Genomic DNA, 72089 nt, shown 5'->3' with positions numbered 1-72089 from the left:
GTGACATCATGTGTGCACAGAATAATTCCTTCAAAAAGCCATCTCTAAAACCTGCAGACAAACGATCACAAACTCCATGTTGTCAACACTGTCTGCATCAGAAATTGGAAAAGGAAATGTGGTTGTGTCCGATTGTGAAATACACTTAACATGTCAATGAGGTAGAGGGTGATAACCTTTTGTTGGCAGTTTAAATTCCTTTGTGTGCTTGGAATAAAAGATGTGTGCACATGAACACCTGAGAGGGAACTTTGAGCTGGAGAGGAAGGAATCTGACAGGAGAGGAGAGTGGAGCACAGGAGCAAGGGAAGGAAGAGGGGCACCATGGGGAGATGATAGGCAGTTGAGAAGAGGTGGGGAATAGAAGAAGGGGAGAAGGGAAGGGACAATTTTTTTACCAGAAGGAGAAATCAATATTCATGCCTTCAAATTGGAGCTACCTAGCTGGAATATAAGGTAAATTGCACTGAACCTTTTTTTTAATCAGCTGGAAGTAGCACACATTTTCTCCTATTACAACTCCACAGAATAAGATAACCATAATGGTTATCCTTTTCATATACGGATCACCATAACATTATCAATTTGAGCCAAGACACATTAAGCATTGTTAAACTGAGTAGCTACATTCATCATCAGCGTGGTTCTGCGAGTGATGGGGGAAAATCTATTTAAATAGCAAGCTCAGATGAATAGAAATTGCTTTTGACTTCTCAAGCATTATTATTCTCACTGTAGTGAATGTGGGTGCAATCTTTTATTTCACCCTGTGATTTTACTTTGGAGGATTCCATCTCCTAATCACTTGCCAGTGCAAACATACTGCTTGGCAGATGATACAAGTTCATGTCACTCTTTGTACAAGAAATTATTCAAGATTAACGGTTCATTAAGTCATTAGCAAGGAAGCATCACCCATGGAAGAGAAAGTAAACTATTTGTCAGATTAAAACAAAATTCAAAATTAGTTGAACAGGATTTAAAGAGATATGATATTACTATAGATATTAACGTGAAGCGATTACCATTAAAAGAGAATGATACTGAGAAGGCTCCTATTTATCTAGAGTACAATTGAAACAAAACATAGCTATTCTTAAGTGATGTGATTCATAGAACTTCACTCAAGTCACCTCTTGGGACAAGTTAAAATGATTCTAAATCACGAACAGCCGTAGTAGCTACCTAATCTACAGCCAAAGCTCAGAAAGGTGATCTACATTGCCCCATCAGGTAATTTATATTAACTGATTTTATTAACATATTAACTGATATTGACCAAGTTAGCACCAAACACAGCAACATTTGCTATCCAATTTCAAAAGTTATTTTCCACCTAAACATGTTAACATTACTTTCCAGGTTGTTTTATTTTAATTAGGGATACAGCAGAGTAACAGGCCCTTCTAACCAGCCCACACCAGTTAATTACTCCCATGTGACTAATTCATCTACTAGTCCGTGCATCTCATTAGAGAACATACCTTACAGACAGCGGCGGAAATTGAGCCCGAGTCGCTGGCTCTGCAATGGCTTTACGCTAACCATCACGCTCCTGTGCTGCCCCAGTTTACTGTATGCAACTGTTTTACTGTTAGGCAAGTGAAATGTACTTCATCAGCTCATCACGTTATGAGTCAACCTCAGGATTAAGTGAGCCTCTCTCTCTCTCTGTTTGTGGATTCGACTCTGTAGTTCACATTTCTGATGTCTGCCTGGTTTCTAGTCACTCCTTTCTTTCGTTGTTGTTTAGGAGCGATTTTGATCAGGGTGGACTGGCACTGCGGCAGGCAGATAGCAAGCAACGCAACACTGGATTGAACTGAACTGAGCTGAACCAAATATGCCAGGACTTTCTGATTTGGTGCTTTTGTATTCTGTTTCTCGCTCGCTTTTTTTTGTGTGCGTTGGGGGTTAGAGGTTTCTCTTTGAAGTTCCATGGGTTTCTTGGTTTCGTAGCCATCTGTGGGAAGACAAATCTCAGGGGTGTATACCGCATACATACTTTGATAATAAATGTATTTTAAATCTTTATTCCAAAATACAAGAGTCTCTAGCCTCTCAATGCAAATTGCAACAGACATTCATATTTGCATGTTGGCACTGTCAGTAAGCTGGGATAGTTAGTTCACTGTCAGTTGCACCTGATCTAAGTGTCCAGTGGCAGCTGTGCTCTTCTAGGGCAAGTTGTGCTTGGTTGTAATGGTTCTTCATATCCTAAATGTTATTGATGTTATAACACACTTGATAAAGGTGGTTTTGTAAACTAGGAACTGGCAGAGCAGTGCAGAGACAGGGGTGAAGGGGTGAGCCTTTAGAGGTGGGGTGTATAGGTTCTGCACTCTCCAGAACCTACTCTCTCCTTGGCATAACAGGGGCTGAAAAGAGGGGAGGCATCGGGACCATCATGGAGACTGCAGAGCGAGCTATGGATTAAGAGGTGTGACCTGGTGGACCACTGCCGTTGGGACACAAGCTGAGGCCTGAACAGCCCTGGCTGGGTTGCCTGTGTGAGGCTGTCTGATGTTGAACAACCTGAAACACCCAATAACCCCAGGTTACATCACTGATGATGTGTTCCAGCTCATCCTAGGATGTATCTCAACGTCATACCCTAAACGTTCTTAGTGTTTTATAAAGCATTTGATAAAGTTGATTTTGTTAACGTGGTGCATATACATCAATCAATATCTATTATTCTATTGAGGTGATACAGTTGCTGTGTTGGAAATGGAAAAAGCTATTAACTGTAGTCATAAGGAAGATGATTAGCTGCAAAATTCTTCCTGTCTGATCTATTCAGGTTTGTGCAAGCCGCCTGTAGGTTGCTTAACAGCCATGCCTTGATTGGGTAATGTATTTATATAAATAGTGTATTTAGTGCAATTAATATAGATTAATTCGGCTAATCAGAATGACAACCATGGTTTACATTAGATAGGAATGACATTGTCAAAACAATCAGTAGAATTAGTATGACTACTGCTGGTAGATAATACGGATGTCTGTTTGAACAGCAAATGTCAAGTACTGTGATTGGGTGAATTATACCGTGATTTGGCTAAGACGACATTGTCATTACAAAATGGTTTGCAAAGTTCTTACTTAATTTAAAACAATTATTAAATTCACCATGCAATGTATTACTTTATAATTTGTATAAAATGTCCATTTTTCTTCCTTTCACCTCTTCTGTCATGAAGTTCTTGACTCATTCCAAGGTACCGATGGCTTCAGCCTTCTTGTCCATCATCACTAACTTCCACCATTATGTCGGGAGGTGAATTTTTAAATCTCCACCTGGTCTAAATGGGAAAGTCACAGATCTCTTACTTCCCATACTTACTCCAAGTGTGGAAATCTGGAGTGAGGTCCTTACGTAGGTGACTTTAATATCTAGCTTCTAAAAGGAGTTGAGATTCAACAGAATCCTCAAAGTCAAAATTCAAAGTGAATTTATTATCAAATTATTTACATGTTCCCATATACTATCTTGAGCTTCATTTTCTTGCAGGTATTTAGAGAAAAATAAAGAAATAATTGGAATTTACGAAAAACTCTACATTAACAAACACTGAGAAACAATCAATGTGCAAAAGAAGACAAACCGTGCAAATGAAAATTAAATAACACTGAGAACGTGAGTTGCAGAGACCTTAAAAGTGAGTCTGTGAGTTGTGGAATCAATTCAGAATTGCGGTGAGCGGTTATAAACTTTGGTCGCAGGGTAATAAATATTCCTGGTCCTGATAGGAGTCTTATAATCAGGCTGGGTTAATCATGAGGTGCATAGTCTATTTGCATTGGGCAACATGAATCCTTTCAGAAAATGAGCTGAGAAATGTTCATTTCCTTTCAGCTTGATCCCAGGCCAACAGCTTTCTTGTTCAAAAAGGGCTATTTACCTGCTGCTGATGAGTCCAAGGTTCACACTGCCAGTTGCCTCTTTCTCCCCTTAAGTTCTAAGTTTTGCAGGGGTTGTTTCCCATTTGAGCATAACTGGGTACCTGCGTGATTGAATGTAGTCAAGGATTGACCCTCGACCCTTCATCCCTATGTAAAGTCTCGGCCCGAAACATGGACTGCTTGTTTCCCTTTGTAGGTGCTGTCTAACCTGCTGACTTCCTCCAGCATCTTGAATGTGCTGCTCAAGGTTTCCAGCATTTGCAGAATCTCTTGTGTCCCCAAACCTTGGAAATGGTCTAGGGATCAAGGCAGCGGGTACTCTCACCCTTCTGTATTAGAATCAGCACTCTTGAGTGTTGGTGGGCTACTTGACAACAGGAGTCACTGCAGCTCAGCCTAGCCCTATCCATACACATTAGTTTTCTAGCAGAAATTTTTACCTAAAGGCCAAGTGACTGAACAGTGACTCTTCTCTGATACAGAAAAAAAGGAAAACAAAATATCACAACAACATAATTCGTTAAAACTACGAGTGGCTAGCTTTGGTAAAAGTTTCTCAATGTAGACAAACTGAGTAAGTGGGCAAATATATGGGAGATACAATATTACATTTTAACAAACAAATTGTTAAACATTAGTTATATTTGTCATATGTGCATCAGAACATCAAAAAAAAGTGGAGTATGTTGTTTGCATCAACGGGCAACACAGTCCAGGGATGTACTGGGGGCAGCTGGCAAGTGTCACCATGCTTCTCAGAGGTTCAAAGTTTCAAAAGTTTATTTATTGTCAAAGTGTACAACTCTGAAATTCTTCAATTCTCCTGCTAGTCATGAAACAGAGAAATAAAAGAAAAGCAGCAGGATCACCGATCCCCAAATCCCACCTCCTCTCAAATAAAAAGAACAATAACGGAGCAGGCACATCGACCCCCAAACCTCTCCTCCCACACAAAACCAAGCAAAACAGATCAGGCACATTGAACCCAAATCCCCCTCCCCACACAAAAAACAAACAAAAACAGATCAGGCACATCAACCCCAAATCCCCCTCACCACACAAAAAAAGCAAACAAAATGGATTGGGCACATCAAAACTCCCATCCATGCAATTCCCTCTTCCTGCACAAGAAAACAAACAAAACAGATCAGGCACATCAACCCCCAAATCCCTCCTCCCACACACATAAAACAAACTAAAACAGAACAGGCACATTGACCCCCAAATCCCTGTTCTTGCACACAAAAAAAGCAAACAAAATGGATTGGGCACATCAAAACTCCCATCCATGCAATTCCCTCTTCCTGCACAAGAAAACAAACAAAACAGATCAGGCACATCAACCCCCAAATCCCTCCTCCCACACACATAAAACAAACTAAAACAGAACAGGCACATTGACCCCCAAATCCCTGCTCTTGCACACAAAAAAAGCAAACAAAATGGATTGGGCACATCAAAACCCCCCATCCACGCAATTCCCTCTTCCCACACAAGAAAACAAACAAAATGGAACAGGTACATCGACCCCCAAATCCCCCTCTCCAAAAAAACCAAGAAGATCGGGTGAAATAAACACAGAATATAAAAATTATAAAACTGAAAAATAGAGTCTATAGTCCAAAGTCCACATTCAAAACACAGAAAATCCTGGTTAACTCTATACTAGGCACAACAACAGGCTCTCCTCTCTCTTCAGAGCAACTGATCAAAAGGCAGGCAGCCAGTGCACTTGCTTTAATGCTTCAGTCTCCCTCATCAGTTTAATTGGCGAACAAGGGGAACTTTAATCAGCAAAATGGAGCCAAGTATCAGCTTGGGCCCCCTCCCACAGCTTGCCGGCTACGAGGCTCACTCACGCTGGCTCTTTCTCCTAGAATCCTCTTGGAGACTGCAGAGCACTGGAACACCCAAATGATCTCCAAACAATCTCCAAACAGCAAGACGGACACCCCAGCAGTTCCAGAATCACATTCAAGATGAGAAACAAATATAAAAGACATAAAATAAGTGAAAAAGATGGTTTCATGATCTATCTGGAAGATGTCGACCATCTTGACCAGAAATCAACATAGCATGGCCACAACTTACTAACCCTGACCCATATGTCTGGTATGTGAGGGGACACTGGAGAAATGCATAATAACAGGGAGAACATACAAACTCCTCAGAGACAATGGTGGGATTTGAACCCCAATCTTTAAATTGCTGGTGCTGTAAAGTATTATGTTAACTGCTACATTACCATACTGGCAGGGAGAACAGAATTGAAAATTATTATTTAAATAATAATAGATGAAGAAACAATGACATACTGAAAGGAATCTTGATTTACCACAGAACTATAAGCTTATCTGTCTACATTATATCAAACCCTAGTAAAATCACAACTGGAGTATTGTATGCATCCTTACCATAAAAAGCATTCACCAAATTGATTCCAGGGATGGTAGAGGAGAGTTTGGTCAATTAGCCTAGAACACACTAGAATTTGGCAAATTATCAGATTCAGATTAACCAGTTCACTATCCTGACATCAGGGTTAGGACTCTCAAATATCCCTCATGATCAACTCCTCTTGGTGCACTAATGTCCCAATTCTGCTCACCAGACATGGAGTATTTTGCAATGAAATGTTGCCCAATTTACCTGCCGTGGGAGATTTCAGCGATCATTTTGATAGCAGTGTAGATTCCACCTCAGGCCAACGTCAAAGAGGTGATCTGAGTGCTGTGATCAGCAGGCATGAAACAGCACACCTTCCCCATTATTATGGGGGATTTTAACCAGGCCAGCTTGAAAATGTCACTAAATAATTATCATTAATAGATCACTTGTAATACCAGAGGAAGTAACACACTGGGCCACAGTTACACCACCGTCAAGAATGCTATTCCATGCCCACATTTCAGAAAGTCAGATCACCTGTCTGTACATCTTCTTCCTGACTATAGGCAGAGACTGAAGACTGCAGCACCCGCAGTGAGGACCAAGAAGGTATGGGCAAGGGAAGCACAGGAGCGCTAACAGGACTGCTTTGAATCAGTGGACTGGACTGTATTTAGGAAATTCATCTTTGAATCTGGATGAATATGCCACATTTGTTATCGATTTCACTTGCTGTACCAAACCAAAAGACTTGAATGAACCAAGAGGTTCATTGTCTGCTGAGGGCTAGATCTGTGGCTTTTAAATCTGGTGACCCAAGTTAGTACAAGAAAACCAAGTATGGCTTGTGGGGGGCTACTTCAAGAGCAAAGAAACAGTTCTGAGCAAGGTTACAGGCGAGGTCAGATGCACATCAACTTTGTCAGAGTTTGCAGGACATTGCTTCCTTCAAAGCAAAACCCAACATCATGAATGGCAGAGATGCTTCACTACCAGATGAGCTCAATGCCTTTTATGCCTGCTTTGGAGAACATAGCTACAGCTGTGAAGATCCCTGCTGCACCTGGTGACCTTGTGATCTCTGTCTCGGAGGCCTTTCAGGAGGGTGAACCCTTGCAAGGCAGTAGGCCCTGATGGAGTACCTGGTAAAGCTCTGTAAACTTATGACCAGTGTAGTTAAAGATATTTTCAACTTCTCACTGCTACGGTCAAAAGGGCAACAATTATACCAGTACCCAAGAAGAGTCGTGTGAGCTGCCTTAATGACTATTGTCCAGTAACACGCACATCTAGGGTGATGATGAAATGCTTTGAGAGGTTGGTCATGGCTAGAATGAAGCCCTGCCTTAGCAAGGACCTGGACCAATTGTAATTTCCCCATCACTACAATAGGTCTATGGCAGATGCAATCCTAGTGGCTCTTCACACGGCCTTAGATCACCTGGACAATACAAACACCTATGTTCTTTGACTATAGCTCAGCATTTAACACCATTATTCCTGCAATCCTGATTGAAAAGCTACAGTGGGAGACCTCGTACCTACCTCTGCAATTGGATCTTGACTTCCTAACTGGAAGACCACCATCTGTGCAGATTGGTAATAACATCTTCTCCCTGATGACAATCAACACTGGCGCACTTCAGGGATTTATGCTTAGCCCACTGTTCTACTCTCTGTGTACCCATAACTGTGTGACTAGGCATAGCTTAAATACCATCTAAAAATTTGCTGATGATAAATTCACTGTTGGCAGAATCTCAGATGGAAATGAGAGAGTGTACAGGCGCGAGATATCAGCTAGTTGAGTGGTGTCACAGTAACAACCTTGCACTCAACATCAGTAAGACCAAAGAGCTGATTGTGGACTTCAGAAAAGATAAGATGAGGGACCATGAACCAATCCTCATAGAGGAATCAGAAGTGGAGAGAGTGAGCAATTTCAAGTTTCTGGGTGTCAAGATCTCTGAGGATGTAACCTGGTCCCAACATATCAATGCAGCTATAAAGAAGGCAACACAGCAGCTACACTTCATTAGGAGTTTGAAGAGATTTGGTTCGTCAACTAAAATACACAAACGCTTCTACAGATGTACCATGGAGAACATTCTGACAGGCTGCATCACTGTCTGGTCTGAGAGGGCTATTGCACAGGATTGTAAAAAGCGACAGAAAGTTATAAAATTAGTCAGCTCCATCAAGGGTACTAGCCTAAGTAGTATCCAAGACATTTTCAAGGAGTGATGCCTCAGAAAGGCGGTGTCTATTAGTAAGGACCCGATCACCCAGGATGTATCCTCTTCTCATTGTTACCATTGGCAAGGAGGTACAGAAGCCTGAAGGCACACACTCAGCGATTCAGGAACAGCTTCTTCCCCTCTGCCATCTGATTCCTAAATGGACATTGAAACCACAAACACAACCTCACATTTTAAATTTCTGTTTTTTTCACGACTTATTTTAATTGAACTATTTAATATACATATATATACTTACTGTAATTCAGCTTTGTTTCTATATTTATCATATATAGCACTGTACTGCTACTGCTAAATTAATAATTTCATGACATACGCCTTTGATATTAAACCTGATTCGGTCTCTAGATATGCAGTAATACATTTAACACAGAGATGAGGCAGCATCCATGGAAAAGAGTAAACAGTCAATGTTTTGGGCCAAGACCTTTATTCAGGACTCTTGTTTAGGTGGTGTTTCCATCGTGCATTCGTGGAATTCTGTGAAATTCACTAGCATGAAAGACTGCAGGGGCCAAAACACCAAATATCATCAGGAAAGAGATAAATTTCTGGACAGAAAAGGCATGGAAGAACATTGAATCCTGAAGAAGGGTCTTAGCCCAAAACGTCAACTGTTTATTCTTTTCCATGGGTGATGCCTGACCTGCTTGCCTTCTGGTTTCTTCCAGCATTTTGTGTATGTTGCTTTGGATTTCCAGTGTGTGCAGACTTTCTCGTGTCTGTGGGAAGAAGTTTCTTGGCGTAAAGAATGGCAAATTTGTGGAATTCACTAGTATGGAAGATGGCGGAGGCCAAGTCACCAAATATCATTAGGAAAGGGATAGACTTCTTGGCAGACAAGGCAAAAAGGTACATTGTCTGAGAATAGGATTATAGTATTGAGGTAAAGGGTGAGCAATGGCCCATCTTAAGTGACAGGCCAAATGACGTATTCTTGTTCCTATTTTTCTACGCTCTGTGACCATAAGACATCGGAGCAGAATTTAGGCCATCTAGCCCTTCAAGTTTGCTCTGCCATTCAATCATGGCTGATCCTTTTTATTCCCCTCCTCAACCCCTGTTCCCGGCCATCTCCCTGTAACCTTTGATACCATGTCCAATCAAGAAACTATCAATCTCTGCCTTAAATACACCCGGCCTGGCCTCCACAGCTGCGTGTGGCAACAAATTCCACAAATTCACCACCCTTTGGCTAATGAAATTTCTCTACATCTCTGTTTTGAGAGGGTGTCCTTCTATCCTGAGGCTGTGCCCTCTTGTCCTAGACTCTCCCACCATGGGAAACATCCTTTCCACATCTACTCTGTCTAGACCTTTCAACGTTCAATGAGATCCCACCCCCTCCCCCCATCCTTCTGAATTCCAGCAAGTACAGAACCAGAGCTATCAAACGTTCCTCAGTTGATAAACCTTTCATTCCTGGAATCATCCTTGTGAACCTCCTCTGGACCCTCTCCAAAGTCAGCTCATCTCTTCTAAGATGAGGGGTCCAAAACTGTTCGCAATACTCAAGGTGAGGTCTCACCAGTGCCTCGGGATCATGTCCTTACTCTTGTATTCCAGACCTCTTGAAATAAATGCTAGCATGACATTTGCCTTCCTCACCACCAACTGTACATGAAAGTTAACCCTAAGGTTGTTCTGCACAAGGACTCCCAAGATCCTTTGCATCTCAGATTTTTGGATTTTCTTCCCATTTAGAAAATAGTCTGCACATTTATTTCTTCTACCAAAGTGCATGACCATGCATTTTCCAACATTGTATTTAATTTGCCACTTTCTTGCCCATTCTCCTGATCTGTCGAAGTCCTTCTGCATGCAGACTACCTATTTCATCAACACTGCCTGCCCCTCCACTAATCTTTGTATCATCTGAAAATGTGGCAACAAAGCCAGCTATTCCATCATCTAAATCATTTATACACAGCATAAAAATAAGTGTTCCCAACACCAACCCATGTGGAACATCACTAGTCACTGGCAGCCAACCAGAAAAGGATCCTTTTATTCCCACTTGCTGCCTCCCACCAATCAGCTCTAACCATGTTAGTGGCTTTCCTGTACTACCATGGGCTCTTAGTACCAGCCTCATGTGTGGCAGCTTGTCAAAGGCCTTCTGAAAGTCCAAATATACAACATCCACTGCATCCCCTTTTTCCATCCTAACTGTAATCTTCTCAAAGAATTCCAACAGGTTCGTCAGGCAGGATTTTCCCTGAAGGAAACCACACTGACTTTGTATTATCTTGTTTTGTGTCACCAAGTACTCCATCACCTCATCCTTAACAATTGACTCCCACATCTTCCTAACCACTGAGGTCAGGCTAACTGGTCTATAATTTCCTTTCTGCTGCCTTCCTCCTTTGCTACTTTGCATCTCTACTTTCTGCGAAGGCTGAGAAAAGTCCATCTTCCACCCCCCATCCTCACCACATTCTACAGAGAGCATTGAGAGCATCCTGAGCAGCTGCAAGACTGCCTGGTTCGGGAATTTCACCGTCTCGGTTTGCAAGATCCTGCAGCGGATAATGAGATCAGCAGAGAAGATCATCGGGGCCTTTCTTCCCTCTATTAGACATTTACACCACACGCTTCACCCCCAAAGCTAACAGTAATGTGAAGGACCCCACGCACTCCTCACACAAACTCTTCTCCATCCTGCTGTCTGGCAAAAGGTACCAAAGCATTCAGGCTCTCACGACCAGACTGTGCAAGTTTCTTCCCCCAAGCCATCAGACTCCTCAATACCCAGAGTCTAGACTGACATCTACATCATTTATTATTACGGTAAATTCCGGACTATAAGCCGCTACTTTTTTCCCACGCTTTGAACACTGCGGCCTATACTACGGTGCGGCTAATGCATGTTTTTTTTTTCATGCCGCCAAAAACATTTTGCCTCGTAACAGTAGACCAATAAAATTGATGAGTAGTTCACAGAGGTCCAATGAAATTGTACGATAAATCAAGCGCACTTTCACAATTAAATTATTGTAAATCAGTCATTTGTACTCACCCTCATCAACATGGAAAACACTCGAAGAAAAGCATATGATGCAGCTTTTAAGTTAAAGGCGATCAATCTGGCGGTTGAAGAAGGAAATCGAGCTGCTGCACATAATCTTGGCATAAATGAATCGACGGTGAGACGGTGGAGACGCCAGCGTGAAGAACTGAGTCAATGCAAAAAGACGACAAAAGCTTTCAGAGGTAATCATTGCAGATGGCCCGAACTTGAAAACTTTCTTGAAGACTGGGTTAACACACAGAGAGCAGGCGGCCGCGGTGTTTCCACCGTGCAGATCAGACTGAAGGCTAAAGCAATCGCCACCAAAATGAAAATCGAAGATTTTAGAGGTGGGCCATCGTGGTGTTTTACCCTGTCCATCAGGGTACACACAACTCTGTGTCAGCAGCTCCCACCCGACCACGAGGAAAAGCTTGCTAACTTCCGCACATTCACTCAAACAAAGATAGCGGAGAATTCCATCGGGCCAGATGATATCATAAATATGGATGAAGTACCTTTGACGTTTGACCTGCCTCTCACTCGGACTGTTAATAAAAAAGGTGACTCGTCCATCACACTGAAAACAAGTGGCCATGAGAGAACGCATTTTACTTGTGATCTGAGCTGCACAGCATCCGGACTAAAGCTTCCACCGATGGTGATTTTTAAGCCGCTGACAATGAAAGTTCAGTGAATGCTGCCATCAAGAGTACAAACTCAATTCCAGCTGTGATTCCTGGGGGCACCACGAAGTATTTGCAGCCACTGGACAGCAGCGTGAACCGGGCATTTAAAGTGGCGCTGCGCGTTGAGTGGGAGGCTTGGATGACGAGCGGCGATAAATCCTTTACCAAAACAGGACGCATGCGAAGAGCATCTTTAACTCAAGTCTGCCAGTGGATCCTAAATGCGTGGAGCCGTGTCACAACATCCACCATCACCAGCGTGTTTCGAAAGGCTGGACTGCTGCGTGATGAAGAGGACCGCGTGCGCTCAAGTGAGAGCGACAACGAAGAGACTGAAGTGAGTGACGAGATCCTGAGGTTATTCAATTCGGACACTGAAGAAGAGGACTTTGATGGTTTTAGTGTGCAGGAGGAAGATGAAGAAGGCGATCAATAATTTTTCCTGGTAGGCTGCAGTATATATATTTTTTTTACCAGTCGTTAGGAGATATTGGAATGTTGTTCGTGCACTGTTCAGTAAAATAGTATACGCAACGTAATTTGTGTGTTACCGATACGTATGTATATTTAAAAGTAGCTGTGTTACAGGCACTGTTCGAAAAAAAGCATTTGCAATATATATTTGTTTATGTTACCATACGGATTTAATTAAAAGTTAAAAAATCCTCACGTGTAATATCTTTCTGTGTAAATATCTCATATTACAAAGTGGGACACCTGCGGCTTAAAATCCGGTGCGGCCTGTACAAGTACAAAATTGATTTTCTTTCTAAAATTAGAGCGTGCGGCTTTTAATCAGGTGCGCTCTGTAGTCCGGAATCTACGGTATATTGTAATTTGTCCTCTACAGTGCCTATTGTTTTGTTTATTAATTATTGTACTGCCCTGCACTGTTTTGTGCACTTTATGTAGTCCTGTGCAGGTCCATAGTCTAGTGCAGTTTTGATGTTGTTTTATGTAGTCTAGTGTAGTCTTGTGCTGTCTCACATAGTCTAGTGTAGTTTTGTGTCGTTTCATGTAGCACCAGGGTCCTGGAGGAATGTTGTTTCGTTTTTACTATGTACTGTACCAGCAGTTTATGGTTGAAATGACAATAAACTTGACTTGACTTAAAGAGTGAGGTGATATTTACAATTTTTCAGTCCTCTGGGATTATGCCAGAGTCCAATGAGTTTTGAAAGATCATTCTAATGTCAGCACAATCTCTAACGCTACTGCTTTCAGAACCTTAGGATGTAGTTCCTCTGGTCCGGGTGACTTATGTACCTTTAGGTCTTTTAGCTTTTTGAGCATCTTCTCCCTTGTAATAGAAACTGCACCCACTTCTCTTCCCTCACACACTACAACATCAGGCATGCTGCTAGTGTCTTTCACAGTGATGCAAAATACTCATTTAGTTCATTTGCCATCTCCTTGTCCACCATTATTATTTCTCCTGCCTCATTTTCTAGCGGTCCTATATCCACTTTCATTTCCCTTTTATTTTTAGCATACTTGAAAAACTTTTACCATCCACTTGGATATTATTTGCTAGCTTGCTTTCATATTTCATCATCATGACAACTAAGCAACATGTTTACACTCACAACTTTTCACAAAGTAGTCTTAGATATTTATGGAAACAATAAGTGAAACAATCTCCTTCAAAAAGATGTGCAAGTTAACCAGATTAGGCCTAATTAGGAAACAAGTGTGTCACTGACGTTGCATTGTAAGTTCAGACGGTACCTCAGAACTGCTGCAAAATAATAGGAATAAAGTAAGCTAACATATCAGATGAATTGTAAGGTTATTATAAACAAAATAATAAATAGACAATAGAAGCACCTGCTGAACATGAAGAACATTGATGACTGATGGTGTTTTATTGTGACCCTGACCAAATGGGTTACTTGTGAAGCCAGAGTACTTGTAATATGGTTTTGGAAGCATTTACAATGACTTTGCCCAAATCCTCGTGTAACTACTTGACCTATGATTGGATACTTTTGATGTGTTGGCAGAGAACGTATTTTTATCAAAGAAGAAAATGTGGAGAATTATGTCAGCAGCCACATTAGATTACAATCACAAGCAAGAGAAATTCTGCAGATGCTGGACGTCCGAGTAACACAGACAAAGTGCTGGAGAAGCTCAGCAGGCCAGGTGGCATCTGTGGAAAAAAGTACAGTTGACGTTTTGGGCCGAAACCCTTCGGCAGGACTGGAGGAAAGCTGAGGAGTAGATTTAAAAGGTGGGGGGAGGGGGGAGAAACACCAGATGATCAATGAAACCTGGAGGGAGAGGGCAGGGGTCGCTCCCTATACAACTCCTCTGTCCATTCGTCCCTCCCTACTGACCTCCCTCCTGGCACTTTTCCTTGCAAGCAGGACAAGAGCTACACTTGCCCCTAGACCTCTTCCTTCACTGCCATTCAGGGTCCTAAACAGTCCTTCCAGATGAGGCAACACTTCACCTGTGAGTCTGTTGGGGTCATTTACTGTCTCTGGTGTTCCTGGTGCGGCCTCCTGTACATCGGTGAGACCCGGCATAGATTGGGAGACCGCTTTGCCGAGCAACTGGTCCGCCGGAAGAAGCGGGATCTCCCAGTGGCCACCCATTTTAATTCCACTTCCCATTCCCATTCCAATATGTCCATCGATAGCCTCCTCTACTGTTGTGATGAGGCCACACTTAGGTAGGAGGAGCAACACCTTATATTCTGTTTCCAACCTGATGACATGAACATCGATTTGTCACACTTCTGGTAATGTCCCCACCCACCTCCCCCTCCACCATTTCCCATCCTCTCTTCCCTCCCTCACCTTATCTCCTTGCCCACCTATCACCTCCCTCTAGTGTTCCTCTTCCATTTTGCTTTCTTCCATGGCTTTCTGTCTCTTTCAGCAATCAACTTCCCAACTCTTTACTTCATCCCCTCCCCTCCAGGTTTCACCAATCGCCGAATGTTTCTCCCTCCCTCCCCTCTCCCCACCTTTCAAAGCTACTCCTCGGCTTTTTTTCTCCAGTCCTGCCGAAGGGTTTCGTCCCGAAACGTTGACTGTACCTTTTCCCATTGGTGCTGCCTGGCCTGCTGAGTTCCTCCAGCATTTTGGGTGTGTTGTTTAGATTACTGTCATTTTTTTTTCTCCTTTAGCTTGGTGTTTCACTCAGCAAAAAGCAATCACTGTTGCCTTGAGAAAGTGCCACTTTCCGCCCACGCACAACAACCTCTCACTCAACATCAGCAAAAATCAAAGAGCCGATTTTTGACTAGAAGAGGATGAAACCAGGGGTCCATGAGCCAGCCCTCATTAGTGGATTGGAAGTGGAGAGCACCAGTAACTTTAAATTCCTTTGTGGCATCATTTCAGAAGATCTTTCTGGGGCCTGTACTTAAGTGCCATTACAAAGTAGGCATGGCACTGCCTCTACTTCCTTAAAGGTTTGTGCAGTTTTAGCTGGTCATCTAAAACTTTGACAAACTGCACAGTGGAGAGAATCCCGACTGGATGCATCACAGCCTGGAATGGAAACACCAAAGCCTACAAAAAGCGGCGGATATAGCCCAGTTCGTCAGAGTCCTCCCCACTGTTGAGCACATCTACAAGGAATGCTGCCACAAGAACCCACAAAATCCTGACCCTGCTCTCTTCTCACTGCTGCCATTGCAAGTAAGATACAGGAAGGAGCATTAGGTCCCACACCAACAGGTTCAGGAACTTATCTCCATTTAAGTATCAGATTATGGACCAGCAGCAGAAGATCATACCAGCATCTACTCCCGCGCCTAATAAAGTGAGCAAAGAGAGTACGTTCATGGTCTTCACCCAGGTTCAATGTGTTGGGCATTCAGAGATGCTGTTCTGCAATCGCTGTTGTAACACAAGGTTATTTCAGTTACTGCTGCCTTCTTGGCACCTTGAACCAGTCTGGACATTCTCCTCTGACCTCTCTCATTAGCAAATCATTTTTGCTAACAGAACTACAGGACTGGATGTCCTTTTTTTTTGTTTTATACACTATTCTCTGTAAATTCTAGAGACTTATGTGTGAAAACCTCATGCGATCAGCAGTTTCTGCGGTTTTTGAACCACCACGTCAGGCACCAACAATCACTCTATGAGCAAAGTCATTTAGATGTGTCAAGATGAGGACACTCTCAGGGTGGAGGAACAATACCTTATAACAATACCATCTGGGTACCCTCCAACCTGATGGTATGAATATAGATTTCTCTTTCCAGTAAACAAACTCCCAACACCCTCCCCTCCTCTATTTCCACTCTAACCTTTTATTTCTTCTCACCTGCCTGTTACTTCCCCCCAGCCCCCTCCTCCTTCCTGTTCTGCTATGGTCGGCTCTTCTTTCTTATCAGGTACTTTCTCCTCCTACACTTGAACTTTCCAGCACCTGCCTTCACCTATTACCTTCCAGCTAACCTCCTTCCCCTCCCCTCCCCACGTTCTTATTCTGGCACCTTCTTCCTTCCTTCTCAATCCTGAAGAAGGGTCTTGGCCCAAAACATCGACTGTTAATTCCTTTCCATAAATGCTGCATGACCTGCTGAGTTCCTCCAGCATTTTGTTTGTATGTGTTGCTTTTGATTTCCAGCATCTGTGGGCTTTCTCAAGTTTGTAACTGAACTTCTTGACCATGTCTGGATGCCTTTATACATGGGTTGGTGCTGCATGATCGGATGATTAGATACTTGCATTAGTGAGCAGGTGTCAAGGTGTACCTAATAAAGTTGCCACAAATATACCCCACATTTTGACTGTGCAAATATACTTTTACGATGAATATCTTCCCAAACAGTTCTGATAAAATATACACCTTTTATGCCAAAGAAACTGAAGGTTTATCCTGATTAACTTGATCTAACTGGTGGCAACCATAAACCTGGCCTTTGATGCTTAAGCAATGGAGAATAATGTTTCCACTGTACTCTGCTCACACCTCATTAATTATTTGATGTCACCCATTGCACCTATTATGTCTGAAGTGAGAGTCAATTTAATTGCCACTTCAAACAGTGTGTAGTGTCCGAGTGAGTATTTAATCATTCAAACTGAAGTCAATTTCCTGGAATAGTAACGCCATTAGTCAGAAACAAATAAGTTGTATATTTCCATTTGCCTCTTAATTATTCCATTCTTACTTTAACGATTGCTTATGCCATTCTTTAACGACTATTGTCCTGTTCCTATATAAATGCCGGGAAGGAATGATAGAGCACAGAACATGCAAAGGCAGTTAGACATGCAAAGGAGTTGCTATTTACATTTATGTTCTTTTAATTGTAAAAGTTATATTGGAGTAGACAGTGAATTCTAATTTGTACCGTAGAAGTTTTAAGTTTAACAAAGGTCTATTTATACATAAGTTAAAAAAAAACTTGGCAGCAGTCATTCAGAGCACTTTCTTGATAAGGGATTCAAGGACAGACCAAAATCTACGCCATGACCTTCATCTGCGTCAGTGCTAACTAGTCCTTTGCAGCTGTACTCAGCCATACTTAACTGTTCAATTGCTAGATTATACAGCATCCGGATCCAAAAGTACAAATATTTTGGCAACATTTGTGCACTTTGATGTGATGGTGAGTAACATAATTGACAAAAGAATGATGTTGAAGAGAGTTAGGTTTACACCGAAAGAAAATGCATCAATCATGAGACAACTTTCTTAATCTCCTTTCCAAAGACATATTATACAATACATGATTCTGCTGAAATTAGATGTAATGACCTTTTATAAAATTTTACTTTTGATTCAATATCCTATTAAGTATGATGTTTAATATCACTAGATGGGCCAAAGGGCCTGTTTCTGTGCTGTACATTTCTATGACTCTACGACTGTGATATTTTTGTTATAATTTTGCCCTGATTGACTATGAAAATTAATTGTGATTATAATGTGAACAGTTTAACCACCCTTCTTGTTATATACAAAATGCAAATTTTAACTGAGGCAAGGAAAGAACTTGTTTTCAAATGATTAAACAATCCTGTTAACAGGTTTAAAGGTCAAGATCTTTGCTGTAATATGGTGCTATTCACTCACATCCTTCATGGTATATTGAAGCAAAGGGAACAGTGTTTGTGTAGACTTTGTAATTGTTCTGGGTTTCTCATAAAAAGTAATGTCCAAAAGCATGTATGATCCTTTAAAATGACAATGCTGAAAGTCAGAATGCCTCAGTATTGCGCCTCAAAAGTATACAGATAATTAGATAGAGAATTTATTTATCTACATTTTAACAAACCACTTCAGGTTTAATATAAAAAGGAAATAACTAGATGTATAGTCCATATCCGACATGTCAGAGGAAAGTGTGTGATGCTTTGCAACGCCAGTGATCCAGGTTCAATTGTTGCACAAGAAGCTTGTACGTTCTCCCCATGACCGCACTGGTTTCCTCCAGGTGCTTCAGCTTCCTCCCACAGTCCAAAGATGAACAGGTTAGTATTAGTTTGTAAGTTGTGGACATGTTATGTTGGTGACACTTGTGGGCTCAGATTTCATGGTATGTTTCAATGTTTTAATGTATCTATGACAAAAAATGTTAATTTTTACTTACAGTGAATGCATCTCCACATCCTTTGATCATGTTATATCAACACTCTGAGCCTGTACTTGCAAAAGCCTTCAGGGCGTTAATGCAGTGAAATGTGGGATACCCTAAATAGTCCTCTGTGTGAGGAACGTTGAGCCAAATCAACAAATAGCTCTCAGCCCTCTGCTCAGCTTGTTTTAGAATTTTGTACATGCTTGGCCAAACATGGAAGTCAGAGATGACCTGAAGGTTAGATGTTGGAGACTCAAAGCTGCCACTGGACTCACCATGGGTGTTCCGGGAAGAAGGGATGGATGGATGTCACGGCTGGTCCCTCATCCTTGTGCCAAGGTGGACAGATGAAGGATCGATGGTTCCATTTGTTTAAATGAGGTCGCCTGCCTGTGAAGGAAGGTAAAGGCAGGTAAGTGTTGCTGAGGGTTCTTTTACAGTGAATAAATGTATTAGGGGAAAAATGACAACATTAGATATGCACCAGTGGTTAGCGTCAAACAGGCTGAAGAGTTCAACTGGAATTTATCCTCAGTCTGGGCATATTGATGTCCTTCTGTTGTGTGTAAGCTCCAAATTTGAATGAATCATCCTCCACAATTTCTCCTTTATTTTCTTCACCCACAATGGGATCCCGGCACCAATCACATCTTCCTTTCTTCCCAACCATTCCAGTATTCTGAAGGAAATGCTGGATTAGGATGTAGAATTGTTCTTTGCTTCTTCATGCACTAAGATTTCCTATACCAGTGCCTTTGATATGCCTTTCATTTTCCCTAAGTGTACTTGCCCATCCAGCATAACTAAAAAAGCTTACAGTGGCGTCTGTTCTATTCCCTGTTCCTCTGCTCCTTCACTCCAAAAGCAAAAATGGAGTTCCCCTTCCACTCTACCAGCCTTCACATTCAACGATCATTCTACACATTTCTCACCACCTGCCACAAACAGATGCAACACACACAAAATGCTGAAGGAACTCAGTAGGTCAGGAGAATCTAAGGAAATCAATAAACAGTCGACTTTTTGAGCCAAGACCTTCCAGATGCATGTCTCCCTCCCTCTTCTCCCCTTTCCACATTCTGAAGGAACCACTCCCTCACTGACTCCCTGGTTTACAATTCCATCTCCACCAACAGCCGATGTCTGACTCACAGCACTCTCCCATGCAATGCCTGCTCTTTCACATCTTTCCCTTCCACCCCCAAAGACCTAAACTCTCCTCCCAGGTGAAGCATCTTGTGTTTATTCCAGTTCAGTGTACTGATTTCGGTATTCTTGACATGGTATCCCTACAAAGGAGAAACCAAATACAGATCGGGTGACTGTGCGGATTTCCATCACTTGCTCTGTTTTGTATCTCATGGTCCTAGCATTTATTTTTCTCCTGCTCTGTTCTCATTAACTTCCCTCAAATTCTCCCTCTCCCAGACAGACCAGATGCTTTAGCACACCTTTGGCATCCTCTTCCAGTCAGTTTTGCTTCCACATCAGTGTCTCTTGATTCCCATTCTGTGATGGACACTCCTTTTGTTGCCTCCACCTCTTTGCATCTTAAACATGCATCTTTCTGTCTTAGTATTCCTGATGAAATGTTATTGAACAGATACATTGACTCCATCCAACTGATGCTGCCTGACCCGCTGAGTATTTCCCACATGTTCTGTTTATTTTCCCCATTAAATGCCTGGCAGCATTACTGTTATCAAACTGTGAGATTTAATGCTTATTTTAGGATACATCGACAGTCTCATTAAAAATTTAAATGAGTTATTCTACATAAGATAGCAACATGCTTGACAGTACCAGCAACATGGGTTCAAATCTGTAAAGGGTTAAAAGTTCTTCCCGAGACAATGTGGGTTTCCTCAGGACGCTTTGTTTTTTTCCCACAGTCCAAGGATGTACAGGTTGGTAGGTTAATTGGTCATTGAAAATTGTACTGTGATTGCTTACTTACTTACTGCCTATTACACTGTTGGCGTTCAAGTGGTAATGAAGGCCCTTCATCTCCGGTTTCCTTCATCATGTCAGTAGCTTCCTCTCAGTTTTCACCACTGTCAGTCATGCAAGTGCCTCTGCAATACCGTCACACTCAGATGTAGGAGGATTCTTCATTGCTGCTTCCGTGACAATTTTGTTCTACCACTCAGGTTTGTTAGCCCTGAGCTGAACCCCCTGAACCTGGAGGGCCGGTGGACCTTTCTTTGTCTGGCCTCTACCCTTTGACCTGTTTGGCATAGGTGACCCTGCCAAGAGGCGAAGTGTGAAGCCCTGACGCCTGTCAGCCTAGCTCTCCGGGTCATTGAGGCACACAAGCCCCAGACCATGACAAGGTTGTGGTCCTCTTGAAGGTGTTTCCATGATTAAGCTACAATTAAATCAGTGGATTTCTGGGTGGTGCAGCTTGAAAGGCCGCATTGGCCTATTCTGCAATTTGCCTCAATAAAATAAAAAAAATAACCATAATAAGGAGTTTTAACACCTATTATGCATTTCTTGGTACTTCCCAAAGCAGGTGAATTATACTAAGAAAATTCCTGCCCACAACATAATTATCAGAGGAAGAAGGGAAAAGTTAATTCACAGAAAAATTAACCTAGGAGTTTTATTCTCAGTGGAGAATTGCCAAATTAGGTTGCTGTAGGACTATATTGTTTTTCTAAAGCGCTGGCGAGTTCACACATTTCAATATTATTTCTGGCTGAAGTGACTTGTTTTTCAATATAAAAGCCTTGCGTTCTCGGTTTTGTTTTGTTTTAGAATACGAATAGACATGTTATAACAATGATGCCATCATGTGCTTTTCTGTGGTCACCAGGAAATAAGTACAGTTAGAGTTTTAAAGGTAACAGAATTCTTGGAAATTATTGGTTGTACTTGCCTGTTGGGCAGACCATTTTTTTTTCTAAATTGCCATCAACGTGAAATGCAGTTTGGAGCAAGATTCTTTATAGTCACCCCTTTTAATCTGAAACTTATCACCCTGACCTGACTGCTGAAGGTCACTTTCTTAGATACTGAGTGAATTATTGAATAAGAGTATTTATTTTGAATTGAATCTTATTGTGGAAGTATTACTTCTTCTTTTGCACATTGATTATTTGTCAGTCTTTCCATGTCATTTTTCATTGATTTTATTGTATTTCTCTTTCTGCTGTGAATGCTTGCAAGAAATTGAACCTCAAGGTAGTATATGCTGACATATGTAGTACAGATCAAAGCAAATCATATCAAATTTAATTACCATTTAACCGTACATGAATACAGCGGAACAAGACAGCATTCCTCTGGGGCCAAGGCGCAAAGCAGACACAGCACATTCAAAATAGCAAGAAAAAAACCATAGTCATGGAAGAAAACACATGTATAGTCCAAAAGCCTGAGCGAAATGTCCTGCAATCCAGCCTGTCATTCCACCAATCAAACACTGGAGGGCAGCCCTGATAGGAGACATCAGCCTCCAACCGAGCACGGACACCACGCTACACCACCTCTGTTATATCCTCCCTGGGCTGCAGCAGCAGGCAAACGGGTGGTTGAGGCCTAGTCCTTGCTATAACTGAGGGCACGCTGCTGCCTCACTGGCTGTTGCCCCCTCAAACAAGAGAAATAGGCCTGGGGCATCTTACATTATCAAGGTAACCTAACATCTTTGACAATAAATTTCCTTTGAACTTTGAACCTAGTCCAGATTGGTGGGATTTAAACTTATTTTCTCTCTCAGCTTGCTGTGAAGAAAGACTTCAGCAGCAAATGAATTTGTCTTCAGCTTATTTCCTGTTGAATGTGAGTTAAAGTCTTTAATTCAGTATTATTTTGGTGTCATGTTGAGATTTTTGTCTTGATGTGACGAAGTGTAATCTTGAATAAAAATCTGCCATTGCTGGTGGTTCCCATGTATCAGATTGTTTTTCTGTTGGCAACAGTCTAAACATCACCACTGGGAAGCTCACTAATGATTCATTTCTTTTTAAAGTTAACATTCAATGGGAGTCATGAACTGCCTTTCCTTTTTTACTTAATAAATCATGAACTTATTAATTAGAAAAGAATCTTGGCAGTCAAAGCTCCTTAAGTATCAAATTCCATGCATGTATTTACATAAGTTAGTATGATGATTTGCCTGTTTCAGATTTTTGGCATCATAAATGAACTTTGGATAAATGCTGAATATATTACAAAGGAAAGAGCAATGTAAAGACAGAATGGGACTATCTACGACAATGGTTAGTGCAGGAAATGGAAAATGCAGTGTTGTTTCTAAGCTCAAGGTCAAGTTATTTAATTACAGTGTTTGACCTGACTGGGCATCCTAAATAGTTCAATCATCAATACTGACATCCATGTTTTTGATAAACAAAAAAAATACTAAAATTGGATTACATGACGTTGGTGCAGAATGGAGCTGCAAACGGGAGATCAACTCAATATCCACATTATCAACTTCCTAGTTGCTTTTCAGCAGCCATCTTCTTTAAGTAGTTTTGCATTAAATGTAAAATGGGTGAAGAAAGTCAAGGTGGATAGGTTTCAGGATAAAGGGAAGTGTCTACTTACAGGAGGATCTTGTAATCTTTGCATGATCAAAAACAAGATCCATCTTTCTGGAAATGGTGCCCCAAAAGAGCAATTTTTTTGTGAAAATGTATATTTTAATTAGTTTTCTCTTGTGGTCTCTTAATTGGAAATGATCTAGAACATAGAAATCTACAGCACATTACAGGACCTTCGGCCCACAATGTTGTGCTGACCATGTAACCTACTCTAGAAATTGCTTAACATTTCTGTAGTGCATAGCCTTCTATTTTACTAGGCTCCACATATCTATCTAAGAGGCTCTTAAAAGACCCTATTGTATCCACCTCCACCACTGCTGCTGATAGTGCATTCCACTCTCTGTGTGAAAAGCTTACCCCTGACATCCAAGCACCTTAAAACTATGCCCCCCTCATGTTAGCCATTGTTATTTTGTGAAATCAGTTTTAATTTATTTGGTTGGTATTAGAACTATATGATATTCTGTGTTGAAATGGTGGGACTTGCCCACCCCGACTCAGGTGCCCAGAAACATCCAGAAGGAAACCAGCTTATGATGGGGTTCTGCATTCTGATTTTAAAAAATGCCTCATAATTTTGAGTGGAAAAGTAAAGGCCTAAGACTATGATCACAATCTAGCCATAACGCATAAACCATAAAATAGAATGTACCTTTGCTCCATTCACCACAAAAACCACCTTTTCAATTCAACTTCCCATTCCCATTCCAACATGACAGTCAGTTCAAGGCCATTTCTACTACCACAATGAGGAGTTGGAGGAGCCACATCTTGTATTCCATCTGGGTAGCCTCCAACCTGATGGCATGAACATTGAATTCTCTAAATTCTTGTAGTCATCCCAATTCCTCCTTCTGACTTTTTCCATTCCCTATTCTGGTTCTCCTCTCATCTCTTCCCTTCTCCTCGCCTGATCATCACCCCCCTCTTCCTTCTTTTTCCCCTACAGTTCACTCACCTCTCCTATTAGATTCCTTCTTCTTCAGGCCTGTACCATCTATCACCTCCCAGTTTCTTACTTCACCCCCACTCTTCCCCCACCCATCATTCCACTCACCTGGTTTCACCTATCACCTGCCAGTTTATATCCACCTTCTTAGTCTGGCTTCTTCACAATTCCTCTCCATTCCTGATGAAGAGTCTCAGTCCAAAATATCCACTGCTTATTTCCTTCCATGGATGCTGCCTGGCCTTCTGAGTTCCCCCAGCATTTTGTGTGTGTCCCTAGAGTAGAATGTGTTATTTAACTCAGAGAACCTTTTTATGCTCTGGAGAGCAAGCTAAAGAAATTATTCAGAAATTGTTACACATCATCAAAATCGGCCAGGTGTGTACAGATACCACCTGCTTGATTTTCTAGGTTCCTGCACACATTCCTATGATGTTCATGAACTGTGAGGCTTCACAATTCATCAGTACTTGAGTAGATTCTCTAGCATTAGATATTTTCATGTACCTTGCCTGCTACCTCTTATGATTTAAGCCTCAGCAATGACTGAGATTGTAATTTGATTCAGAATCATAGTTGAGACTAATGACAAGCAAGGGAAAATCTGCAGATGCTGGAAATCTGAGCAACACACACAAAATGCTGGAGGAGCTCAGCAGGCCAGTCAGCATCTGTAGAAAAGAGTACAGTTGATGTTTCGGGCCGAGACCCTTTGCGGGATAGTTGAGACTAATCCTGCACTTCTCTGATGTCCACAAGTGTCAGACAGCAATCAGGAGTGCTAAACCTTGATGATTTCCTGTGCCTTTTGGAGACTTAAAAGCCAATTGTGTAACTTAATTTGGTTGCACATGTTACTATAATATCTCAACAAATGCCACAGGTCTGATCCAGGTGGTTTCTGGTAACAGGCAGGGATCTCAATAATATATGGAAATCCACGTTTCCAATATCATCATTCACACATCTGCCCAGGTGCCATTGACAGTTTTTTATTACTGTTCACAAACCAGAGACAATATAATCCAACAGGTGCCCATTTTTAGCAGTACTTGGGACCCACAGCTGCAATTAGCTACTCACATCTTACTTTCACCATGGAAGCTTCCAGTTCCAAGTCCTTGCTAGTGTAGAAAAAAAATCCCACATTCTAAAACTCTGTTGCTCTGTTTCACTCACACCACATACATCTGTCCTTCTTAAAGTCCTTAAAAGAAGATCCCAACTGTATTTTTGCTGTCTGAACTGAGGACTGTCTACATAAAGCACCATTAGCTTAGTATCTTGGTTAAATGCAAACATGATTAAGCTGTCAAAGTTGGTCATGCCTCCTGCTGATCATCATAGAGTGAGTGAAATAGATGACATGCAAGCCCATCCTTTCTCCTTTATTCTGACATTAGTTCCATATTCAGTGGAGCCAGTGTTATTATCCAACACAAAGGGCATGACTGAATTTCAGTTGTCGGTTCCCGGGTGAATCATCAGCTAAAAACAATGCACAGATCAACGCATTCTTGATTTCTGCACCTGAACATTGCAACTCAGAAGTCAAGAATGTAATGTTGGCACATCAGACTATGTCAGCGCTATCGATTCAATTCACAGATGCTGTTGGCCTCTACATTGCCCAATTGGTGCAGGGATACCTGATGTCCCACTCCACTTCTGATCTCAGCAGAGCTGAGTCGAGATCTTGAGTGTCAGGCTATTCAGCTTCACACCACAGTTGGTGTGACCTCTTCCACCTGAACGAGGTAACCGATCTGATTATAAATTTAACAGTGGGTAATTGTTTTCCTTCTGTTCTTATACTGTGAGTTCACCCCCAGGAATTATTTCAATACTTTTTAAAAAATCAATATATTGACAAGCCAGCTGTTATCTGAATGGAATAGATAGGCAGACAGATTAGAGAAAGAAGTAAAAGGGATGTCATAGTGGGTGACTTTAACTTCACTCATCCTGACTGGGACTTCTTTAGTGCAAGAGGCTTAAATGGGACCGAAGACCGAATTTCTTTAGTACATCTAAAAAGCTTCCTTGAAAAAAAAACATGAATATTCCAACTAGAGGAATGAACATATTGGATCTCATTCTGAGAAATGAGCCCAGTCTTTCAGTGGGAGAGTATTTTGGAACAGTAATAGCAGCTCCATAAATTTTAGGATATTTATGATGAAGGAAGAGTCTGGATCTTGTGGGGAAAGTACGACATTGGGAGAAGACAATTCTGATATTATTAGACAGAAGCTAGGGAGAGTTAATTAGGAGCAGCTGATATTAGGCAAGGCCACATCTGATACATTGGAGTTGTTTAAAGGTCACCTGATTGGCGTTAAGGACTGCCCAATGTTCTAGTAAGAAAGAAGGATAAGTACGACAATATAAGGGAACATTAATGTGGAGCAAGGTTATAAATTTAGTTGAAAAGGCAATGGAAGGTTTTGGAAGCTAAACTCAGACATGGCCCTTGAGGAATATAAACTTAGCTAGGAAAGGATCATGCAGCAGATTAGGAAGACCAAAAAAGGACTATAGAATGTCCCTGGCAATCAGGATTAAAGGGAATCCCAAAGCGTATTGTCTCAAAAACAATAAGACCATAAGGGAGCAGAGATAGCCCAGGAAATTATAGTCTTACTTCAGTGGTTGGTAAGTTGATGAAGAAGATCCTGAGAGGCAGAATTTATGAATATTTAGAGAGGCATAATATGATTAGGAATAGTCAGCATAGCTTTGCCAAAGGCAGGTCGTGCCTTACGAGCCTGATTCAATTTTTTGAGGATGTGACTAAACACACTGATGAAGGAAGAGCAGTAGATGTGGTGTATATGAATTTCAGCAAGGCATTTGATAAGGTACCCCATGCAAGGCTTATTGGGAAAGTAAGGAGGCAAGGGATCCAAGTGGATATTGTTTTGTGGATCCAGAACTGGCTTGCCCACAGAAGGCAAAGGGTGGTTGAAGATGGGTCATATTCTATATGGAGGTCGGTGACCAGTGGTGTGCCTCGGGGATCTGTTCTGGGACCCCTACTCTTTGTGATGTTTATAAATGACCTGGATGAGGAAGTGGAGGGATGGGTTAGTAAGTTTGCTGATGACATAAAGGTTGGAGGTGTTGTAGATAGTATGGAGAGCTGTCAGATGTTACAGTGGGACATTGATAGGATGCAAAACTGGGCTGAGAAGTGGCAGATGGAGTTCAACCCAAATAAGTGTGAAGTGGTTCTTTTTGGTAGGTTAAATATGATGGCAGAATATAGTATTAATGGTAAGACTCCTGGCAGTGTGGAGGATCAGAAGGATCTTGGGGTCCGAGTCCATAGGACGCTCAAAGCATCTGCACAGGTTGATTTTGTGGTTACAAAGGCATACAGTGTATTGGCCATTAATTGTGGAATTGAATTTAGGAGCTGAGAGGTAATTTTGCAGCTATATAGGACCCTGGTCAGACCCCACTTGGAGTACTGTGCACAGTTCTGGTCACCTCACTACAGGAAGGATGTGGAAGCCATAGAAAGGGTACAGAGGAGATTTACAAGGACGTTGCCTGGATTGGGGAGCATGCCTTGTGAAGACAGGTTGAGTGAACACGGCCTTTTCTCCTTGGAGCGACAGAGGATGAGAGGTGACCTGATACAGGTGTATAAGATAATGAGAGGCATTGATTGTGTGGATAGTCAGAGGCTTTTTCCCAGGGCTGAAATGGTTGCCACAAGCGGACACGGGTTTAAGGTGCTGGGGAAAAAGTACAGAGGAGATGTCAGGAGTAAGTTTTTTATGCAGAGAGTGGTGAGTGCGTGGAATGGGCTGCTGGCAACGGTGGTGGAGGCGGATATGAGAGGGTCTTTTAAGAGACTTTTGGATAGGTACATGGAGCTTAGAAAAATAGAGGACTATGGGTAATCTTAGTAATTTCTAAGGTAGGGACATGTTCGGCACAGCTTTGTGGGCCGAAAGGCCTGTATTGTGCTGTAGGTTTTCTATGTTTCTATAATACCTTAAGACATAGGAGAAGAATTAGGCCATTAGGACCACCGAGTCAGCCCTGCCATTCAGTCACGGACGATCTTTATTTCCTCTCCTCAACCCTGCTTCCCAGCTTTCTCAGTAACATTTGATTCCATGTCCAATCAATCTTTGCCCTAAATACACCAAACGACCTGGCCTTTCCAGCTGCCTGTGATAAAAAAAATTCCACAAATTCACCACCATCTGGCTAATGAAAATTTTCCGCATCTCTGATTTAAATGGACTCCTTTCTATCCTGATGCTGTGCCCTCTTGTCCTAGACTGCTCCACCATGAGGAACGTCCTTTCCATATCTACACTTTCTGAGCCTTCAAGCATTCAAAAGGTCTCAATGAGATTCCCCCTCATCCTTCTAAGTTCCAGCGAGTACTTACTCAGAGCCATCAAACGTTCCTCGTTTGATAACCCTTTCATTCCTGGAGTCATTCCTATGAACTTCCTCTGGACCCTCTCCAATGTCAGCACATCTCTTCTTAGATGAGGATCCCAAAACTGTTCACAATACTGAAGGTGAGGCCTCACCAGTACCTTATAAGGTCTCAACATCACATCCCTGCTCTTGTATTCTAGACCTCTTGAAATGAATGCTTAATTGCATTTGTGTTCCTCAATTCTGTCTCAGCCTGCATGTTAACCTTTAGGGTGTTCAGGACAAAGACTCCCAAGTCCCTTTGTATCTCAGATTCTGGGATTTTCTCCCCAATTAGAAAATACCCTGCACATTTATTTCTTCTACCAAAGTGCATGACAATACATTTTCCAACATTGTATTTCATTTTCTTGTCCATTCTCCTAATCTGACTATTATGCTTCACCAGCCTGTGTCCTCAGCATTACCTGCCCCTCCACCAATCTTCATATCATCTGCAAACTTGGCAACAAGGACATCTATTCCATCATCTAAATCATTGATATACAGCATAAAAGGAAGCGGTCCCAATGCTAAACCCTATGGCACACTGCTAGTCACTGGTAGCCAACCAGAAAAGGCTCATCAGGCAAGTTTGTCCCTTAAGGAAACCATGCTGACATTGTCCTATCTTGTCCTGTGTCACCAAGTACTCCACAACCTTATCCTTAACAATTGGCTCTGACATCTTCCCAACCACTAAGGTCTGGCTAACTGGTTGATAATTTCCTTCCTGCTGCCTTCATCTGCTCCAGGTGACTTATGCACTTTTAGTTTTTTTTTAGCTTTTTGAGCACTTTCTCCCTGTAACAGTAACTGCACTCACTAGTCTTCCGTCACCTGGCACACTGCTGGTGTCTTCAGCAGTGACGACTGATGCAAAATACTCATTTAGTTCATTTGCCATCTCCTTGTTCCCCATTATTATTTCTCCTGCCTCATTTTCAAGCAGTCCTATATCTACTCTCATCTCTCTTTTATTTTTTACATACTTGAAAAAACTTTTACTATCCACTTTGATATTGTTTGCTAACTTGCTTTCATATTTCATCTTACCCTCCTCATGATTCTTTTAGTTTCTTCCTGTAGGCTTTTTAAAGGTTCCTAATCCTCTATCTTCCCACTAATTTTTGCTTTGTTGTATGCCCTGTCTTCTGCTTTGACATTAGCTTTTTTTCCCATGTCAGCCACAGTTGTACTACTTTGCCATTTGAGTGTTTCTTTATTTTAGGAATGCATCTATCCTGCACCTTCCTCATTTTCCCCATCTGCCTACTTTCCTGTCTCTCCGATACAACATGTAATCTTGGACATTCAGCTCCCAACTACAGCCATCCTTCTGCCACGATTCAGTGATGGCCACAGCATTGTACCTGACAACTTGTGTGCAACAAGGTCATGCACCTTATTTCTTATACTTTGTGCATTGCGATACAGTATAACACTTTGAGTGCTGTATTTGCTACCCATTTTGATTCTGAATCAAATATGCACTGATACTCACTTCAGCTGGCTGCAATTTTGTCCTGTCATCTGCCTGCCCTTCCTGACAGTCTGACTGCATGCTATCTTTGCTTTTTCACTATCTGTCCTATCCTGAGTCCATTCACTCTGTTTTCCACTCCTCTGTCATATTAGTTTAAACCCTTTCCAAAAGCTCTAACAAACCTGGCCCTGAGAATATTGGTACCCTGGGGTTTTGTACAGGTCATACCACCCCAGAAGAGGTCCCAATTATCCAAGAACCTGAAGCCCTGCCCCCTCCACCAGCTCTCAGCTATGCATTTATCTGCCAAATAATCCTTCCTCAGGAACTCTTTGCTTTTTTTTCCTATGTCATTGGTACCAATATGTACCAGGCACCTGACTGCTCCCCCTCCCTCTCCAATATGCTGTGGACACAATCCAAGACATCCCTGACCCTGGCACCTGAGGCAACATACTATCCAGATGTCTCGTTCACGTCCGCAGAATCTCCTGTCTGTTCCTCTGACGATCACTTCTGCTCCCCTCTTCTCCCTCTTTCCCTTCTGCACTATAAATCCATGCTCAGTGCCAGTAACCTGGTCTCCGTGGCATTTCCCTGGGAAGTCATCCCTCACAACGGTATCCAAAACAGTATACTTATTATTGAGGTGAATGGCCATGAGGTTCACTGTGCTCACAGTCCCAGACGTTTTGCTGACAGTCACCAAGCTACCTGCCTTTTGCAGCTTAGGGGCCCTACTTCTCTGTAACTCAGACAGCCTCAGGACGGAGGGGCACCCTTTCAAAACAGAGATGTGGAGAAACTTCTTTAGCCCAGGGCTGGTGAATTTGTGGAATTTGTTGCCACATGCAGCTGTGGAGGACAGGCTGTTGGGTACATTTAAGGCAGAGAGTGATAGGTTCTTGAATGAACATGACATCAAAGGTTATGGGGAGAAGGCTGGGAAATGGGGCTGAGGGGGAGATTAAAAAAAAGGATCAGCCATGATTGAATGGCAGAGCGCACTTGATGGACCAGATGGCCTAATTCTGCTCCTATGTCTTATGGTCTTCTGGTGTATCTCCAATCAATGATCTCCTCAATCTCCCGTACAAGCTGAAGGTCATCCAGCTGCTGCTCCAGATCCCTAACACAATCTTCAAGGAGCTACAGCCGGATGCACTTCACACAGATGTAGTTCCTTGGGAGGCTCCGAGCCCAAGCCTCCTTTAAGCCAAAGCCTGACACTCCACTCTCACCGCTGGCCCACTCCCAACAATGGCTGCTCCACTTGTCCCTTCTGTGCTTTTATTTCGTCCTCTTTGCACTTCTCCTGCCACCGACTGGGCCACTAGAATGACACAGAATGCCCATGCAGCTCTCCTCTTAAACAACTGCCACCGACGTGCCAGAAACCTCCTCTCTGTTCTGCTCCCGTTACTGATTGGGCCGCCAGAATGACTAAGGAGAAGGTAAAACCATTCATGGATAAAAAAATGGAATTTATGTTTGGAGTCAAAGGTTGTAAGCGAGGTACTAAATGATGGCTCTGCATCGGTATTCACCAGGGACATGGAAGATAGTGAAAGCATTATGGAGCATAGCAATGTGCTAGCACAATTTGAGATCAAGAGGCTGTGTCATCTGAGGAGCATTAAGGTGGATGTGTTCCCAGGATCCGATGGGAATGATTCTTGAGTCAAAGCTTCACACTCCCACTCCCAGCAACCGTCACCCTGCATGTCCCTTCTATACATTTATTTACTTCACAGTGCTCTGTTCCCACCGCTGATTGGGCCTCCAGAATCTCCAAATGCCCGTGAAGCTCTCCTTTATAAAAGGCTTCACTGACCTTTATTTATTTATCATTCATTCATTCATTTATAGGATGTAGGCATTGCCAGCTAAGCCAGCATTTATTGCCCATCCCTAGTTGCCCTTGAGAAGATGGTGATGAACTGCCTTCTTGAACTGCTGCAGTTCCTCTACATCAGGGGATGTAGAGTCAGTAAGGATAAAACTGAGAAATTCTAAGGGTAGAAGGGCCCTAATGGGAGTTACCTACAGGCCCCCAAACAGCAGTCTGGATGTCAGGTGTAAGTTGAATGAAGAGTTAAAATTGGCATGTCACAAAGGTAATGATACAGTTGTCATGGGGGATTTCAACATGCAGGTAGACTGGGAGAATCAGAATGGTACTGGACCCCAAGAAAGGGAGTTTGTGGAGTGCCTCCGAGATGGATTCTTAGAACAGCTGGTACTGGAGCCTACCAGGGAGAAGGCTATTCTAGATTTAATGTTGTGCAATGAACCGGATTTGATCAGGGATCTCGAGGTAAAGGAGCCATTAGGAGGTAGTGACCATAATATGATATGTTTTAACCTACAATTTGAGAAGGAGAAGGGAAAATCGGACGTGTCAGTATTACAGTTGAACAAAGGGAACTATGGAGCTATGAGGGGGGAAGTGGCCAAAGTTCAATGGAACAATACCCTAGGCAGGGAAGACAGTGGAACAACAATGGCAGGTATTTCTGGGAATAATGCAGAAGATGCAGGATCAGTTCATTCCAAAGAGGAAAAAAGATCCTAAGGGGAATAAGGGGCGGCCATGGCTGATGAGGGAAGTAAAGGACAGTATAAAAATAAAAGAGAAGAAGTATAACATAGCAAAGATGAGTGGGAAACCGGAGGACTGGGAAGCTTTTAAAGAGCAACAGAAGATAACAAAAAAGGCAATACGCGGAGAAAAAATGCGGTACGAAGGTAAACTAGCCAAGAATATAAAGGAGGATAGTAAAAGCTTCTTTAGGTATGTGAAAAGCAAAAACATAGTTAAGACCAAATTTGGGCCATTGAAGACAGAAACGGGTGAATTTATTATGGGGAACAAGGAAATGGCAGATGAGTTGAACAAGTACTTTGGATCTGTCTTCACTAGCAAAAACACAAACAATCTCCCAGATGTAATAGTGGCCAAAGGAACTAGGGTAATGGATGAACTGAATGAAATTTATATTAAGCAAGAAGCGGTGTTGGATAGACTGTTGGGTCTGAAGGCTGATAAGTCCCTGGGACCTGATGGTCTGCATCCCAGGGTACTTAAGGAGGAGGCACTAGAAATCGTGGATGCATTGGTAATCATTTTCCAATGTTCTATAGATTCAGGATCAGTTCCTGCAGATTGGAGGGTGGCTAATGTTGTCCCACTTTTCAAGAAAGGAGGGAGAGAGAAAACAGGGAATTATAGACCGGTTAGCCTGATGTCAGTAGTGGGAAAGATACTGGAGTCAATTATAAAAGAGGAAATTACGACACATTTGGATAGCAGTAGAAGGATCAGTCCGAGTCAGCATGGATTTATGAAGGGAAAATCATGCTTGACTAATCTTCAGGAGTTTTTTGAGGATGTAACTATGAAAATGGACAAGGGAGAGCCAGTGGATGTAGTGTACCTGGACTTTCAGAAAGCTTTTGATAAAGTCCCACATTGGAGATTAGTGGGCAAATTGGGGCGCATGGTATTGGGGGCAGAGTACTGACATGGATTGAAAATTGGCTGGCTGACAGGAAACAAAGAGTAGCGATTAACAGGTCCCTTTCGGAATGGCAGGCTGTGACCAGTGGGGTACCGCAAGGTTCGGTGCTGGGACCGCAGCTGTTTACAAATTTACATTAATGATTTAGATGAAGGGATTAAAAATAACATTAGCAAATTTGCTGATGACACAAAGCTGGGTGGCAGAGTGAAATGTCAGGAGGATGTTATGAGAATGCAGGGTGACTTGGACAGGTTAGGTGAGTGGGCAAATGTATGGCAGATGCAGTTTAATGTGGATAAATGTGAGGTTATCCACCTTGGTGGCAAGAACAGGAAGGCAGATTACTATCTAAACGGAGTTAAGTTAGGAAAAAGGGAAGTACAATGTGTCCTTGTACATCAGTCACTGAAAGCAAGCATGCAGGTACAGCAGGCAGTGAAGAAAGCTAATGGCATGCTGGCCTTTATAACAAGAGGAATTGAGTATAGGAGTAAAGAGGTCCCTCTGCAGCTGTACAGGGCCCTGGTGAAACCCCACCTGGAGTATTGTGTGCAGTTTTGGTCTCCAAATTTGAGGAAGGACATTCTTGCTATTGAGGGAGTTCAGCGTAGGTTCACAAGGTTAATTCCCAGAATGGCGGGACTGTCATATGTTGAAAGATTGGAGCGACTGGGCTTGTATACACTGGAATTTAGAAGGATGAGAGGGGATCTAATTGAAACATATAAGATTATTAAGGGATTAGACATGCTGGAGGCAGGAAGCATGTTCCTGCTGATGGGTGAGTCCAGAACTAGAAGCCACAGTTTAAGAATAAGGGGTAGGCCATTTAGAACAGAGTTGTGGAAAACCTCTTTCACCCAGAGAGTGGTGGAGATGTGGAATGCTCTGTCCCGGAAGGCAATGGAGGCCAAGACTCAGGATGCTTTCAAGAGAGAGTTAGATAGAGCTCTTATAGATAGTGGGGTCAAGGGATATGGGGAGAGGGCAAGAACGGGGTACTGATTGTGTATGATCAGCCATGATCACAGTGAATGGCGGTGCTGGCTAGAAGGGCCGAATGGCCTAGTCCTGCACCTACTGTCTATTGTCTATTGTCCTGAGGTGTAGGTACACCTACAGTGCTGTTAGGGAGGGAATTCCATGATTTTGACCCAGTGACAATGAAGGGATGGCAATATGTTTCCAAGTCAGGGTGGTGTGTGACTTGTAGAGGGATTTCCGAGTGGTGGTGATCCCAGGTATGTGCTGTTCTCATCATTGTAGATAGTAGTGGTCGTGCTACCTTAGGAACATTGGTGTGTTGTTGCAGCGCATCTTGTGGATCGTACACACTGCTGCAACTGTTTGTCAACCTGCAAGTAACCTCCTTAAAGTGCTCTGTTCCCGCCACTGATTGGGCCTCTGGAATCTGTGCATTGATGTAGTACAAGCTAAATCAAGTGTTACACTTACAGGGAGAGTGCAGTGCTGGTGGGCGTTAAGGGGAAGGTCATGATGAGGTAAATTGTGTGGTCAAGAGTGTGTCTTATTGTCTCAGAATGTCAATAGTCTCAGAATAATGGGTTGAAGATGTCCTTGATTCTGGAGTCACATGCTTTCAAAGCTTCTCTATCATTTGCTTGATGGGGCGGGGGGTGGGAGAAGGGGGTATTTCTGGGGTGGCTGGGGTGTTTTATTATGTTGGATGCCTTACTGTGGCAGCAAGTACTGTAGACTGAGGTCATGGAGGGGAAGCTGGTTTCCATGCTGTGCTGAGCTGTGTCCACACCTCTCTGCAGTTCCTTGCGGTCACGGGCAGTGCAGTTGCCATACCAAGCCATGGTGCATCCCAATAAGATGCTTTCTAAATTGCATTGATAAAGATTAGTAAGGGACAAAGAAGAGATTGTGGATAATGAAGTAGGTTTTCAAAGCTTGCAGAGAGATTTAGGCCAGTTAGAAGAGTGGGCTGAAAGATGGCAGATGGAGTTTAATGCTGATAAATGTGAGGTGCTATATTTTGGTGGGAATATTCAAAATAGGACATACATGGTAAATGGTAGGGCATTGAGGAATGCAGTAGAACAGAGTGATCTAGGAATAATGGTGCATAGTTCCCTGAAGGTGGAATCTCATATGGATAGGTGGTGAAGAAAGCTTTTGATATGCTGGCCTTTATAAATCAGAGCATTGAGCATAGGAGTTGGGATGTAATGTTAAAATTGTACAAGGCATTGGTAAGGCCAGATTTGGAGTATTGTGTACATTTCTGGTCACCGAATTATAGGAAAGATGTCAACAAAATAGAGAGAGTACAAAGGAGATTTACTAGAATGTTACCTGGGTTTCAGCATCTAAGTTACAGAGAAAGGTTGAACAAGTTAGGCCTTTATTCTTTGGAGTGTAGAAGGTTGTGGGGGGACTTGATAGAAGTATTTACAATTATGAGCGGGATAGATAGAGCTAATGTGGATAGGCTTTTTCCATTGAGAGTACTCAAACAAGAGGACATGAGTTGAGAGTTAGGGGGCAAAAGTTTAGGGGTAACGCGAGGGGGAATTTCTTCACTCAGAGAGAGTGGAATGAGCTTCCAGTAAAAGTGGTAGAGGCAGGTTTGGTATTGTCATTTGAAGTAAAATTGGATAGGTATATGGATAGGAAAGGATTGGAAGGTTATGGGCTGAGTGCGGGCCAGTGGGACTAGGTGAGTGTAAGCGTTGGCACAGACTAGAAGGGTCGAGATGGCCTGTTTCCGTGCTGTAGTTGTTATATGGTTTATATATAGATGCCAAGTTTCTTTTGATTCCTGATGAACTAGAGGCGCTGGCAAGCATTACTGGCTCTGGTTTCTAAGTGGTTGGTCCAGGATGGGATATTGGTGATGTCCACTCCTTTCAACCCTCTCAACCTGAGCACTGTTGGTACAAACAAGACCATGTGCACTGCCTACCTCCCGCTTCCTAAAGTCAATAATCAGCTCTCCTGTTTCACTGACATTGACGGAATAGTTATCATGACGTCATGCAACTAAGTTCTCTATCTCCTTCCTGCACTCTGTCTCATCGTTATTTGAGAACATAGCCTGGTGGTATCATCCGCAATCTTGCAGATTCAGTTACAGCAGAAGCCAGCCATGCAGATGTGAGTGTATTGAGAGTTTGGGGAAAGTTTTCTGGGAGATGTGAGGCGCTAGTTTATTGTTACACAGAGAGTGGTAAGGTTCAAAGTTTATTTGAATTTTGAACTTTGGTAGGTGCCTAGAATCCTGCTACTATGAGCAGTGGTGAGGCAGACACAAAGAGGCTCTTTTTGACACAGATAAATATCCAGAACATGGAGGGATATGGATCATGTGCAGGCGGACAAAGTCTAGTTTTATTTGGCATGATGATCGGTGCAGACATCTTGGCCAAGGGACTTGTTCCTCTGTTGTATGTTCTGTCTTTTCTTTCTGTATAAATACGCTGATAAGATTCCAGACCACTTATGTCAAATCAGTCCCTGCTCTTCACTGCTTGAATAGAGAGTGTTTTTTGCTTAAATGGCTACACCCCCTTCTAATTTCATACCTTTCAAATGCAAAGTGTAGTTTATCAACAAATACCTAAAATGGTATTATTTTGCTCTGCTTATTAATATGTATTAATGTATTTATGATATCTTAAAGCAAATTTAGGTTTATTTGAAAAGGTGCATTGGGTACAAATTTGAGATCTTTAGTGGTATGTGTGTTTGCTATTGGCGGAAGTCTTTTCCCATTTTCCCGAAGGCCGCGATTGAGTAGAAGTGAAGAGGATGTTTCCTATTATGGGGGAGTCAAGTACCAGAAGGGGTGTCCTTTTAAAATGGAGATGAGGAGGCATTTTACTTTAGCCAGAGGGTGGTGAATCTGTGGATTTTGGCTTAAATATACATAAAGAGCCAAGTCTTTATGTATATATAAGGCAGAGGTTGATTGATTCAGCGCATGAAGGGATACAGGAAGAAGGCAGGAGATTGGGGCTGAGAGGGAAAATGGATCAGCCATAATGAAAACTAGATCAGCCATGATGAAATGGCGGAGCACATGCAATGGGCCAAATGGCCTAATCCTGCTCCTGTATCTTACGGTATTTTCTTCACAGATTCAAGGGCTTAGTGTAGCACAAGTTCTTCTCTTCAGCAACTCATTTTTTAAATGAGTTATTGCTTGAAATTGAGTGATTTATTTGTTCCACATTCAATGAATCAGACAGCTCTCTGCCCCTCAGTACATGTCCACATGATATCCCATTTGGAAAAAAGAAATCATTCCAGGTGTTTGCTATTGCAATTTATCTGAATAAGTAACTGTTCTGACACTAAGTCTCACTACTTTCCTGTTTCACTCCCTGAGAAACAGGAAAATAGTTAGTAATTCAATCTAACAACAAACTAAATGTTGGAGGAACTCAAGGGTCAGGTAGCAACCGTGGATGGAAATGAATAGAGAACGTTTGCACTCAGGTCTGGAAAGAAGGAGTTCAGAACCCAGGATAAAAGGCTGGGAAGGAGTAGGAGGAGCTCAAGCTGTCAGGTGAAAGGTGAATTCAGGTGAAGTGGGAAAGGCAGGTAGGAGGGAAGAAGGGAAAGGGGGAATGATGTGAGAAGCTGGGAGATGACAAGTGGAAGAGGCAGAGGGCTGAACATGGTGGAATCTGATGGGAGAGAGTAGTAAAGGGGAACCAGAGGGAGCAAGAGGTGGGGGAGGGATAAGGGCCCAGAGAGGTAAGTTTGGGTGTGGGGCGGGGGTTTTCGGAGGCAGAGGGGAGTGGTTTCCCAAAGTTAGAGAAATTGATTGGTTCAGAGATGACCAGGACAGGATATGATATGTTGTTCCTTGAATTTGTTTGTGGGTCATCATGGCAGTGAGGAGGCTGTGTACAAGCAGGCCAGTGTAAGTGGAGTTAAAATGGCATGCCACCAAGTGGTCCCAGCTGTTATGGCACATGTGCTCTCCGAAGCAGTTCCTCAATCTATGTTGGGTCTCACCAGTGCAGAGGAGACTGCACCAACAGCACCGGATGCAATAAATGATCCCACATTCACATGTGAAATGCTGCTTCTCCAAAATCTACCGTCGACCAAGCAAAAAATTGCACAGTTCTGTTTTTCAAAGCGCAGTTATTATTTTCGGTAGCTGAAAATTTTAAAACCTGCAGATGCTAGAAATCTGACATTAAAAAAATTGTAATTGCTGAAAACAATCAGCAGGACAAGCAACATCTGCTTGGAAAATGGAATACAAGAGAAATCGTGTTCTTTCTCTTTCCATGTCTTGTGATGGATTTCCTGAGCATTTCCATCATTTTCTGTTTGTATATTATTTTCAATCCTCTCTACTAATTCCATTTGCTGAGGGTGAACAAAACCATTCACAAACTTCAGTAAGTTCTGAGTCTGAGATGAGATTCCAGGCTCATTTGCAGCCATTGGAATGACCACCTATTATTGTATGGCTATAATGACTGTGTTGTGTAAGGAATACCAGCAACTCCTAAACATACATTGGAACTTGCTATCATTTCTATAAGGTAAAGGGATCAAGAGCTGAGAATTTTGGTTCTCTAGCTGTAGACATGTAGCCAATGTATTCAAATCATAGCTACTATTTTTTGTTTCTGTCAGAAACCTTTTTCTGATAATTGGATGATTTCATCTGTCTGTTCTTTAATATCTCAAAATAAGATATCATCTCCTTGCTTGATAAATGACTGTGGACATTTTGAAATTTTCCTAAAGTAGCACTATCGTCATTTTAAAAATGCATTGTTACTCTAACTTTGATGTACATTTCACAGATATTCCTTTGTAATATTAAAACGTATTTTGTCACTCAATTGTTTTCATTCTAACTCTTCAATAAATCTTCAGCTATTTTTGCAGAAGTTTTGCAATCAGTTCGTAGTTTTCCCTTATAGCACATGGCAAGGGAAAGTGAAAACTTCACATACTAAAGTGTTAACCTTTGCCTGGATTGATAATGTTAACTGCTGGATGACACCAAACCTTGTGGGCACCTACATTCTCTGAACATTTTCTCATACACTATACTGAAATTATAAGAATTATATGGTTATAATTGGGTGGTGGGGTGGGGATACATCTCTACCAAAGGAGGTGTAAGGTGCTTCTTCTCTCTGCTAGCCTGCAGGTCACCTCTGGGCAAAGGGTAGTACCTGCTGAGATCCCCTGATCATGGGAGCAGGTGGTGGATGGTTGTGTGAGCAGCTGGTGCTTATCACAAGTCCTGGTTATGTGACCACTGACGCCAGGCAGACAATCTCTGAAGAGTACTGATAATGCCTGGGATCACCCGTTTTGTAAAGATACGACCCAAGAAGAAGGCAATGGCAAACCAAGTCTGTAGAAGAAGTTGCCGAGAACAGCCATAGTCATAAACAAGCGAAAATCTGTAGATGCTGGAAATCCAAGCAACACACACAAAACTCAAAAATACAACTGCAGATGCTGTGGATTGAAGAATACGTACACAACGCTGGAAGAACTCAGCAGGTCCTCCACAAAAGAATACGTACACAAAACTCCCCCAGCATGTTGTGTGAGTTGCACATTTATGGTCACAGACAGGTGGAAGTCAGTGATCACTCACGTCATACAACACGGCACTTAATGATGATGCGTTTATCTGCCACATGGAAAATGAAATACTGTATGGTTAGCTTATTTTACTTGAAACGCATCAAAATTTTCACTTTTTTAAAAGCATAAAATTGCTTTGAAAACTCTTTTGATGATTGGCTGGAATATCTTTCTGATAGATCTACAGAATGGAGTCCTTTAACTCAAGGCAAAGTAATTGTTATAGCATATTTCTGAGTTCCTTTTAGACCGTAAGAGGAAGTAAATATTGTGTTTACTTGTCTATTATTGCATGTGGAACCACAGGCTCCTTTAATGACTTTTCATGACTGACTATTCCATCAGGAAGGTGAATCAGTATTTCAGTATATATATTTCATTGTTCTAAGTTAATAAAATTCCTTTAATCAGTTCTGATTGTGGATTGGGGCGCATTTCAATCTCATTCCATGTCTTGTCAGATTTTACTCTTCATACAGTTATCCTTATTTAACACAGGAAGAAGTCAACATAAAATAATGTAACATTACTGCCGCAGAAGGTGGAAGGAACAGTGACAGGAAACATTTTAATGCTCAATGAGTCTGAAACCTGCCGTTAGCCTTTAATCTGCCCAGTAATGTCTCACACCGAGGAAAAGGTACTGTGTGGCCTTCTACAAGATGCGGTCAATAAACCACAATAAACATATTAATCCATTGAAGAAACCCCAAGAGCTGAGCAATTTAGCCACTGCATTAATTTCAGAATTTGGAAGAATACAATAGAAATTCAGACTGAAATAACGGCGTCCATTATAAAGCATACTCACCATCGAGGACATGGCCTCTTCTCCTTGCTTCCATCAGGGAGGAGGTACAGGGGCCTAAAGATGCAAGCTCAATGTTTTAGGAAGAGCTTCTTCCCCTCCGCCATCAGATACCTCAATGGACCGTGAACCCATGATACTACCTCACCATTTTGTTCACTTTTTGCATTATTTTCATACTTACTTCATATACTGAATTCCCTAATGCAGCTTATAGAATCAGCATCGGGTTTATTAATATTGCACTGTACTGCTGAAACATCAAGTTTCAAAACATATGTTGGTGATAATAAACTTGGTTCTGATTCTGGTTGAGTTTCAAACAAATATTGGACAATAATTGTGCTTAATTTCACTTTATTTGAATGAAGGTGCTCTTCACAGAATACAAGCATGCATGATTGAGGATGCAAGTGCTTGCTTCAAGTCCAAGACTGCTGAGACAATCAATGCCTCGGGTGCTCCCTTTGCGGTTGTTATTATTATGACTTAGCAACTTGGCAGGAGAAGAACAGCAAGCTTCCACTTATTCCTACAGGCAGGAAGAGGCTCGCAGCCTGTGGAGGAGCCAGTCTGACTGAGCACTACAGCCAGCCGCACTATAGATAAGTAAATATACACAGCCTGGACATAAATTAACATGGCCTTCTATAGCAGGACACTGACCAGGTCCAGCTGATAAAAGGACAAATGATGACAAGTTATGCTTCCCCGACTATTACACAGAGACCGTGCAGCTCCGGCACACAGGCAAAGACCTGTTGGAGCCACCATTTCCTCAAAAACAGTTGTGCCCTGATACTTTGGAATAAAATCTACTACTGAAAATAAAACACCCATTAAGTAATGTACCACTGATCTGATTAAAGAATTAAAAGGGAGAACTGTTTATAAAAAAGTATAGTAGTATTACAAAAGCCAGATAAAATCCACAAAAGGTTTGTTTTCAATTGGATTTATTGTGAAATCAAATCAAGCTTAATTATCATTCAAACCATACATGAATACAGCCAAACAAGACAACGTTCCACTGGGGCCAAGGTGCAAAACATACACGTGTGCAAAATAGCAAGACGGAGACATAAAGGACATAGTCACACAAGAAAACACAGCTTTAGTCCAAGACCCTGAGGGTACTGTTGTATACGTTAACAAAGGAATATTGCAGTCACTCAAGTTGAGTTTGAAGTTATTCCATTAGCGGAGGATGTCCCTATGTGACTTTGTTTTATGTGAGGAGGCTGGCGCATGGGAAGTCCACCGCACGGTCCTTGACAGATTGGAGCCAGGGTATGCAAGATGACTGGGGACCCTTCCTCTGCCTCCATTGCTGTTGTGATGTGTCATCATCTTTCACCACCTCCTCCGCTGAGGTCTTGGTTGGATCCTCCCCTTTGACCTCACTGCCTTGGGAGAACCCACCGGGAGCTAAGCTCCAGGAGGTTTCGTTCTTGGCATCTCAGGAACACAGAAGCCCCTTCACCACAACAAGCTGATGATCTTTGGAGAAGGTGAATTAACAAAACCCTGTTTACAGCCCCTATATAAAGGTACCAATATAGAGGCAAAATATCACCCTTTGTGTACAGTTCTGGTCACCGAATTATAGGAAAGATATCAACAAAATAGAGAGAGTACAGAGAAGATTTACTAGAACGTGACCTGGGTTTCAGCACCTAACTTACAGAGAAAGGTTGAACAAGTTAGGTCTTTATTCTTTGGAGCGTAGAAGGTTGAGGGGGGACTTGATAGAGGTATTTAAAATTATGAGGGGGATAGATCGAGTTGACGTGGATAGGCTTTTTCCATTGAGAGTAGGGGAGATTCAAACAAGAGGACATGATTTGAGAGTTAGAGGGCAAAAGTTTAAGGGTAACATGAGGGGGAATTTCTTTACTCAGAGAGTGGTAGCTGTGTGGAGTGAGCTTCCAGTAGAAGTGGTAGAGGCAGGTTCGGTATTGTCATTTAAAGTAAAATTGGATAGGTATATGGACAGGAAAGTAATGGAGGGTTATGGGCAGAGTGCGGGCCAGTGGGACTAGGTGAATGTAAGCGTCGGCACAGACTAGAAAGGCTGAGATGGCCTGTTTCCGTGCTGTAATTGTTATATGGTTATATATGTTTCTATATGGTTCATTAAATTTGTGCTAAGCAACTGCTTCAGTACAGTTGGTGCCAACTGGGAGCAAAATAAAGCACTCTGGAAATGAAGATAGACAATGCATAATCTTGGAACAGCTTTGCAAAATGTTCCCAGAGCCATTCCCAGCCAACATTCATCTTGTAAGAGATTGCAAGGCTTGTCAGTTTGTCAAGAGATCCTCCACCAAGGCACTCTGTAAGCAAAAGCAAGCCAACATGGATTAGTACACATGTTAAACATGGGCATCCCTGAATGGCAGTAAATGGGTGAAAGCAAAGGACTTAAATATTAAAATCAGACCTGTTCTCTTCCAAGTGTATAGGTGATTGCTGAATGAATGCAGCTACAAGACACTTTTATGTAAGGAATTATGTGCTGAAGTAAGTTTGAAAGGGCATTTGTGTAAGTTCCTGGAAGGAGTTTGTATGTTCTCCTACATGAGTTTCCTCCGGGTGCTCCGTTTTCCTCCCACATTCCAATGATGTACAAGGGTTCGGGTTAGTAAGTTGTAGGCGGGCAATGCTGGTGCAGAAAGCATGGCAACCTTTGTGGGTTGCCCCTCAGTATGTATTCAGACTGTCGCTGATGCAATTGATGTATTTCAATGTGTTGTATGTTTCAATGTTTTGATGCACATGTGACAAATAAAGCTAATCATTTTTAAAAAATATGTAACCCACTAACTGTCTAGAACCCATCCCAGGCATTCATTTATCAGTTTTCACTTTAACTAAATGCTTGTGAAAATCTTTGAAGTTCAAAGATTTGCTGGAAATCCAAAGCAACATACACAAGGTGCTGGAGGAACTCAGTAGGCCAGGCAGCATCTATGGAAAAGAATAAACTGTTAAGTCCTGCTGAAGGGTTTCAGCCCAAAATGTCGACTATTTACTCTTTTCCATAGATGCTGCCTGGCCTGCTGAGTCCCTCCAGCATTTTGTGTGTGTTGCCATAGGCTCATTGGACGCTCTTCCCAGCCTGAGAGCTCAGTCATCACCACCTCCATTGGCAGGTTTTTGTGGGTTTCATTGCAAGGTGGGCTTCTTCATCTAAATGCCTATGAGATCAGCAGGGTATAACTTTTTAATGACGTCCCTCTCCTGAAACAAGCAATCCTCCTCTATCTATTCTCAGTCTCAACATGACCAGAACACATTGGGAATCTTCCCATCATCTTAATCATGCCTCGTGCCTGCGTCATTCTAACTGGATAGTGGTTAAAGAGCCTGACAGTTTGATGCTGAGTTATTTCTTCTGATAGCATTCTAAAGACAAGGATCACGGTCTTAAAACTGGTTCTAAAAGTGATAAAGTGCCTTCAACCTGAAATGCCTAGTGTTTCTTTTTCCTGACCCAGTGAGTTTTTCCTGAGCTTCCTGTTACTGCCTCTGTCTAGTAATTTTCTGTACAAAATGTCGAGAAGTTCCTTAAGGTTGGTATAGACAGAAAGACAGACATACTTTATTGATCCCGAGGGAAATTGGGTTTCGTTACAGCTGCACCAGCCAAGAATAGTGTAGGAAGATAGCAAGATAAAACCATAAATAATTAAATAATAAATAATAATAGGTAAATTATGCCAAGTGGAAATAAGCCCAGGACCAGCCTATTGGCTCAGGGTGTCTGACACTCCGAGGGAGGAGTTGTAAAGTTTGATGGCCACAGGCAGAAATGACTTCCTATGATGCTCAGTGTTGCATCTCGGTGGAATGAGTCTCTGGCTGAACGTACTCCTGTGCCTAACCAGTACATTATGGCGTGGATGGGAGACATTATCCAAGATGGCATGCAACTTGGACGGCATCCTCTTTTCAGACACCATCGTAAGAGAGTCCAGTTCCACCCCCACAACATCACTGGCCTTACGAATGAGTTTGTTGATTCTGCTGGTGTCTGCTACCCTCAGCCTGCTTCCCCAGCACGCAATAGCAAACATGATAGCACTGGCCACCACAGACTCGTAGAACATCCTTAGCATTGTCTGGCAGATGTAGCCAGGGGTGGTAGAGGAGATAAGGTCCTAATGATGTGTGTCTCAAATACCCTCCGACAACCAAGTCCAGCGCTGGGCCTTTACATGTGGTTTAGCTTCCACGCCCGACGGAACCATTTCTACTGACAGGGGAAGAGGCAAAGGAAGGTTATGGCACCTTAAAATGGGCAGGTGGGGCTCAACAGCCATCGTTGGCAGCTTATCTCGGAGAAGAAAACTCTAATCTCAAACCTCCCACTCATGCGGAATGCTTCGCGGGTAAATCCCGAGGAAAAATCCGGAGTAGGAGTCCTACTTTGGGTTCAACACAGACTGGCCACCTGGGATGTCGCTGGTGGCAAACTGTACCCGTCCCTGCCATTCTTTTGGATTCATCAGCTGTATGGAGGGGGGAAAGCATGCTATATAGGTGACAGTTTGCTCGCCACATACTGCCCTGCTTGTGTACTGGCTTGCTTATTGTGTAGACAGCTGGGACGTAACATCCACCGTCGACTCCAACCAACAGAGGGCCTCAAAATGTCTAAAGGAGCAATTGCAGTACTTTACCAGGAAAAGGAATTAAAGTTTGACACAGATAAATACCAGGCTCACAATAAAACTGCAAATCAAGCAGATCAGAGAAATGGAAAGGAAAACTGGAATGGGAAATATGACAGGAAATGTGTCCTCTGAATGCTTTGAAATCCCTCCATGAACTTCATTGCCTTTCCAGCTTTTTCTCTACATGCAATGTCTTGTAAAGACTGTCTTGTTGAGCCAATTAACAAAATACAATTTGAATCAGAGTAAGTCAGATTTATTGTCACTGACACATTTTGTGAAATTGGAGCAGGTTTAAACCAATTGCCTCCTCCTCCTCCTCCTCTCTCCCTATCCAGCTGTGAAACAGTATTCATTAAAATCATAGCTGCACTGATCTATAACCTGAATTTCACAATCCCATAGTAGAAGACAAGCTATGTAAATACAAAAAAAAACCAAATAATAATAATTAATAGTTAATAAATTAAGCTGAGAACGTGAGTTGTAGAGTCTTTAAAAGACAATGCCACCCAAAAAAGAAAATAATTGACAAACATCTGGTAGGGTTTTAGGAATTTGGTTCATATCTATTCACTCCCATCATCAGTTAATTGTACTGTAGGTCTCTACTGTGTACCTACTTAGAAATATTAAAGACAAAGTAAGTATGTTCGTGTCACTATATACAACCCTGAGATTCATTTTCTTGCAGGCACTTGCAGGAAAATAAAGAAATACAATAGAATTGTTGAAAAACTATACATAAACAAAGACTGACAAACAACAAATGTGCAAAAGAAGACAAATAATGCAAATAAGGGAAAAATAATACCATGAATATGAGACTCCTTGTGACGGAATCTGTAAGTTGTGGAATCAGTTCAGGGTTGAGGTGCAGGAAGTTATCCACACCATTTCAGGATGGTTGTAGGGTAATACCTATTCCTGATCCTGGTTACATCAGACCTAACGCTCCTGTACTTCCTGCCCGATGGTGGTAGTGTGAAGTGAGAATAGCCTGAATGGTGGGGGCCCTTGAAATATCAGGACAAACCTTGTTTTGGTGACTCTATTGGCAAGAGAAGCTACCAAACACAAAATGACATTTGATAACCTAAAAAAAAGGTATATAATGGTAAGCTCTGAGCACTTTGTTTAAGGAAATTCAATTCAATAAAAATTGTTGCATGTTCACTAACAGTTCCATAATGTTCTGAAAAGTAAACTTTCTGTTTATGCGTTCCTGGTGTGTGTTGGCATCATGCCCAATGCTTTAAAAGCCAAATACTGTAGTTCTCCTAAAATATCTTAAACTAGGATGTAGCGATCTATGTTTATCTTCGTGCAGGTTATCAAAGTGTTCCTGGTCAGACGTTTGCAGTGTGAGACTGCACTCATTGTTATTAGAGAAAGATATTATCAGGTCAACCAGCTTACAAGACATTTAAAAGTTTCCTTTTTAGGCTATGTATTATACATATAGCTTCACTTTTTAATTCATCTAGGTATAGTACGTTTGGTGTCATTGACTGTAAGCTTGTAAAAAGAATCAAAAAGCCTATGGTTGTACGATTCAGCAATATTTCCATCTTTCATCACCTGTGCTTCAGCAAAAAACATCAAGCACTTCTTTCAGCTTTTATCACCTATTTAATGTACTGTCACCTTCAACGTCTTAAAGACCTCCAGACAGAGTTGTTCTCCTCTGCATGGATATTTAGCATTTCAACTTTGTTTATATTCTGTAGTAACATCTTCAAAATACTAGATTGCTTCACATTTTATTTCTTTGACCTTCTTTGTACTGTTTTTTCCACAACACAAAACATTTTGAAATGGAAACAGCAAGTGCTGGAACGAAGGGTGCTGGACCTGAAATGCTATTTGCTATTCCTCTCTACAGATGCTGCCTGACCCACTGATTGTGCTTCAAAGTAATTTATTATTAAAGCACATTTTCATCGCCACGTACTACACCGACATTCGCTTTCTTGCGGGCATTCACAGTGAACACACAGAAACACAACTGAATCATGAAAACCTGCACACGCTTCCTTTACAAACAAGGGGTGCTGTAATCCAAGCAACACACACAAAATGCTAAGGAACTCAGCAGGCCAACCAGCATCTATGGAAAAGAGTACAGTTGACGTTTCAGGCTGAGACCCTTAGCATTCTGTGTGTGTTTCACATACTTTCTTTATTTCAGATTTCCAACATCTGCAGATTTTTTTTTTGGTTTTTCCACTCCACAAAGGGTTAAATGCACAAAAAATGCATTGGAAATCAAAACAGAATAGGGAACAGAAAATAGAAAATAGAAAACATCAGTGATGTTTAGAGGCTGACAGCCTAGCACAGAACAAGCAACACAGGAGCATACGTTTTCGGCTTTATGGGATTAGACCAGGTCAGTTTTCTTTAGATAAGTGCTCTGTGACAGGGCCAAATGTCTGGATAATGAATGTAACACAGGAAGCCATTTCTATTTCTCAGTGCATGGTTTGACTGAACATCTTATGTGGGTTTACGGCCATACAAGGATCACTCTCTCACAGACACCTCCATCCTGGCTGCACCTCCTTTAAATAAGTTAGCCATTCCCAAATTCTTACCTGCACGTGAAATGTTTCTGAATTGTATGGTTCCAAGTTAACTGGTCAGACTGACATAGACACCAGTGACAGAAGACTCAAGTGCTAAATTCATGAAGCAAAAGCTAAATGGTACCTGTTATGGGCATGAGGAGCTGGCATTTAGAAGGGTTTCTTTAAACATCAATTTTCACGAGTATTCATGAAGGAGTAATATTCTTAATTAATATATTACTTCCTTTCTGCTTATCATACAACTGGCATTTTAGGACAACAATGAAGATTTTTTATGTTGTTTCCATAACAATTTTTTTACCAGTCAGGGTTGACAGCCCTGAGCTGAAACCCCAAACCTGGAGGACTGGTGGAGCATTGTTAGTCTGTCCTCTACCCTTTGACCTCTTTGGCATGAGTGATCTACCAGGAGTCAAAGCGCAAGGCCCTGACTCCAAACAACATAGGTCTCTGGGTCATTTAGGCACACAAGCCTCTAATCCCATGGCAAGTTAGCGATCCTCTTGAAGGTTAATTAATATATAGTCTGATAAAATGACCGATAATTGTGTCACAAAGGGTCTTAGAATGGCATTTTGGCTGTGGACACAAAATTGGGTCAATGAAGAGCAATAGTCAGAGCAGATGTACCCTGAGAGAGCTGAACCATTTGGCATGAAGTGGGATTTGTCAGGTAAACCGGACGTAAAGTACACACCCTTTCTATTTGGTGTAGTATCTGTATTAATATGAGTCTTGCCAGGTACAAAGAAATTCAGAATCCTCAAACTCAAATCAGGTTTGGATTGGCTGGGAGCAGGACCATTTACGGTTTGATTTCATTACTTATCCAAGCAGTCCTCCAGGTGTCCGTCTCGCTGAGGAGTCTCTGTATTTTCTGTCAGCGTTTTGGATAGTGAAATAGTTTCAGTAAGAAATTGGACAAATAAATCTAAAAAATGTGAAATAAATCCTATCATGAATGTCTGAGAATTAACAAAGCCAATATCCTGAACTGAAGTAAACTGAATACTCCTGGACTCCTGGTCTGATGGTGATATTCGATGTGTTGTTTTCTTGCTTTTCACTATTTGCACAATTTGTTCTTTTTGTCGCGTGTTGGGTGCTTTGTATGGGTTCCACGGAGTTTCTTTGTTTCATGGCTGCCTGTGGAAGGAGGAATCTCAGAGATGTATTCAGTATAGATACTTCAATAATCTCAGTCCTGATGAAGGGTCTCGGCTCGAACTGCAAGCTGTTTACTCTTTTCCACAGACACTTCTTGACTTGCTAAATCCTTCCAGCATTTTGTGTGTGTTGCTATAAATGTGCTTTGAATCTTTGAATTCTCTTGAATCCTCAGAAGGAACAGAAGCTGTCCAATCTAATAAAAACCCAATATGAGGACACTTCAAGATCAGTTTTCAAGATTCTGCATACCCTTATGAATCATTTTACCATTTTAACTTTAAATCCTTGCTCCTCTTCCTGATTAGGTATTTATTGTGGAATTTTGACCTCCTCATCAAGGTCATCTCTGTTGGGTACAAACCCTTAATATATATACTTAAATGTACAGAACCTAACTGATACAGCCAGTTTTGGTTGTATCACCATAGGACTCAGAACAAAATACAGAGAGAGGCATGTTTTTTGTTACACGCACCTTCTGTCATCTTATCTGGCCTGTGCTTGCTGGCGTTCAGAAGAATGAAGGGAAATCTCATTGAAACCAGTCGAATATTGAAAGGCCTAATGAACATGGAGAGGACATTTCCAATAGTGGGAGATTCTAGGACCACAGTACGAGTAAATCCCTTTAGAACAGAGATGAGGAGAAATTACTTTAGCCGGAGGGTGTTGGATCTGTGGAATTGATTGCCACAGGCAGTTGTGGAGCCCAAGTCATTCGGTATAGTTAAAGTGGAGGTTGATACATACTTGATTAATAAGGGCATCAAATGTTTTCGGGTGAAGATTGAAGAATGGGGTAGAGAGGGATAATAAATCACTCATGAGGGAATGGTAGAGCAAATTCAATGACTGGCCTAATTCAGCTCCTATGTCTTATGGTCCTGTGATCGAACATACATCTGAAACATTGTGTTATTGTTTTATTATTACACTCTGTGCCCCTCATTTATAAATCTCACAATTCTATTGACTATTATGTTATCTACCTTAAAAAAAACTATTCTTCAAAGAATAATGCTTTTAAAGCATCAAGGCTCTGTCCATGAGAAATTTCAGTGTTTTTTCTAGTTAGTGTTTCCATCCTGGATTATTTTCCCAAATCTGTTTAACTTTGTGGACTTTGACAACTTGCCTTGTGGAACAATCCTGAAGAGAGGCAGCTTGCAAGTAGAAATAACAATTAAAATTTCCTCAGATGGCAATGATAGAGCATCACAGGCGAAAAGTAAAGATCGTTACCATTCCACTGCCTTGTTAGGAGTTACACGTCTTGCATCTTGCAGGAGTGGAGCTGGTACAAAGCAATACACAAATTTAACATTTGGCTTTCTAGACTTTACATGTACTTGACCCACTCACACTACCACTGTTCCAATAATCAATCCTCTCTGTGAACAGAGTTGTCAAAGACTGCCAGCTAATGTACATTGCAAAATTGCCAATTACTTAGTATGCGTGATGTTGAATTATTTTTCCCCAGATAAACAGTTTGAGTGTATACTAGTTTTCCTCCTTTAGATTAAGTATTGATCTCAGGTTTATAGGTGAGTAAAGAAAAGCCACTCAAAGTACTACACACCAGATTTGGGGTGCCATGGTAGCGCAGGGCAGTGGTTAGAACAGCGCTTTACAGTACAGGTGACCTGGGTTCAATTCCAGGCACTGGCTGTAAGGAGTCTGCATGTTCTCCCCATGGGTTTCAAGTCAAGTCAAGCCAAGTCACTTTTTATTGTCATTTCGACCATAACTGCTGGTACAGTGCACAATAAAAACGAGACAACGTTTTTCAGGACCACGGTGCTACATGAGACAGTACAAAAACTACACTGAACTACGTAAAAACAACACAGGAAATAACTACACTAGACTACAGGACTGCATAAAGTGCACAAAACAGTGCAGGCATTACAAGAAATAATAGAAAAGACAATAAGTACAGTAGAGGGCAGTAAGTTGGTGTCAGTCCAGGCTCTGAGGAGTCTGATAGCTTGGGGGAAGAAACTGTTACATAGTTTCCTCCCACAGTCTAAAGACGTACCAGTTAGTGGGTTAGTTGGTCATTCTAAGTTGTCCTGTAATTAGGCTAGAATTAAATTGGGAGATTGCTGGGTCGTGTGGTTTGAAGAGCTAGGTGGGCTTTTCCACGCTGTGTGGATTCTTTGCAGGAGGCCTGCTTCGGCTGCTCCAGTCTTTGTGTCTGTGAGCTCCAATACACTTTGCTCTGCTGTGGGAAGAATTGAGGCTGAGGCTGTGGGCCTGGTCCAGCTGCTCCGGGCTTCGTTTCTCTGGACTCACTTTCATTCTAAGTACTTCATTCTCGTTTTTACCATTTGCTTGATACGTGTGTTTTTTTCCTCTCGTGTATTGGATCTGTGTTGCTCTTTTTTCTGAATGGGTTCTTGTTTTGTGGCTGCCTGTAAGGACACGAATTTCAAAGTTGTGTAACGTATAATGATAATAAATGTACAGTACTTTGAAGTTCAGTGACATATAAAACATATACTATGCATAATTTCTGTATGTGAAAACTTGTAATAATTCTGCAATTTGGTTTTAGAGCAAAAGGCAGTCTAAACCACTGAGATGGAAAGACTTACGGAATGATCAAAACCAGAGTACACTGGCAAAGAGGATTTTACTTGGGAGTCAAAACATGCTAACATGATACAAGCTTCATTTTCTAAACCGCAAACATCTTTTACTTTTGGAATTAAATTCCTTGCAATGATTTTTTTTTCTAATTTGGAGGACCTCGGCTGCTGCTGCTGCATTTCTTTCAGTCAGATCTGATGTTTTACTGTTATTTTGTAAGAGATATAGATCTGCAGTGCAGTGCATTTGCAATCTAAACAAACCCCTCTCTCTACTTCCCAGTTCTGCCCAGAAATCAATTGGTGTAAAGAATCTTCCGATATCTTCCTGCATGTGAAGAGCTCTATAAAGATGCTCACATAAGTTGTCTGACAATGCTCTGCTGAGCTCTTCAGCTGAAGATCCTGGCAAAAGACTGACAAAACTCATCCAAACGTAAAAAACTGGAGCCAAGTCTGGCTGTCTGAGCTAAAACCATGATTTGAATTCTGGTCCTTTGATCAGGAATTTGGCAATTCAGCTCCTCCAGATCACTCCTTTCAAAGAAAGCACTTAATTATTATGTTTTACAGATGGTTTTATGATTCGCAAGTTTTTTTTTTTGAATAGGACCGGACCTCAAGTCGTTGGTAGAAAATTAGTGAGGATGTTAGCTGCAAGCAGTCTGGAACAAATTAGATTTCTGTTTATTCTCATTCATTCAGTTTCTCAATTTGTTTGAAATGGCCATGTCAAAAAAGATGCTACTGTGAATTTAGATAGACCAGAGACAGCAATGAAAAAAATGAATAGAGGTTTTTAGAGGTGCGCCATAAAATTAAAGAATCAAAGGGCATTTATTATCAAAGTATGTATAAACTTATCCAACCTTGAGATTTGTTTGCTTACAGGCAGTCGCAAAGCAAGGAACCTGAAAGAACCCAATTTTTTTTTAAGTGACCAACCCCAGTGCAAACAGAGAAAAAGAGGAAAAAACAAAGTAAGTCATGCAAACAATAGAAGCGAGCAACAGCGTTCTAAACCAATTGAGTCCTTAAGTCCAAATCCCCGGAGCAGCTTGGAGTAGGCCCAAAGCCTCAGTATTCAGTTCGTCATATTAACAGTGCATATCGCCGCAAAGTTTGCAGACATGAAGCATAGCAGCTCACAGAGTGAGAAGCCCCCAGTCTATCTGGGTAGGCATTTAAATTGTCCGAACCTTGCACTAGGAACTGGGCCCCACTGTGACAAATTGTTCCTGGCCTGGATTTCACTGCCGAAGAAGCCGTTCTTGACGTCTCCAAATCAGTTGCAAAATCTTATAAAGCTATTTGTAAAACACCTTTTCCTGCCTATGGGAGGAGAGCACATCACATTTTGCTGTGACTGTCACCAATAAGACTCATTGCCTCCAGTATCTGCTGCCTGTCCCCCCCTGACATTGATTAAAAAAAGGCTGTCTTGGTAAAAGACTGGTAGAATAAGGGGTAGGCCATTTAGAACAGAGATGTGGAAAAACTTTTTCACCCAGAGAGTGTTGGATATGTGGAATGCTCTGCCCCAGAAGGCAGTGGAGGCCAAATCTCTGGATGCATTCAAGAGAGAGTTAGATAGAGCTCTTATAGACAGCAGGGTCAAGGGATATGGGGAGAGGGTAGGAACGGGGTACTGATTGTGTATGATCAGCCATGATCACAGTGAATGGGGGTGCTGGCTAGAAGGGCCAAATGGCCTACTCCTGCACCTACTGTCTATTGTCTATAAAACTGAAATTAAGGGGAGAAAAATCCTCAATTTGTCACGGTGAGCTCTGGCAATGACTGAACCCAGGTGCGGAGGAACAACAGATGCCCATGTAGAGATGGAAACTAGAGTTGTACATAGGAATCCCTACAGACATCCGTGGCACGATCAAGTGACACTTCAAGACAAATCATTCTGAACACAAAGCCCCCTGTAATGGGCACTAAACAGGAGTCCACTTTAAATAATCATAGAATGCTGAAAACATGCGCCCATCACAATTAACTTGACAAGACTAAACAGAAAGCACAAGGGCTTAACAACTCTAGTTAAGACAATTAGTAAATACAGGTGCGAGAAACCTTCAAACCTAAGTTCTACGACTCATTGCAGGACACATGATACAAATAGTTAGTGCCAGATCTTACACAAGAGATGATGTTGTGGTTGTTGACGATCAGATTCAGGAAGGTTAGAAGTAGCTATGTTCATTAATAATTGTTCAAATTCAATTCTATTTGCAAGTCTTCAGCAAATGAAGCAGCTCATGCCTGCATGGAGCAAGATCCAGACTTCATTTCGACATGAGTTGCCAAATGACAAGTAACATTATTGCCATGAAGGTCTAGGTGTTGTCATTCTTCTCTTCTTCCACCCAACCCCCAAAACGCTCACAACAGACACTCAAGTGGTCAACTTTGACCAGAAACTGGACCAGACCATCTACAGAAACACTGCCCAAGGTTGGGTATCCTTCAATAAGTTACTCAACTGCTGGTTTCCCAAAGTCCTAACACCATCAGCAAGGCATAAAACTGAAGGCATTTAACTTCCCTAATATTGATTGGCACCTGATTAGTTCCAAGGGTTTAGATGGGGCAGAGTTTGTTAAGTGTGTCCAGGATGGATTCCTGTCACAGTATGTTGACAGGCCGACTAGGGGGAATGCCATACTAGATCTAGTATTAGGTAACAAACTGGGTCAGGTCACAGATCTGTCAGTGGGTGAGCATCTGGGGGACGGTGATCACCGTTCCCTGACCTTGAGCATTATCATGGAAAAGGATAGAATCAGAGAGGACAGGAAAATTTTTAATTGGGGGAGGGCAAATTATGAGGCTATAAGGTTAGAACTTGCAAGTGTGAATTGGGATGATGCTTTTGCAGGAAAATGTACTATGGATATGTGGTTGATGTTTAAGGATCTATTGCAGGATGTTAGGGATAAATTTGTCCCGGTGAGGAAGATAAAGAATAGTAGGGTGAAGGAACCATGGGTGACAAGTGAGGTAGAAAACCTAGTCAGGTGGAAGAAGGCAGCATACATGAGGTTTAGGAAGCAAGGATCAGATGGGTCAATTGAGGAATATAGGGTAGCAAGAATGGAGCTTAAGAAGGGGCTAAGAAGAGCAAGAAGGGAGCATGAGAAGGCCTTGATGAGTAGGGGAAAGGAAAATCCCAAGGCATTCTTCAATTATGTGAAGAACAAAAGGATGACAGGAGTGAAGGTTGGACCGATTAGAGATAAAGGTGGGAAGCTGTGCCTGGAGGCTGTGAAAGTGAGTGAGGTCCTCAATGAATACTTCTCTTCGGTATTCACCAATGAGAGGGAACTTGATGATGGTGAGGACAATATGAGTGAGGTTGATGTTCTGGAGCATGTTGATATTAAGGGAGAGGAGGTGTTAGAGTTGTAAAAAAACATTTAGACGGATAAGTCCCCAGGGCCTGACGGAATATTCCCCAGGCTGTTCCACGAGGCGAGGGAAGAGATTGCTGAACATCTGGCTAGGATCTTTATGTCCTCATTGTCCATGGGAATGGTACCAGAGGACTGGGGGGAGGCAAATGTTGTCCCCTTGTTCAAAAAAGGTAGTAGGGATAGTCCGGGTAATTATAGACCAGTGAGCCTTACGTCTGTGGTGGGAAAGCTGTTGGAAAAGATTCTTAGAGATAGGATCTGTAGGCATTTAGAGAATCATGGTCTGATCAGGGACAGTCAGCATGGCTTTGTGAAGGGCAGATCATGTCTAACAAGCCTGATAGAGCTCTTTGAGGAGGTGACCAGGCATATAGATGAGGGTAGTGCAGTGGATGTGATCCACATGGATTTTAGTAAGGCATTTGACAAGGTTCCACACGGTAGGCTTATTCAGAAAGTCAGGAGGCATGGGATCCAGGGAAGTTTGGCAAGGTGGATTCAGAATTGGTTTGCCTGCAGAAGGCAGAGTGTTGTGGTGGAGGGAGTACATTCAGATTGGAGGGTTGTGACTAGTGGTGTCCCACAAGGATCTGTTCTGGGACCTCTACTTTTCGTGATTTTTATTAACGACTTGGATGCGGGGTTAGAAGTCTGGGTTGGCAAGTTTGCAGAATACACAAGGGTTGGTGGTGGTGTAGATAATGTAGAGGATTGTCGAAGATTGCAGAGAGACATTGATAGGATGCAGAAGTGGCAGATGGAGGTCAACCCGGAGAAGTGTGAGGTGGTACACCTTGGATGGACAAACTCCAAGGCAGAGTACAAAGTAAATGGCAGGATACGTGGAGGTGTGGAGGAGCAGAGGGATCTGGGGGTACATGTCCACAGATCCCTGAAAGTTGCTTCACAGGTAGGTAGGGTAGTTAAGAAGGCTTATGGGGTGTTACCTTTCATAAGTTGAGGGATAGAGTTTAAGAGACGCGATGTAATGCTGCAGCTCTATAAAACTCTAGTTAGGCCACACTTGGAGTACTGTGTCCAGTTCTGGTCGCCTCACTATAGGAAGGATGTGGAAGCATTGGAAAGGGTACAGAGGAGATTTACCAGGATGCTGCCTGGTTTAGAGAGTATGCATTATGATCAGAGATTAAGGGAGCTAGGGCTTTACTCTCTGGAGAGAAGGAGGATGAGAGGAGACATGATAGAGGTGTACAAGATATTAAGAGAAATAGACAGAGTGGACAGCCAGCACCTCTTCCCCAGGGCACCACTGCTCAGAACAAGAGGACATGGCTTTAAGGTAAGGGGAGGGAAGTTCAAGGGGGATATTAGAGGAGGGTTTTTTACTCAGAGAGTGGTTGGTACATGGAATGCACTGCCTGAGTCAGCGGTGGAGGCAGATACACTAGTGAAATTTAAGAGACTACTAGACAGGTATATGGAGGAATTTAAGGTGGGGGTTTATATGGGAGACAGGGTTTGAGGGTCAGTACAACATTGTGGGCTGAAGGGCCTGTAATGTGCTGTACTGTTCTATGTTCTATGAAATATGATGGAATATCTTTCACTTGTCTTGAAGGGTGCAGCTCAAGCAACACTCACAAAGCTTGCGCCAACCAAGACAAAGCTACCTGCTTACCTCTTGCCCCAGCAGCCATGCAAACTACTCATTCCCTCCACTGCTACTGCACTGTGGCTACGGGGTGTTTCATCTGCAAGTTATTCACCTAGGGCAGTGTTTCAAATCATTGCCCAGATCCGCAGTGTGTAACACCAAAAGATGTATGAATCATCTGCATATTTCCCCTTAAGCACACTGTCCTGATTCAGAAGTAAATCGACAATTTGCTCCTCCATTGTCATCAGATCCGGAACCAGGAATACCCTCCCAAGCACTGTGGTAGGACTTTCATCAGAAGTGCTGTGGCAGTTCCAAGAAGAAACTCGTGAACATCTCCAAGGCAATTGAATATGGACAATAAACACTGCTAGCAATACTCAAAGTACATCGTGTACCACTGTGTTCAGAATGCTACGTGATGGTATTACAGCAGAAAATAGTTCAAAAGTTCAAAGCACATTTATTATCAAATGATGTATGCTATATACACCCTTGAGATTTGTCTCCTAACAGTCAGTCAGCAAACAAGAAACCTGATGATACCCGTTAAAAAAGACCACCCAATGTGCAAAATAATTAACAAATCATGCAAACCATAAAAATAACTTTCAGAACCAAAGTTCATGAAAATGAGATCACTGCCATGAAGCCAGTCAAGACTGCAGGAGCCTGTTAATTGTAGGTCACAGCCTCATTTCAGTGCAGAGACAAGTAAACCTCATGGAGCAGTGAGCTGAACACCAGCTCGTCCCTCACCCTAGCCTTTTCAATGTGGCCCAGCACTTAAATCGTCTAAACCTTGGCTGGTTCCTTGCTTTCGGCCACAGGCCCCAGCACCACCTCAACTCTGCCTCGCCTCGGGTCTGTCACTTTGAACTGGCTCCAGGTCAACTTCAACAATGGCCAAACACTGGCTTGTTCCTCGGTCTCAGACCCAGGGCCCACTGCCTCGACTTGGCCCAACGCTCCACGCCACAGCCGTGCTGCACCTTCAAGGCTTCCGTTCACACCCCAAGAATGCCTTTTCAAAAGCTCAACTCCAAAAAGGAAGTTACAGGCTATTTATTGGAGTAATCGTTGTCCAGAAAGGTTGTGATTAATGGAGCAGTTAGTTAATTTGTTTGCTGCCAGTAAGGCATCGCTGTGTTTCACCAACGCCATCGCAGTGAATGAATGTGAAACAGCTAGATCACTAAGTCCATCACAATGTGTACCATACCTTACCTGGTCCTCATTGTGTCATGTGCATTCATGTACAGAAGTGCATTGCACAACTGACCAGCACTTCCCTGATTTTGTAGACGCATGTGTAATCCACAGAAACCCCAGCCATTCACGGAGAAGCATGCAGTAGATAGCGCGCTTGGGCACATACATATGGCTAGGCTGCCTAAAAGATGCTCGCACAGTGTTGTATTTGTCAACGTGGAGCGGAGAGCAAGTTTGTAAATCTGGCGGGAGCAAAGAATGTTGGGAATGGTGCAGGTGGAGAACCATGGGACAGGTGGGAGAGGAGGAATACCAGGAGCCTGGATGGAGTGGGTGCACAGTATGGCCTGACTCACTGTGATGTAAAGTGAGTGCGTCTGAACAAAATTCCAGACCTTGCAAGTCTGGTGCTTGGAACTTGTCTCAGATGCATTCTATTCAAGTTAAAGACTTGCGTGTCCTCAGTGCCTTCACACCAGTCACAAATTCAACTACAAGACAATAGCCGATGAAACTTCCCCACCACTACACAAAATGTAGATGTCTCTCAGCATCTTAATGGTGAAAGGATACATTGGACATTGGCTGATACAGAATTTGGCTGTGGTGGGCCCTAAGAAAGAATCATTCACCATCCCAATAGTTACTGATGATGAAGCATATCTTTCCAGGTGATGAAGACAATTTTTTTTGTGGTGCGTCCCCACAGTACTAAATCTAGTATTAAATAAAGGATTTTAAATTAGTCATAAGAAAATTTTAAATTTTACTTTTTAGTTCAGCCTGTTTATATTTCTCATCTGCCTCAGAAATGTAGACAGCCCTTTACATTTGATTTTTTGCATCAGAGAAGCAACATTATGCCTGGGAAATTAGATATGGTCGCAGTTTGGTTCCAGCCACTCAGCTCATTGACTGTGCTGATGAACTCGCTGGAATTTAGAAGAATGAGAGGGGCTTCTCATTGAAACCCATCAAACACTAAAAGGCCCAGACAGAGTGGATGTGGAGAGTTTGTTTCATATAGAGGGTGAGTCAAAGGCCAGAGGGCACAGCCTCAGAAAGGAGGGATGTTCATTTCGAACTGAGAAGAAAAGGAACTTCTTTAGCTGGAGTGTAGTGAATCTGTGGAATTACAGTGCCACAGGTGGGTGTGTAGGCAAAGTCATTTAAAGTGGAAGTGGGTAAGTTCTTGATTATTTACGTCATTGAAGGTTATGGGGAGAAGTCAGGAAAATGTTGTTGAGGGGAATAATAAATCAGCTATGACGGAATGGCAGAGCAGTCTTGATAGGCCATTCTGCTAATATGTCTTATGGTCCTCTGATCTCTCTCATTTTGCCCAGAGAAAACCTGAGCTGGATGTCTTTTTTTGTTTTCACACCATTCTCTGTAAACACTAGAGACTGTTGTGCATGAAAATTCTTGGAAATCAGCAGTTTCTGAGCTACTCAAACCACCCTTTCTGGCACCAACATTCATTCCACAGTCAACATCACTTGGATTGTATTTCTACCCCATCCTGATGTTTGGTCTAAACAACAACTGAACCTCTTGACCATGTCTTCATGCTTTTGTGCTTTGAGTTGCTGACGCATGATTGGTTAACTGGATATTTGCATAAATGAGCAGGTGCACAGGTGCACCTATCGAAGTGGCCACTGAGTTTCTGTATTGTGTTTTGCACCTTGGTCCCAGGGGAACACTGATTCATTTAGCTATATACATGTGTACAGTTGAATGACATTAGACAAGAACTTGAACATGAACTATTTCCTATGTGCATGATGATGTTACTAACATTTTAATAAATAGATATGACATACTGTAACTGCATAAAGCTAGGTGGCATTACTGAAGATTAAGAAATGTGATTAGATTGGGCAGGAATACTCAAAGAATCTAGATATTATAGGGTGGATATGTTGGCCACTCCAAAGTGCAGTTCAATACATTTGGGAGAACTATCTTGACTGCGCCCTGGTTTTCTCCAATAGATTTTCTCATTTGTCACTGACTTTAATTTTGGTGCATTGAACAAGGAAATGAAATGTGAAGGCATTCTGGCAAACATAACCAAGGCAAGAATACTTTAAGAGACTTTAGGAAATTGCAAATGTAATTTCAGCCATTTCTCTGCAGAGGTGAGAGGCGGAGGAAAAGAAGTGATCAATTAAAATGAAGCGAGCAGTGTGAAGATCAAGTCTGCACGTGAGGCTCTCAGAAGCAAATACAGAGCACCCTTGATTCATGAATAAAGCATTTTGAATGTGAATGGAAGAGCTTCTGCTGTAGAACTCCAGTCAGACACCAATTTGTCACCAATGACGAAAAAATGATGCATGTGCTATAGACATTTGACGCAAGCGACATTTGTTCACTGTTGATTGCAAAAACCATTGCAGGCATAACTTTAATAAAGAGATGTAGTTATTAGTGTGAGATCTTCAAGAGATGAAAATTGTATTCTGGGATATTACTAACACATACTTATGTAATTAAATACATTATTGATGTCAATGTCAAAATGAAAACTATTTTAAGAGATGATTTGCTGCATTAGGACTTGAAGACAAATATTCCAATAAGCCTGTGCTGATATCAAATGGTAGTTGTAGAATTCTAGCCTTCGTCGTCTTAATGCATTGCTCTACGATTATTATATAATTTAGGTTTAAGTCATCAAAACCATGATTTGAAACTAAGAATAATCTCATGTCATCCAGCTATAGCAAGAGGTAGATATAGAAACAGTCAATAGTGAATGTTAAAAATGAATCTTCTCTGCGTATATTGAAAGGGTTTTACTATGTCATAATATTGGAAAGATTACATTATATTGTATATGCTGAACCCTGTGATCTTTTACCCTGTCGTTCACATCTTTTCACCCTACTATTTTGTTAAGCCAGATAAAACACTTGGAATAGTCTTGGTTCAATGAAATGTGGTTTCTGAATCAGTAAGAATGCATTTCATAGTATGGTTAAACTCTTGTTAAAAGGACATAAACTTAAGTTTCAGACAATTAAAAATTCTGGCAGAATGCTAGATAATTTTTTCTCCAAGGGTACTAAGTGTGTGTTGTGTTGGTATAAACCATTTGCTCCTTTTATTTCCAGCTTTGTATTTCTTTTAACCCCTCGAATCATGTTATGGTTGACAGGATTCAAATTATGCAGATTATCCCCCTCCAAGTTTCACCTATCGCCTGGCATTTCTCTCTCCCCTCCCCCCAACATTTCAAATCTACTCCTCAGCTTTTTTTTCTCCAATCCTGTCAGAGGGTTTTTGGCCCAAAATATAGACTGCACTTTTTTCCATAAATGTTGCCCGGCCTGCTGAGTTCCTTCAGCATTTTATGTGTATTGATCAAATTATGCAGGTTTATTTCATTTTTTAAGGCCAGGCTGCCTAGCAATACCCAACAACACCGATTACCCCAGAGGTGGCCAACCTTTTACATTCAATGTGCCAATTTTTTCACGCACAAGTTCAGATGCGATTTTTTTCATGCACGAGTTATATATTAACATATTTTTACAAGAATTGTGGGGGTACAAGGGTTGTTTCACATCTGAACTCGTGTGAAAAAATTGATGCATGGATTAGCCTAAACTAATCATGGGACAATTCACAATGACCTATCAACCTATCCGGTACGTCTTTGGACCTTGGGAGAAAATCAGGACACCTGGAGAAACACACACATTCGAAAGGGCAAGTGTACAAACTCCTTACAGAACAGCACTAGAATTGAACTCCAATCAGCGGAATGACCTGAACTGCAACAGCATCAATCCTATGGGTTTTTGTTTTAAATTTCTATGTATTTATTTATTTACGTGTTTAACACGTTCAGTGTGGCAATGGCCCTGATGGGTCTGAACAAGTTAATATGGGAATAACTTTATTCAACTTACATGCCCCATCATTGAAATGTTCCCATAACCAATGGACTTGCTTTCAAGGACTCCTCATCTTATGTTCTCTATATTTATTGTTTATTCATTTATGATTATTATTTCTTCTTTTTGTATTTGCACAGTTTGTTTTCTTCTGCACCTGGTTGAAAGCCCTGGGCAGTTGGGCAGTCTTTTGTTGATTCTGTTTTGGTTATTATTCTATAAATACTTATTATTTCTATAGAGTATGCCCACAGAAAGTGAATCTCAGAGTGGTTTATGGTGACATATATGCACTTTGATAATAAATTTACGTTGAACTTTGAACTTTTAGAGCTTAAAGCATTCAGGTAACATTTTGTAATTAATTAGTCAGAAGATTGCTGTGAATTTATTTAATATTCACTCCAGTTTTCAATCAAATTTAATTTAAATAATTTACTGAGAATACTGTTATTGTATACTGAGATAACTTAGTATTGAAAGGTGACAGCAGATGTGTTGTCTCAGTGGAAAGTAAGTATGCAAATAATCAGTGTTTATTCTGTATTCGTAATCTGCAAATTTCACATTATGAGTAATCTGTCTCCATGTGAAATGTTCTATGGCCTGCTGTTCTGATCAGGTATTGCGTAATTGTTTATTGGGCTGTTTGCTGGTTTTTATGCTTAATTTACTTGAAAACACCTAAAATCTATGCAAATCCCAACCTGCAATCTGATTTTTAAAAATTCAAATTAGTTGTTCCAAGCTGAAAATTATTCACTATACTGAGTTAGTACTGATTACTTCATTAAAACATCACACACAAAAAATAGAATTATGGAACATTTGAGAAACAGGTAGAGTATATCTCATTATGACTTAAAGAGTTATTCCAAATTAAGCCCAAAAGGTGAAATCCCGCTTTACAACAACTGAACCTTCAAAGTTCAAACTCCAAAGTAAATTTATTATCGAAGTACATATATGTCACCATATACAATCCTGAGATTCATTTTCTAGCAGGCATGCTCAAAAATTCAACAACCACAATAGAATCAGTGTAAGACCATGCCAACAGGGTGCACAACCAGCGTTCAAAAGACAATTAAAAAATAGAAAAAGAAATAATTTTAAAAATAAATACATAAATAAGCACTAAATATTAAGAACATGAGATGAGGAGTACTAGGAAGTAAGTCCATAGGCTCCGGGAACAGTTCAGTGATGGGGCAAGTGAAGATGAGTGAAGTTATCCTCTCTGGTTCAGGATCATGATAGTTGTGGAGTAATAACTTGTGCTTGCATTGTATAAGCTGTCAATGGCATAAACAATTTAAGATCACAATGAGAAAAGTTAAAAATTGTGCTATAGTAAACCTGATCTTAACTCATATGCACATATCAGCATCACATTTAAGATTTACGTAATTGCTTAATATACTCCAGTAGTCCGAGATGTTTTGCAGGATCATTGTCAGCGTTTAGCAACTTGCCACATGAGGATGTGAGTGCAGATAACCAAACCTTCGAAAAGAAATACTTTTTAAAGAGAGGAAGGAGAGAGACGTACACAGAGCTTTAGGGAGGGAATTATGGAGTCTGGGGTCTGGGCAGCTTTAGATAAAGCCACCATTGTTGGAATAATTAAAGTTTGACATGATCAAGTATCCAAAATATAAAGAGCTCAGATACCATGGAGAATTGTAGGGCTGGAGGAGTTTGTAGAGATAGTGTCAGGGCAAGACTCTAGAGGCATGTGAAATAGTTATGTTAAATTTCAAGTGGATTTTTTATATGTGTATATAGGTGAAGATTTGTTTTACTATAGCACAAACTTCTTTTGTTTTACGGTTGAACGGTTTGTCCCATTGACAACTTGCACAGAAGATTGCAGTTAAGTTTCATAGGGCTGAAGCTGTTAAACATATATCTATGGTACAGTGTTTATGTAAGCAGCTGTCGAAGGTTTCTGAAATGTTTGGGATGATTTAGTTCGGGAGGAACCTGGTCAGAGAGATATCCCTCTATTCTCCACTGATCAAAGAGGTCGCTGTGACAGGTAAGGACCAGCATTTTAAGCAGCCAGCTGTAAACTGGTATGATGAATGTAGCGAATTTCACACATTAAGCTAGCAGCATGTATATTGTTATAATAAATGCAACTATATATTAAGGAATCCTTTCAATGCATAATGGTTTCTTTAATTCAGCAGCATTATAGCGAGCAGTGCAGACATTTATAAAGTAGAGCTTCCTTCTCAGTAACCAATGATTCTGCTTTTCAACTGTGCTATAGACCAGCACTTAACTGTAAATATGCACACACCAGTCTTGAAAAATCAGTAGTAATGAATTCCATCAACCCTTTCCTACTGATAAAAATACTCCCTTTACAAATTGAGAGATACAGCACAGTAACAGGCCCTTTGGCCCAATGAGCCCATACTATCCAATTACACCCATATGACCAACTCACCTACCAACCCTACACCTTTGGAATACAGAAGGTGCTCCTTACAGGCAGTGGCAGAACATGAACATAGGTGGATGGCCCTGTAATAACATTTCACTCACCACTACAGTATGGTGCCGCTCCCTGTAGCAGAGGATAGTTACGATCCATCAACCTTTAGGGTCATGTTGCTGATATTTTTCTATCTTATTAAAATGCAAGCAGATAATATTGAAAACTTTACCTTGCTTTGCCATGTATTTTGATATTAATGAATATCTGCTCTGAGGGAATATTTGTAATAGTTCAAAAGAAAGGCAGTAATAAGATAAAGCTGCAGTTAACATATGTACACAGATGAAGAAAAGACTTTGAACTTTGAGTGGGATTACTAAGCAGTAACTTGTGGAAGCACAAGTTCAAAAGACAATGAACTGATACGAAGTGCTATAACCCTAAAGAAGTTCGGGCCTTGGCTTCCTACAGGCGGATGTTGTAAGAGATTGGGAGGAAGTTAAGGAGACTTCTTGTAGACGTAGATTTTCCTCTCTGGCGTGATCACTCCTGGAAGTGAGACAAAGCACCTCACACATCTGAGCCCATGCTGACACTGGTGACATGTGCAGGGTCACATTCAATTAACGAATCTACTTCGTTTCCCATCTTTGATTGAAGCTTCGTTCCTGTGTGGACGGTGGGGGCATGGAGTTAGGCTCAGCTTGTGGGATTTAAGTGGCTTCAGCAGCTTAAAGGGCCACTCTTGCCTTTACACCTCCACCCTTCATTTGTAGTTATTCAATCATAATCATAAAAGTTTATGAGTATGATATTGGTTGTTTGTTTTCCCTTATCCATGCATTTATCCAAATGCATATACCACCTTGCTGCATGGATAAAGTATGAAATTGCTCCTGGCCTAACTATGATAGGCAGAGGTTCCCATATCAGTCTTTTCAGTCACCTCAGAATCTACAGAACTGGGGAAAGCAAGAGGTTCTCGATCATCAGCACCCTTAAACTTCTACGTATTAACTTTATTCTAAAAAAATTAGTGCTTATTGACTCAATCTGTGACAGAGCACCCCAGAGTTCAACAACTCTCTGGATAAGTCCCACACAATTTTGTATTGATAAACTTTCCTCAACTCTCTGGATAAGTCCCACACAATTTTGTATTGATAAACTTTCCTCAACTAAAGAGAAGATTTTCTCCTATTAACTGTAAATATATTTCATAATTTTATGTTTTGCACATTAATCTGCCGTAACCAAGAGTTATATGAAATTTCAGTATTGTTCAGGTCATAACTGATTCAATATTTATTATCAAGGATAATTTCCTTTCGGGATTGTTTCAAGGACTATAGATATGGTATGTATATATCTCTGTCTATATTCCTTGAAAAGCACGTGTTGTACTAGCTGCTTCAAAAATCACTCTGTTTTACTTGTAGAAGACTCACCAGCAGCAATAAATAAATATCAGAATCGGAATGAGTTTTACTATCACCAGCATATGTCATGAAATTTGTTGTCTTAGAGTGCAATACATAATAGAAAAAATGCAAATTACAGTAAACATATATTTAATTTAACTATTATGTATGTAGTGCAAAATAGAAATAAAAAGGTAGCAAGGTAGTCTTCATGGGTTCAGTGCCATTCCGAAATTGAATGGCAGAGGGGAAGAAGCTGTTCCTGAATCATTGAGTGTGTGCCTTCAGGCTTCTGTACCTCCTTCCTGATGGTAGCAATGAGAAGAAGGCATGACCTGGGGGATGGGTTCCGAAATGATAGATGCCGCCTTTGAGGAGTTGCTCCTTGAAGATGTCCTGGGTACTATGGAGGCTAATGCCCATGGTGCTAAGCTTACATCTCTCTGCAGCTTATATATGGTGCCCCACCCCACTTCTGATGCAGCCAGTTAATATGGCTTTGCCAAAAGCACCACATCTTGGGGACAATTTAAAAATTAGACTGAGATTCCTTCCTATTTCTTGCAATACCTGGCTGCAGTTTGGTGATATTCTATATCATTGTAAACATCATACTTGCACCTTTACATTCTTAGCAAACAGAAGAGCAATGTGTTTCACTACTCTACTTTTACCACCCATCTCTGTATCCTAGCTATATCCTGTTGTAACATAGCAATAAAATTTGTATACCTCCATGTCATCTGCAAACTTGATAATCTACACCCCTCCATTTCCTTTTCCAGGTCATTTATAAATATCACAAAGAGTAAAGGTTCTAGTACAGATCTCTGCTGAACACCACCAGTCACCGACCTCCAGGGGGAATATGCCCCTTCGACCATCATGCCCTGCTCTCTGTGGGCAAGCCAATTCTGAATGCACAAGCCTTCAAACCATGACAAGGTTGTGGTACTCTTGAACGATCCCTAAGAAACTATGAATCTCTAAATGCTCATAATCCTATCTCAAAGAATCCTCTCCAATAGTTTGCTCACAACTGATGTATGACTCACTTGTCTATAATTAGAAGCATACAAACACAGAAAACCTACAGCACAAAACAGGCCTTTCAGCCCACAAAGCTGTGCCGAACATATCCCTACCTTAGAACCACCTAGGCTTTACTCATAGCCCTCTATTTTTCTAAGGTCCATGTAGCAATCCAGGAGTCTCTTAAAAGACCCTATCATATCCGTCTCCACCGCCGCCACCGGCAGCCCATTCCACGCACCCACCACAATCTGCGTAAAAAACTTACCCTGACATCCCCTCTGTAGCTACTTCCAAGCACCATAAAACTATGCCTTCTCATGCTAGCCGTTTCAGCCCTGGGGAGAAGCCTCTGACTACACACACAATTAACGCCTCTTATTATCTTTTACACCTCTAATAATTCCCAACAATATTCTGCTGCTTAAGCAGTCTATCTCAACGAAACAAAATGCTGATACGCATACATTCCACTTTCAGCTTACTAAAATTGACTACATTTATAGCAACTGAGTTATACAATCTTCTGCAGCATTACAAAGTCCAGAATCATCTATTGCCCAATTAAGCTTGACTACGTCAACTTCAGAGTTTACCCAGCATGGAATAGTAATATGACCTGTATTCCACGCCCTACAAATTTTAAATTGTCTATTATAGACCAGTGAGTCTGACTTTAGTGGTGGGCAATTTGTTGGAGAAGATCCTGAGAGGCAGGGTTAATGAGCATTTGGAGAGACATAATCCAATCAGGGATAGTCAGCACGGCTTTGTTAACGGTAGGTCGTACCTTACAAGCCTGATTGAATTATTTGAGGAAGTAACAAAACACATTTATGAAGGTAGAGTAGTGGATGTAGTGTATATGGATTTCAGTAAAGCATTTGATAAAGTTCCCTATGTAAGGGTCCTTCAGAAAGTAAGGAGGCATGGGATCCAAGGAGACCTTGCTTTGTGGATTCAGAATTGGCTTGCCCACAGAAGGCAAAGGGTGGTTGCAGATGGTCCATATTCTGCATGGAGGTCAGTGACTGATGGTGTTCTGCAGGGATCTTTTCTGGGACTCTTTCTGATTTTTGCAAATGACCTGGATGAAGAAGTAAAAGGGTGGGTTAGTAAGTTTGCTGATGACACCAAATTTGGGGGTGTTGTGGATAGTCTGGAGGGTTGCAGAGGTTACAGCGAAACATTGATAGGATGCATAACTGGGCTGTGAAATGGCTGATGGACTTCCACCCAGGTAAGTGTGAAGTGGTTCATTTTGGTAGGTCAAATTTGAAGACAGAATATAATATTAATGGTAAGACTCTTGGCAGTGTTGAAGATCTGTGAGACCTTGGGATCCGTGTCCGTAGGATACTCAAAGCTGCTGCGCAGGTTGACTGTGTTGTTAAGAAGGCATATGGTGTGTTGGCCTTCATCAACCATGGGATTGAGTTCAAAAGCCATGAGGTAATGTTACAGCTATATAAGACCTTGGACAGACCCCACTTGGAGTATTGCGTTCAGTTCTGGTCTCCACTCTATAGGAAGGATGTGGAAACCATAGAAAGGGTGCAGGGGAGATTTACAAGGATGTTGCCTGGATTGGAGGGCATAACCTATGAGAATGGGTTGAGTGAACTTGGCCTTTTTTCCTTGGAGAGACGGAGGATGGGAGGTGACCTGATAGTGGTGTATAAGATGATGAGGAGTATTGATCATGTGGATAGTCAGAGGCTTTTTGGCCAGGGCCTAAATGGCTAACATGAGGGGGCACAGTATTAAGGCACTTGGAAATAGATACTGAGGGGATGTCAGGGATAGGCTTTTCACACAGAGAGTGGTGAGTAAGTGAAATGCACTGTTGTCAGCGGTGGTGGAAACGGATAAAATAGGGTCTTCTAGGAGCCACTTAGATAGGTACATGGAGCTTAGAAAAATAGAGTGCTAAGCGCTAGGGAAATTCTAGGCAGTTTCTAGAGCAGGTTACATGGTCAGCACAACATTGTAGGCCGAAGGGCCTGTAATGCGCTGTAAATTTCTATGTTCTATGTTCTTTATTTATTTCTATTGTTGTTTTTAATTTATTGCTAGAGACACTAAAATATGAGAAAGATTATTCGTCTGTTTGTTATGTACCAATTCATTTGACCTTGGTGATCATGGTCTTTCCAGGACCTTGATAGTTCATGGAAATTTTTTCTACAAAAATGGTTTGCCATTGACCTTTTACTGGGCAGTGTCTTTACAGGACGGGTGACCCCAGCCATTATCAACACTCTTCAGAGATTATCTGCCTGGCATCAGTGGTCACATAACCAGGACTTGTGATATGCACCAGTTACTCACACAACCATCCACCACCTGCTCCCATGGCATCACGTGACCCTGATGAAGGGTCTCGGCCCAAAACCTCAACTGTTTACTCTTTTCCAAAGATGCTGCCTGGCCTGCTGAGTTCCTCCAGCATTTTGTGTGTGTTGCCCAGGAATTTCTACAAGTTATTCCTTAATCACAGAAAACCTCAAAAATAGGAAAGAGGAACAAAAATGCTGGGAATCTGAAGTAAAAACAGAAAATCCTGGAAGTACTCTACAGGTCAGGCAACACGCTGGTGTATGGTCAGGTGAGAGCTGACCTGGCAATTATAAGTTTTGTCTCCTGTCACATGAAGTTCAGAACCCAAAAATCAAATATAGGCAAGGAAACCTTCTTCTGATCGTCAACTAAATCCCTTGCTCATCTGATAGAAACATAGATAACCTACAGCGCTCTACAGGCCCTTCGGCCCACAATGCTGTGCCAAGCATCTACTTACTTAGAAATTACCTAAGGTTACCCATAGCCCTCTATTTTTCTAAGCTCCATGTACCTAGCCATTGTCGCCAGTGGCACATCTGCGCACTCACCACTCTCTGCGTAAAAAACTTACCCCTGACATCACCTCTGTACCCGTACCTGATGAATAGGTCTCTCTCTTTTTAGATCACAACTTTCACAAAGCTCCATTGTAACATTCACATGATGCTTACTTTGGATCAGGGGATTTAATGCCATCTGCAAGGGAGACTCAGTAGTACCAGTGATGGAAATCTAATGGAGCCATCGGGTTGAACCTTCAGCAGATGGTGAAGGAAGAAAACTAAGTGAGTGAAGAAAAAAATGGAGAACTATGATTCAATTATTGGACACATTTACATTACAAATTGAAATTATGTGAAATCATACACACAGTGGCCATTTTGTTTTTGGTACAGCTGTACCTCTGCTCATTAATGCAAATATCTAATCAGCCAATCGTGTTTCAACAGCTCAATGCATAAAAGCATGCAGATATGGTCAAGAGGTTCAGTGGATGTTTAGACTAAACATGGAACAGGGAAGAAATGCTATCTCAGTTGCTTTGATTGTTGGTGCCAGATGGGGTGGTTTGTTTATCTCAGAAACTGCTGATCTCCTGGGGTTTTCACATGTAACCACCTCCAGATATTAAAGAGAATGGTACAAAGAATAACATTCGGTGAGCAGCAGTTCAGAGGGCAAAAACATCTTGTTAAGGAGCGATGTCAGAGGAGAATGGCTATTCTGGTTCAGGTTGATAGTAATTCAAACATCTATGCATTACAATGGTGGTGTGCAAAAGAGCATCTCTGCACATTGAACCTTGAAATAGATGGACTACAGCAACAGAAGACCACTGTATATTCAGTGCCCACATTATTAGGTACAGGAAGTACGTCATAAAGTGGTCACCAAGTGCAGATTTAAATCATTGTTAAATCAGTGCATATATTTCAATTTCAGTTCTGACTAAAGATCACAGACCTGAAGCATTGACTATTTCTCTTTCCACAGATGCTGCTTCCAGCATTTTCTGTTTTTATCTGATATTTCCAAAAACAAATTTACACTTTCCAGCTGATGTGTTTTTGGCTCTGTTTTGTTCTTCCTTCCTGGAGTCAGAGTCAATTAGTCATTTCAAAAGATCTGCTGGAATGATCAACTTAATGTCCATGACATCATCAGCAACAAATGTGATTAATTTGCCATGTTCCATTTCCACACAAACCACTGACATCTGTATGATCTTTATTATTATTCTTCCATCCTAATGCCTGCAAGGCTGCCTGATTCTCTTCAAAAGTTTGGGGGTCCTGAGGCAAAGACTGCCTTAACATTGTTGGTAGTTCAGTTCCTTGACACACAGATATCACTGTATGACCATTTTATGGAGGGGGTAGCTCTTGATAAGTTGAGCTGCTTTAATAGAAGAATAATTGTGCTTTGTGCTGTCTGTAGTTAATTCATTTCTTCAGTCAAGATTTCTGTCCTGAACTGATTCTCTGGGGACTAGATCAATGCAGCGCTGCATTATGTTGGAGTCTAAACTGACAATTTCAAGACAACAATGTTCTGATTTATTAACGAAGGTTTTAACTGTGTCAATGAAATAGCATGAGAAGCAATTTTGTTTTTTTCGTTACTTTTCTTGGGTCTCTTGGTTATAATTGTAGATTGTTAACCATCACTTTTGAAACGGTAGTTGTTACTAGAGTTTGGACAAGTATGTGGATAGTAGGAATATGGAGGGCATTCAGGTCAATGGGAGTAGGCAGTTTAAATAGTTTTGACAAGGACTAGATGGGCCAAATGACCTGATTTTGTGCTGTACTTCTCTATTACTTTACAGCACACCATAAAGCCTACCTCTCTATGCATGAGCTTGTTTTTTCTTCATATTCAGTCAAATGAACCAGTGGCTAAACATTTTCTATACATCAATCCTACCAAATTCTTTCACATTCTTAAAGATAAAGTCATCCTTCATTCTT

At 41.6% G+C, this 72089-nt stretch overlaps 1 long non-coding RNA gene across 1 annotated transcript; it reads left to right on the top strand.

Moving 5' to 3' along the window:
• The first annotated feature begins 18588 nt into the window (after positions 1 to 18588).
• Positions 18589 to 60896, top strand: LOC132384331 (uncharacterized). Its single transcript, XR_009508866.1, has 3 exons — positions 18589 to 18697; positions 18819 to 19216; positions 60608 to 60896. It is a non-coding gene; the product is annotated as an uncharacterized LOC132384331 (long non-coding RNA).
• The last annotated feature ends 11193 nt before the right edge of the window (positions 60897 to 72089 follow it).

The sequence above is a fragment of the Hypanus sabinus genome, chromosome 1 (assembly GCF_030144855.1).
Source record: "Hypanus sabinus isolate sHypSab1 chromosome 1, sHypSab1.hap1, whole genome shotgun sequence".
Taxonomy (NCBI): Eukaryota; Metazoa; Chordata; class Chondrichthyes; order Myliobatiformes; family Dasyatidae; genus Hypanus; species Hypanus sabinus.
The sequence above is the reverse complement of the archived record's forward strand: the minus strand, read 5'-3'. Positions and strand labels throughout refer to the sequence as shown.